The 60,948-nt window shown below is 36.0% G+C and overlaps 1 protein-coding gene across 3 annotated transcripts; it reads right to left on the bottom strand.

Moving 5' to 3' along the window:
• Positions 1 to 3,125: 3,125 nt before the first annotated feature.
• Positions 3,126 to 27,720, bottom strand: Secp43 (tRNA Selenocysteine associated protein). 3 transcript variants are annotated; one of them, XM_075360323.1, is made up of 7 exons: positions 27,514 to 27,720; positions 25,029 to 25,166; positions 24,392 to 24,589; positions 16,770 to 16,944; positions 11,174 to 11,339; positions 6,029 to 6,267; positions 3,126 to 3,276 (listed from the first exon to the last, which is right to left on the bottom strand). In XM_075360323.1, the coding sequence occupies exons 2-7, from the start codon at positions 25,071 to 25,073 to the stop codon at positions 3,161 to 3,163; spliced, it is 939 nt and encodes a 312-aa protein (XP_075216438.1). In that variant the 5' UTR covers positions 25,074 to 25,166; positions 27,514 to 27,720; the 3' UTR covers positions 3,126 to 3,160. The 3 variants fall into 3 exon arrangements, with proteins under 3 accessions (XP_075216438.1, XP_075216441.1, XP_075216440.1); XM_075360326.1 differs by having other exon boundaries at positions 16,770 to 16,929; positions 27,514 to 27,716; XM_075360325.1 differs by having other exon boundaries at positions 27,376 to 27,515.
• Positions 27,721 to 60,948: the final 33,228 nt, after the last annotated feature.

Raw genomic sequence — 60,948 nt, 5'->3', positions numbered from 1 at the left:
AAGAGGCAGGAGGCCGAGGTATTTGGGATGCGATTTTGAGCCGGACCTGTACCGGAGCAGAATGGTGATCTCAATGCACCGGTTCTAAATTACCTACCATGCTGCTGTAGGAAGCTAACCGAGATATGGCTGGTTACCAGCCAGATTAAGGCTCCAAACGCTATAATGGAGGACAGGTACTTGCTGGCATTCAGCAGCCTAGGCGTGGCAGTGAATTGCTGTCTTTGACGAGATAAATTTAATTATTGATGGTCATATATATTTTAGTAGTTGACAGGGTGCGCCTACCCATTTTAGTGATATATATCACAAGTGGGCGGTGGGACATGCAAACGAGTGGTGTATGGTGCCACAATTATTCCGCTCACGCTTTTAGGTTAGCTTTAGGAGCTAGTTAGGACACTGGTTGCTATACTGTTTTGAGGCCATTTTCAGTAGCCATTTGTAGCACAGAAATTCAGTCTTATGCTTTCGGGCGACTGAATGGGGTATTGGTGGGAGAAATGCCAACCAAACCAAAAACTCCTGGATGCGGTAAGAAGCGTTCCTGGTACCCAGGCACTCCTTTATGCAGATGACCTACTTTTCTGGGGAACCAGTGGATCAATCTCTTCACTCGAGGTCTGTTTAAACGAGGTTCTGATAAAACTACACAATGAGCGAAGCAAAACAAAATGACAGTGAATACATCAAAAACCACCTTTCAGCTTTTCTCTCTGTCAGTGAAAATACTACAGATCCACCTCCAGTACAATGGAATATTGATGGAGGAAAACAATGTATCCAAATATTTAGGGGTTCAACTGGAGATGTTTAATTGTGGAAGCCCTATGTGGAAAAGGTAGTAAAAAGAACCCGCTTACTAAGAAGACTCACAGCCACAGGGTGGGATGCAAATCAGGATGTTCTAAAGACTGCTAGAAGTCGTACATAAGACCTGTGCTAGTATATGGGAGCGAAGTGATGGTCACAGCCAGGCCTAGCACACTAAGCAAGCTCGACCTCATTCAATATGCGGCCTTAAGGGTAATCACAGGTGCTGGTAAGTCCACTCATATTGCAGCCATGGAGGCACACTCAGATTGACCCCCTACAATCATGCTGCAAAAGGGTAGCATTGAGATTCTGGGAGCGTTTTAGGCATCTATAGACACCAGTCGACCAACTACCAGCAAGCTGCTTCTGCCCACAGACACAGACGACTCCACTCACTGCATTTAAAAAACTTATAAGGAAATATGATATTCCATCTGTGGACACTGCACTCCTGTTCGCGAGCCAGGACTTCTTCAACCACTTACCTAAAGCTCGCTACCAACTCAAGAACCACTTGACGCCAAAACACGCCTCCATACAATATGAATTGAAACAGCTAGCCCTACAAACCATTCATGAGGAATGTCCAGAGGATGAGTGGATTCATGTTTATACTGTCAAATCTTCAATTTCAGGCAGTGGAAAAACTGGAGCTGAGTACTACTACTGAAATTTTCAGGGACATATAGTTGTATGGGCCCTCCTTAGCAACTATGATGGCGAAGTTGAAGCAGTGCATGCTGCTGCAGACAAATTGAAAAGCTAGTTTCTCCTTTGAAAAAGCAGTGTTTTTGGTCGACTCCCAAGCCGTTATGCATAATCTATCGCGCAACACCTGAAAGGACTGCTGAAGGATGGTTGAGTGTGGAAGAAGACTAGAAATCATGGGTGAACACTGATGTTTCAGTGGATAAACAATCATGTCAACGTACTGGAAATGAGGAGGCCGATAAACTGGCCAAGTTAGGAACGACTCTACCCCAACCTAGTTGCCCTGCATCCTTATGTTCATCCAGGGCACTGGTCGCTGTGGCAGTCGGGAGATGGAACGAACAGCGCCTGATGGCTGCTGTTAGGAGATGGGGGGACTTTGGTCACTGACGATCCCATCAACACGTGGCCTACCACGTGTGGTTAGTGTAGCTGCCTTCCGAGACTAAAAGCTGGCCACGACTATCTTGCTTGTCACCTTCACCACATCCATGTGCTGCCATCTCCTGAGTGTCTGTTGTGAGAATGTGGGACAATGGATGCTGATCACCTGAGAGATCATCCAGCCCTGACCAAACCCAACTGGATGAGAGCTTGGAGTTCGCAGAAACCTGTCTTTATTAGTCACTGTGTCGTCGAATGGCTCAACAGCCAAGGGTGGGCAAGTAAGTAAGTAAAAAGACTGAAACTACTATGAAATAGTTATTATACTGATGCAACTTTTTACTGTTATTTTTCATTAGTAGGCTGCAGTTTACAGATATGGAATGTGCTCTATTCTCTATTGCATATGATCAAGTCTTGGTTTCTGTGCAAACGTATTCATTTTATTTTTTCTATTTTCTATAAAAATATGATTATTCATTTAAGAACAGCATTAATATTGAACTTATGTTGTAAAACTGCTTATTTAAGCGAAAAAAATTATTTCAATACTGCAATAGTATGTGGAGTAGCAATATTTTTTAGATCCACAGTTGCAAAAATAATGGACAAAATGACCTGAAACCTGATGAAGGTCAAGATAGAAGTACATGTACACCTTGCGTACATGTTAGCGAGCGTAGGTTAAGTTTGGTTAGATTATATTTATATTTTATTTATTTTATTATTTAATATAGCATTTCAGTGGCGCCATCTAAGAACCAACTACAACAGCAGATCACCAATTACATTATTACCCAAATTTTTATTCCATTAATTTAAATTTAACCTTTTATATTCTAATTTACTCAATTCCTATAAAATGATTATACTTAGGCAGTTATTAATAACCAATGCAAGACATTAGTTCTAAAAGTAATATGTACTTATTTAGTTTTAACAGATTAACTTATTTATAATCTTTAAGTCTTATAAACTTAAAATAAATTTAAGATATATATGGACCATTTATGATATATTTGGACCAATGCAAGACATTAGTTCTAAAAGTAATATGTACTTATTTAGTTTTAACAGATTAACTTATTTATAATCTTTAAGTCTTATAAACTTAAAATAAATTTAAGATATAAGGCTTTAAATTTAGATTTATATAAAAGATACCACATTTACTTATTTTTATAAGCAGTTAGAGATCAAGAATACATAGGTAAAAAATTATTTAAAAAATAATTAATTAGTAATATTTTTATTCAAAGTAATCAACAGGCATCCATTTTGAACATTCAAGAGCATCCCAGAGATTGTAATCTCGTTGTGTAATTTCTCGATTAGAACTTTCAATATCAAGTTTTGTATTATGTTCTGCGAAAAGAGGAAAAGAGATAAACATTCATTACTAAATTATTTATTGGTAACAATAACAGTACAAAATGTAATTTTTACAATTTTTTGACAGAAACAGTGAATTTAAAAATGTAACTGTCAGAAAATGGACATTCTGTAATTTTTTTTTAAATTTTGAAACACATCAGCAGATGTTACATTTTTTATTATTTTTATTCTGGATTGGACATACTATTGATGTAGCTTTATTTCAACCTGTGTTGAAATAGTGAGTGTTTTTAAAATACTCACCTAACAATAAAGTTGATTTCATATAAAGAGTTATTTTTAGGTTTTCATCATTCAAATTGTACTTTTAAATTTCTATTTATTAAAATGGAGGTGAATAATTAAAAGAAAATTACAATATTTACAATAAAGAATTCAATAATTCAGATTTTCTGGATATTAGCAAAGATAAGTATTACTTAATCATGAATTGGGCATCATATTTATGAATGCATTTATTAAATAGAGAATAAGAATTTATATACTTATAACAATAGTAACCATGTTGACAAACCTACTTGTGGTTCAATGTTATCCCACCAGGAATTAACAAAAAATTGGATTTCATGCAAGAGATTCTTATAAACATGTTGTCACAGAACTACCTCCAATAAAATTTATTTTTTATGTAATCAAATATTCTGACATTTTACATAAATAAACAAGGAAAGATGTTCAAAATCTTGCTTTTTCATATTGCCTTTAACTCTTGAAAAAAATATTTATTTGCTTATATTCTAACTTAATTCTTATGCGTACATTACATTTAAACATTTATTCTAAATAATTTAAACATTAGCTTGAAAAGTGATATATAATACTATTAACTTATGTTTATACTCAAAATTAGTTAGATCATCTGCAAGATTCAATCAATAACTAGGGCTGCCAGTACTTTACTACTGTCACTTCAAGGGTTAAAGGTCGATAATAATAATAATAAAAATTGACTAAACTAATAAGGTGAACAATCAATATGCTGAGTAAACAAATTATAATACAGTGCTGCATAACTTAATTTAGAAACTCATTCCCCAGAAAATCTATAGTATGGCTTCCATTATATCCACAGAATTCATTTTCACATTTCAGTAGGTTGTTGATATGGCAATCTCTTTAATTATTCAATTCTTGAATTTTTCATTAATGCTAAAAATTACTGAAAAAAATATTTATTTAAAATATTTACCTGTTCGTACAGTTAAGAATAAATGCACTTAAGCAGCTGGCCTAATTGCAGACAAACAATTTGCACTTCTTAATTAAATTCAACAATAATAGAATCAAAAAGTTTTCACTATGGTCACAGAAATTTCTCTTTTCATGATATAAACTGGTACAAGGCCCAAATTATCAATAATATATAATTATCCAGGAATTTGACTCCAATAATGTTTGAAGTTAGAATTTTTGTTTAACTTATGGCTTATGTTGATAGAGGGTTTTTCTTTCCAGCTACTTCTGGATTGACAAGCATCATTATAAAATCTTCTTTTTTTAAAATTTGCTGCCGACTTAAAACAAGTCTTATATTACATTTGAATATTTATCATTTTAACTTCTCTACTCATGAATTTTTCAGGTTCTCTTTTTTTCACATTTTTATGTCATGAAATATTCTGATTATTTATCCAAAAGTGCAGAAAATCCTACAGTAAATATCTGAATTGAAATAGATAAAATAAAATGAAATTTCTCCAACATTAAAAAATTCTAATATTTAAATTAAAACCACTTCACATGGAACACAACAGAGAGTTACTCTTAAAGTAATTTTTTTAAAACTGCTTGAAGTATTTCTTGAATTTCTATTGATTTCATTAATTCCAAAAATTTCTCTTATGTATTTTACCACTAGACCAACCTAGTATTGGTCTAATAGTAAAATCATTGAAATAGTAAAATCAGCTGATTTTCAATTTCAAAGCCAAAGGTTCTGAGGTTTAAATCCTAGTAAAGGTTTATATGGATTTAATTATCAGAGATAGTTGAGGTTTAATTAATCACACATCTCAGCAATGGTCAGCCTAAGTCTGTACCTAGACCTCATTTACATGTCATTCTTTCTCATTGGGTTGATTTTGTTTAGTAGTTGAACAGATTGCCAACATACATATTAGGAATTGAAAATAAAAATATATGTCATGATTTTTCACAGAATTATTTGCATGTTCAAGCTCATATTGTAAACATACTTTCCCACACCTTCTAATTCACTGATCTTGAACAACTAATGATGATGAAAATTTAAATGATAATAGTTTCTTTACTCTTAAACTGTAAGGAAAATCGAATGTATTACATTAAAATTAACTGTAACCATGCATACATTTATTATAAAAGAAAGAATGAAGGTGTAACTACTTCCAGGACATGCTGGAAAATCTTAGGAAATAAAATTATGTAAAGGAAAGATAAAGGGATAAAGTCCAATAGTTAAAAGCAATTAATCAACTAGTACACAGAAGCTAAATAATGCTTGTTGTAGTTTTTTTTTGATAAATCAAACTATACTGCTAGCATTTAATGGTCTTCACAATCAAAACTATTCTAATCTTGCAAATATAAAAATAATTTATGATTCTCTTGTCAAAAATGGACATAATTAGAAAAATTTCCCAGTTACTGCATGTAAATAAGTAGTGCCATACCTGAATTTAATAATCTGTATAGCTGGCAGAAAACATTACCTAAAATACAAATTACATACCAGAATAATTACCAATTAACTCAAGGTCATCTTCATGTGAACCAGTTAAATCAATAACTTGTGGAAATACTTCAGGTGGTAATTTACTGTTCAGTGTACCAAGGCAGTTCTCATCATATGATTGCCATGCCATATAGCTCTGCCAGTATGTTAATTCAGGACTTTTTTCACATCCTACTTTCAAATCTGAACCCTGTTTTGGATCACTGCTATAATCTTGACTAGAACTGTAACCACCTGATAAACTTGTACTAGAACAAAATAATTAAACAGAATATTAATTAGCAAATTAACACAAACATTTACTTATAATAAAATTAAATAAATCCAGAATAAGTTTATTAAATACTGACAGTGTCTATTAACTCTTAATATGTTAGTCTGTACATCAATACAGAATGGAAAACTTTAGCTACATCATTAATTCACACACTGCAAGCACTATAACAGCAAAACAATATTAAGTCACCAAGCAATCTAGAACTTTTATGAACTGTTCTTTATATACGAGTGCATGATAAATATAATATATATATATATATATATATATATATATATACATATATTACAATATCAGAGATCTTTGCTTTTAAAAACAGCCATAGTCAATAGTGTTGATTCTGAAATGTTTTTACTACATAATATGTATATTTACCAACATACAAACATATCTCTTTTCATTTTATGTTCTGTATTTGTTTCTTTAATGGTTTTCCAATACAAATTATTAGAATTAAAATTTACTTTTTTTTAACCTCTGGGATCACCATTAGGTATTACTTCTGAGGATGAATTGAATGAAAATTTTTGTAGTGTGTGAAAGCGCTATGCCTGATCAGGATTCAAACCCAGGACCCCAAGATGAAAGACTGAAATGCTACAACTTGCGTCACGGATACCGGCTAAAATCTACTTTACTATCATTAAAATTGCATGAATGAATGAATGTTTGAAAAATTTAGATATGAATGAATGTGAGGTTATGATAGCCAGCTATTACATTATATGAACGACAAATACCAGCTTATGCTCAAAGTGAAAAGAAAATAATTCTGATTGATTAAAAATTAAAATAACATTAAGTAGAATTAAAACATTAAGTACATTCAAATTATTAGTTAGAAAAAGTTTAATTTAGTTTGGATATCACAAGCATAATCACAAAACCACAGATTAAAGAATTAATATATTTACTGTTATTATATGTTAAGACAAGATTGGCCTTCACAGAGATGAGCAAAATGTAGCTTCTATTACAATTTTAATAAAGATCCCAAAATTAAAAAAAGTCATAAAATTTCCTAAAAATGACAATCTTAATAAAAAAAAAGATACCACATTGTATTTGTTCAATGAAAATTTAATTAAATTTATTAGTTTGCAAAATAACTTAGATGAACTAAATTTGTATAGGTATTAATAGAAAATAACATAATTTTCCACATATACCAAAATTTCTTGACAACTGTTGAGTGGATTAACATAATTTTTGTAAGGTACATATATGTGAAATAAAATTTTTATAACAAAGGTTTTTTTAAACAGTTCTGGAATGAAATCTCTAAATTTGCTAAATATGACAGAAAAGACAGTATAAAGAAAACGTTTTGAACATTAGAATAATTTGTGTATATTCTGCAGTTGAATTGTAGAAAAAAAAGTTCTATACATATTTCTTTCTGTGGTTGTAAAAAATCAATATAAATGAATAAGAGTGATAATAGGTATGGTAATTAATAATAGGTAAATATTGGTGGAAAAAGTTTAGAAAGCTCAATTTGACATACGGGTTGAGATGGATAGCTGGACTGGCGACGGCTATCTTCTTGTTGTATATAATCTCTTGCAGTACACTATCGTCCACAGTGTAATACAGCATTAGCACTACCAACACTGCCAGGTACTACTGTGCATTCATGTGTTTACACTTTGACAAATAATAATAATAAAAGATTTATTTAAAACAGACGCAGAACATTTTTTCTTCAACAAATGGTAAGCAACTTGTTCAACTTATATAGAAATAGTATTAATATTTGCATTATGTATCAGATAAAATCCTCTAAAGCAGATGAATTAGTTGGTCCTTGTTGGATTGGAGCTAAAATTAAGCATTTATTCAGAGGTACAATGAGAATGTTTTAATCAAAATAGTCTGAAAAGAAAATACGCCATTTTGTAAATCATGTTACACTATCCACCAAATTATAATGATATTTTGAGTTCTGATTTCATTGTAAAATTTAAACATTGCATTTTGTTTTTGAAAAACAAGCATCTTCTCTATATTCTGAATACATGCCTGCGTTTCCATATCAACAGAGTTCAGCTTATGGTAAACAATATTTCATTATCAAACCTTATTAAGCATGTTCCACAAATCTGAGATAACGAAGAACTTAGTCTCACGTATTTTTCTAACAATGGCAATAAAATTTCGGAGAAATGGTTCAATATAGTAACTAGGAAAATCTTTTTTGTCTCTACAAATCCTGCTGAATATTCGCTGTTGCGTGAGTAAATGCCCTTAATTGTTTTTCCTCCAACTAAGCAGACTATCATCCTGGTCTCCTAATCACTGCCAGGTTTTCTTATGAGTTGACACAAACTTCCTGAATGTAACAACTCCAATAAACTGTAGTACCACATCAATTTCTAAGTTATATTAACAAAACAATACAGCTGTTTAATTATGACTCCATCATAGATTAATTTCACAAACCTTGAAACACATATTCGAATGTTAAAGAACCATTATTTTATCTTTTGATCGAACGCTGTGAGTTTTATTCATATCGTATACCATCAAATTTTATTAACACATTACTACTTCATATCTTCACAGTCACTACACTTCTACTTCATAATATCACCACCATAATTTCCTTATGATATGAATGAGCTCCCGTCATTAAAACACACAGAGATCAATCAAAATTAAATGCAGCCATAGTAACCCAACCAACCAACATAAAAACAAGAATGAATAGTACATACTCTAAGAAATATACAAATAACAACAGTATTTTCTACTCTTCTGTAGCACATAGTTATCTAATTAAACTCTTTATCTATTGAATATGAATATTCTTATCTTTTAAATGCAATATACAAAGTAAAAACAAATTCAAGCCCATTAAATCTATAGACAGATACAAATCATAGATAAGTGTCAGACAGATACAAGTAGGAATATTATAACCTCAAAATACTTCAAGCACCATCTTGCTATGACAGAAAAAGATAACTATGAAATGACATTAATTCTTACTTTAATCACTAAAAATATGTACCAGGCTGCCAGTTTATATTGAAAAATTGTAATATCTTAGTTTTTCTGGAAGATTATGGGTTTGAATCCTGGTCAGGCTTGGCATTTTTCACCTATGCTAAATAATTTCCACAATATATTCTCATTTCCAAGCTTCTTAAAGCTTATGTGCCTATATTATCTTATGTTATTACAACTAGTGGACCAATTTGTTCAAAAATTGAACCAAGCAACTGCTACAAGGGTACAGCAGGTAGATCCTAACCAAGAGTTCCTGATGAGGTTTCAAATAATAAACTAAAAGATAAACATTTTAATTAGTCTGACTTATCACAAAATGGCTATTAGCTGGTCCAGGCTTATTTACTTTTTTCATACAATCCACCGAAAGGAGTGAATTACAATCTTAATTTAAAAAAAATTATTTAAGCCTAAAATTTTGATAATATAGCCATAAATCTCCATGCAAGGTGAACTGTGTTTTGACTATCACTGTGTATGGTACTTTTTCTTTCATCAATCAAGATTTGAATAATAAATGCAGCATTTGGAATAATTTCTCCTGCATTATAATGTAATTCATTTCTAATTTTCATTAAATTAAAAAAAAAAGATTATTAAGATTTTCATTTTTGTTGTTGCTGTTAAGACCTTAATATAGATTTTGCAGTTTAAAGCATAAAAAAATTGAAAAAAAAATTAAATGCCTGCACTTACTTATTGTGAAAAGACGACTCAATTTCAACTATTTTCTGAATTTTTTATTTACTTTATTTGAATTAAGAGTAGTTTTTCAATAAAATTATTTTCTGATTTAGAAAAGTATGTCAAAAAAATATTATTTTTCTGATATAACTAAATTTTTAGGCTGTTACTACACTTTCTCAACATAAAATACTTCCTAATATTTTTTTGGTAATCTTTTCCGTATTTACCCAGTTTTTTTTTGTAATTATAATTATATATAAAATTCATAAAACATAAAAAAAATAAAATAGTGGGCATTCAAACAAAAACAAGATTTACTGAATATTAAAATAATGAAATTTTTATCAGATAAAAAGTAATTAATGAAACAAAACATTTTTATAGATAATTACAATAGTGGTCTTAAGTATGACTGCATCCTTTAAAACCTGATGGCATTACAAAACTGAAATATCTCAATTCATAGCATGAAATTTAAGTGTAAAATAATGTAAAATGCCAACAGCCAAAGCCAAACATTCAACAATGCTGGTTCCTTATAGAATCATAGTTTGTTGGGTACTATTCATTATATGCTGTACACATTGTTTTTTGTAGCTAATAACCTTGCTAATTAATGCCACTTTGAAAAATATACATTATTAATTTGTGCATACTTCTTCAACAATAAAGACAAAAAGTAAGTTTCCAAATACACTACAAATATAAAATGCACAAGCAATTCCACTTTAGAAACTAATATGTTTTATGTGCTTTCTGTTTGAAAGGTCTATATTTATAATGAATATTACTACACATATTTAACAGAAAAATCACCTCTGTGGCATGTGGTAAGCATAGTTAATGCAGAGTAAACAAACATAATTTTATATTCTGTGTCAAGTGTATTTATTTTTTTATGGTATTTTTTTTTACAAAAAAAAATTATATTTCTACTGGATTTAACAGCGAAAAAACTCATTGCTAACTCATTTTCAAACGTAGGAACAATGTAACAAAACACTTGATTTGTCAAAGTAAAATGTCCCTCTTTGTTATACAAAGACTCATAATGATTATATGGATTTTATGATATAAAGTTTTAAACTATATATAAATAAATTGCATTTCTCAAATTTTTTAATAACAAATACCATATTTTAAAACCATCTATTTTACGTCTAAATAGTATATACTACCTGTTTGGTAATCTATGTGATTTTGGTGAAGCAAGACTGACTTTTAGAAGTTTTGAACCTAGACCTTTAAATCCATTCATATGAGTCAAGCAGTGCTTCTGCTCATCTTCCTGCCCAAATCGAATAAACCCAAAACCTTTACAAAAACCTGAGCTGTCTGTAATGACTGTAAAATGAAAGAGAATTAAAAATATATTACAGTATTCTTTTTTTTTTGAAATTAGTTCAAGAAAGCAACTATGAAAAGTTAGTAAAATTCTCAAAATTGTAGACATAACTTAACATCTAAATTGATTTTCAAAATGAAAGATGAACTAAAAATAAGGGTTTCAATACAATTGCCAAAAACATGTGAAGATACAGTTTGTTTTTTACCCTTTATGCCATGCAGATCCTTTACTATACCTGGCCCATTGCAATACAGGCTGTTTTCGACACTTAGCCACTTATTCTGCCACAAACATTTTAATACTTCAGAAAGCACCTAAAGTTGGAATCACATGGTCTGAGAAGCTCAACTAAGTCATCACAGGTCGGACAACGATCTGAGCGGTCCAGGGCAAACCTGTAAAGGTATGCCCTGTAACCCTTGTGTTCTGCCAAAAACTTGTGAGGCAATCAATTTGACTATGTTTCTTTTCGCACCAAGTACGAATGTCCCCCAATCAGATGGTGGGTCCACCGATCCTTCTGGCCTGTGTCCCACCGTTCCTGCCATACACACATCAGCTCCCTGGTATAGGCCTTAAGTTGTTCCTTTTTCTCTTGGGTTCTATCTCTGTCTTTTCTGGTGCTAGTTCCAATCCTACATCAGCTATCCAGGCACTAATAGCCCAATAGGAAGTCCAGATTTTGTCAGCAATATCCTTCTTAGTGCCTGCATCAACCATGAATGCAAGATTGTTGGCATATCCAAAAATGAAGACATCTTCTAGTAAGGGGATCGGTAGTACCCCATCATACGTGGCATTCCACAGGGTCGGTCCAAGGACCAATCCCTGCAGAACACTTCTCTCTAAAGTATTATTCTCAGATGAGTATATAAGCCTCCTATCCCTTGTATGACATCATCTTCATTAAATAGCTAAAGAACTGGAGGTTCACTAATATTGCGGTGTGAGAAACACAATTAAATGCGTGCCTCATATCTAATGCCACCATTGTGCACATCTTCTTTTCAGTAACGATCGTATGAGCCACATCAGTCACCTCTGTCACCAATCCAATGCTGACTTTCCTATTTGGAAGCCAAATTTCCTCGTTGAGAAGCCACCTGAGTCCTCAATTACTTGCATCAATCGCTGTATAATTTGCTCTATGACCTTTCCCATTACATCACTAGAGAGCGAAAAGAAGACGGAGGGCAGGAACAAGACCTTGTCTCTTCCAAAGCTCAGTGAACAGCCCCTCCTCCAAACAGGCATTATATGTTTCTAGGAAAACATCTACATGTGCTATAATTGTTAGCTTGACCACTAAATTTGGCAAGACATCAGGGCCTGGAGCCTTATCATGTGGTAGACGTTCCACTGCCAGGACAAGCTCCTCTTTAGTAAATGGCAAAGGGCTTTCTACCTTATCTGCATCCAAATATACCCCATCTCCATGGGGGAATAAACCATCACCTGTACCTCTCTGTTTGTACTTATTAGTGCAGAACTTTTTGAGCCTCCCAATGTATCCTCAGACATCTGGCCCTCAGACATTGTATCCGTACTTGCGTGATATCCTCAATTCACCAATAAACCGAAGGGCAACTGCTCCTGGAATTTCTTCAGGGGAGGAGATCGTATCATTGCAGGCCTCCACCAAACGGTGAAATTTTTCTTCTGCAGAGGTAATCTAAGTGACTTTATGGAAGTTAAGTCCCTCAGTGAATGCATGTGGGTCAATTCTCTCATGCTCCAGCCATGTATCAGGGGTCAAGCAGGTTCACACTGGCTGCCGTCTTCCACGGTAATACATATCGCCTGATGGTCACTTCCAGTATAATCCTTCGATACCCGCCAGTCACTTATCCTTGCTGCAAGAGTGGAAGTGGCAAAGGTAACATCATCGGTCGATCTAAAGATGCCTCTCTGGAAGGTAAAGGTGTTCCCCTTGTTAATACACATTAAGTGCAGGGAAGCAGCCAGCTCAGTCAACAATCTACTCCTTGTGTTCATACTGGTGAAGCTCCATGTCATCGACCACGCATTAAAATTGCCCACAATCAATGTGGATCATCGCATAGCAATGTTACCAGCAAGTACAGCCAATACCCTCCTTAAACCGTTCAGTGCTCACATTAGGTGACACATAGCACCTACATACGTAGATTACAGCAATCCTGGATTACACTTTCAGCCAAAATTTCTTGGGCAAGTGCCAAGTGATTTAAATTTAATTAGACCAGTCTCATTTCCAGGTAGTTGAACACACGGTCTCCCCCAGTTTATTGTAGTTGCAAGACCCTTGGGGGACACAACGGTGCCCCTCAGTCTTACATGTCAGACACCTAGATCTCTTCTCACACTCAGCAGCCTGGTGGCCTTCTTTATTAGTTAAAACAGGTGCTTTCCCTGTTTAAACCACTACAATTTCTGGCAAGGTGCCCCAGTTTGAAGCACCTATAGAATTTTAAGGGGACCTCAATAGTATCCACCCAGCAAGATACTAGTCCTATCCGTCAGTGGCTAAAGCTGCAGGGAGCTGGCATGTGGCAATTTTAGTCTCCTCAAAGCCCCTACCTCATGGAGATGACTGCACCATCCACACTGGGTATCTCTATAATGCATCAAAGCCCCAGAGTACATCCTTGGAATCAATATCTTTCTCAAGATCACATATACATAATGTTGCCATCTTTGTTTTTGATGTGACATTACCGTCTTTGAGGGCAGATGACACTGCCCATTTAAAGGTGCCAGTCACGTCCTTTCCTTCTTTAACCGTATCTCCATGGCATTCCCCGTCTTGTGAATTGAAGGAATTTCTGTAGCACTAGACACTGCTACACAGTTTTGAGTATCCTCAGCAAATCTGCATATGAAGTGGTTGCGGCTGTCTTGAGCTTCCATGCAGTGGGAAATCTACCAGCAGGTGAAAGTAAATGATATGTCTCGCTGGTCCTTCTACCCTCGCATTCAAGGATTTTCCTCACGTAAGTGGCGGTGTTTACTCTATATACTTCAACCTGCATCATTCCAAGGCATCCAACACTTTCTCACTTTGTAACCACTTCGACGAGTTTCTGCACCAGTTCCTAGTCATTGTCTGAATCTGTGAACACAATGTGAAATTTTTTTTTCACCAGTACTGCTTCTCCCTTAACAAAAATAGATGGGTGGGGAACGGGATCAGAGGAGATCCCAAAGGGTTAATTTGGTTAAGGAGTCAGAAGAAAAAGGAATAGGAAGTATTCCCCTAGTTTATCTTGTATTAAGACTTAGAAAGACTCACTTCTGATGTCAATCTTCTGTTGAGAAAAACAACTCAGTAGCCTGTTAGTTCTTGTAAACCACTAAAACTATTGAATTAGTTTTACTGATAGTTTTATTGAATTAGTTCTTGTAATAGGATTATTACAAGAGTAAATAATGTTGAAATTACAAAACATAAACAACATTCTTTAGTGTCTCAAATTCCATTGTGTGTTTGGAAGTGTTTACTAAATAAATCAATAAATTTTACTTAATATTATATTTGCAAATTTTAAAATTAGTTAATGTTTTACATTATTTTCAAGCAATTTCACATAAAACAATAGAAGAATAATGCTCCATAGGAATTTATGTGAATGAAGAGTATCATAAAACAGTATATGGTACAGTGCCAAAAGAACTCATTAAACTTTGTGAATATAGTGCTGAAAACCAACAACTTATTTTTTACGTGTTATTCAGATGTCACTAATGTTTGTAAATATCATGAAAAATTTTTTTGTTAAAATTCAGTCACCTGTATGGACAGTTCTGTTGTGACCCTTTGAAAACTCATAAAAAAACAGTTAAGAAAAACTTAAGACAAAAAACATTAAAGCAAGGTCTTAAAGAACACATTTTTCCAATTTTAAATTTAGTTCCTGGAAAGTCTCTTTGTGTTAAACTGTTTCAAAAGTATTTTTTCAAAAATGTAAAAATTTTCAGAAGTGGTAGATAGTAGCCTTGAAAATGAAGATGTGTAGGTTCATTTTTTCCACCCAGCTGGAGCATGAATATCATTTCAAAAGTCTCAACAAGACAAAGTGTGGGTACTGATTGACAAAATTCTGAGAAAGTTGACATCACTTGAACTAAAAACATTGACAGCTTGTTCTTGCACAATTTCAAGAGAATTATCAGCAAAGATATCTCAGCTGTTGGTTAACCACAATAAATAATAAACTTTCATTGCTACAAAAACAGGCTATTATTTCATTGAAGAATTAAAATTAAAATTTTGCTACAATTTATTTTTTCTACGATAGTGTTTAAAAAATAAACATGAATTCTTGAAAACAATGTAGGCTACTCATGAAATCTGGTTACGTAAGTTTTACAAGCATTTTTGAATCAAAATTGTATAGGGTTACTGGTATTGGTTAAGTTAGCATTAAATTACGATCTATGATGAATAATTTAAAAAAAGAACTATTTTAAAAATAATGAAAACATCAACTTCAACAACATGGGGGCTAAATATAAAAATACGAAGTACAAAGACAAAAACCCCCTTGGAACACTTATTTAGCAAGTCAAAATGGTATCGCTTTTAACAGGTTTTTCATGATTTTGGAGAGGTTATAATAACTTTTTTATTAGTAAAATACACAAGAAACTTTTTTATTTGCTATAAACATCTACAAACACTCTGCAAGTTGTGCAAATTAGAGATTTTTATCACCAGCCCCATCAGAGAAGTTAAAATTTGTTTTTTTAAAAAAATCAGTTTTCAAAAATTTATAAAAATTTAGGGGTAAGCATATCACCGATGTTATTTATGGTAAAACTACTAACATATATCTACGTAAAAAAAAATAATTCAAACTATGTATGCCAACCCTGCCTCTTGAAAAAATTACCAAAAGTGAAATTTCACAGTTTTTCATGTTCAAGTTTATTGGTAATTTTCTCATAGAAAGAAGAGAGATAGGTAAATGAACCACTGGACTAATCTTTACCTTTAGAAGATATGATTAAATTGCTTTTTGTTTCATCCTTCCAAGACCAATTTTTTTTTGTTATGGTTTTTTTCTGTAAACCCTTACAATCACAAAAATACACGTGCACACCGTAACAAAAATGGCTGCCATAAGTAAACTGTTTAAAGAAAAAAAAGGAGAAAAGAAAAACAGCGTAGAGTAGAAGTTTGTAATATAGCTGAGGTTTATTATCTAGAAATAGATAAATGCAAATGGATAATTTTTTGACCAATAGCAGTATTTTCTTTTTATTATATTCTGTAACATAAAACCATGAATGAATGATTAGATGAACAAACAGGGTATAAAATACAATCTCAAAAAATCAGATTTTCTTTTATTTCCTCTAATAATATGGGGTTTCCAGATCTTTTATACAAGATTTTAATCTTATATGAGGTACAAACAAGTGAGAGAATTTAATAATTTACAAACCTTTGGCAGTTCGAATAGATTGATATCTTGATGCAAATGTTCTATATAGAGAATAATCATCAACATCTGCAGATAAATCACCAACCCATACCGAGTATTCCCGGTCGGATGGAGTCAATTTCCCTGTAGAATTTGTAGTGTTCAGTCTAAACCGCTGAGGCTGTAATAAAACATCCTAGACAAGAATGAAATAACTAATAAAATTTTCCTATGCAAAAGAAATGAACCTATTTTACATGCCAAGCAAGTTTTATCATTAGATTAACCTTCTGATATTTAATTAGTTCTTATATGCAGTTTAACAAATTAACTAAATTTAAGCAAAGATTAACAGCATAAATAAAGACTAACATAAGATAGAATAATCTGTACAGAATACTAAATATAAGCAATTAAAAGCAGAGTATTAAGCTTACAATAAATATCCTGGTAGAAAACCTTGGATATCAGAAGATATGTTGCAGCTGATGGGTGAACATAGAAAATATAAAAATGCTAGTTATGAAGAAAGTAAAAGGAACTATTTACAATTAAGAAATACTATAAACAGGAAGTGCAAACTAGCAAAATCATGGATTAAAGAAAAGTGTTCAGAAGTGGAAAGAGAAATGATCATTGGTAAAATAGACGGAGCACACAGGAAAGTTAGGGAAAATTTTGTGATACATAAATTAATAATGTGTTAAACAAAGATGGTAGACCGATTTATAATACCAAAGGAAAGGTTGATAGGTGGGTGGAGTATATCGAGGAGTTACACATAGGGAATGAATTAAACAATGGTGTTATAGATGAAGAAGAGGAAGTTGAAGAGGATGAAAGGGGAGAAACAATACTGAGATCTGAATTTAAGGGAGCATTAAAAGATTTGAATGGAAGAAGGCTCCTGGAATAGACGGAATATCTGCAGAATTAATGTGCAGTGCAGGTGAGGAAGTGATAGCTACATTATACAAACTGGTGTGTAATATTTACAAAAAATGAGAAGTTCCATCAGACTTCAAAAAGAGTCTTATAGTCATGATACCAAAGAAAGCAGGAGCAGATAAATGTGAAGAATACAGAAAAATTAGCTTAACAGTCATCCATCAAAAATCTTAACTAGAATTCTGTACAGAAAAATTCAGGAGAGTGGAAGAAGTGTTAGAAGACCAATTTGGTTTTAGTATAGGGACAAAGGAAGCAATATCAGCAATCATATTAATAGTAGAAGGAAATTTAAAAAAAGAAACCGACATACTTGGCATTTATAGACTTAGAAAAGGCATTTGATAACATAGACTGGAATAAAATGTTCAGCATTTTAAAAAATTTAGGGTTCAAGTATAGAGATAAAAGAACAATTACTAACATTTACAGGAACCAAACTGTAACATTAATAATCAAAGAACATAAGAAAGAAGCAGTAATAAAAATGGGAGTTTGACAAGGATGTTACCTATCACCGTTACTTTTTAATCTTTATATAGAATTAGCAATTAATGATGTTAAAGAACAATTTAGATCTGGAGTAACAGTGCAAGGTGAAAAGATAAAGATGTTACGATTTGCTGATGACATAGTAATTCTTGCCAATTAAAAATCATTTAGAAGAAACAATGAATGGCATAGATGAAGTCCTATGCAAGAACTACCGCATGAAAATAAACAAGAACAAAATGAAAGTAATGATATGTAGTAGAATAATGTAGATGGACCACTGAATATAAAAACTGGAAGAGAAAAGATTACGGAGGTAGAAGAATTTTGCTATTTGGGAAGTAGAATTACTACAGATGGATGAAGCAGGAGCAATATAAAATGCTGCATAGCACAGGCGAAACGAGCTTTCAGTCAAAAATTAATTTAAATGTTAGGAAAACTTTTTTGAAAGTATATGATTGGAGTGTAGCTTTGTAGGGAAGTGAAACTTGGACGATCGGAGTACCTGAGAAGAAAAGATTGAAGCTTTTGAAATGTGGTGCTACAGGAGAATGTTAAAAATCAGATGGATGGATAAAGCAACAAATGAAGAGGTGTTGCAGAAAATTGATGAAGAGAGAAGCATTTGGAAAAATATAGTTAAAAGAAGAGGCAGGCTTATAGGTCATATATTAAGGCATCCTGAAATAATCACTTTAATATTGGAGGGACATTTAGATTGGAAAAATTGTGCAGATAGGCAACGTTTGGAATATGTAAAATAAATTGTTAGGGATGTAGGTTGTAGGGGCTATACCGAAATGAAACAACTGCCCACCAGATAGGGAATCTTGGAGAGCTGCATCAAACCAGTCAAGTGAATGAAGACAAAAAAAATCACTCTCAAAGTTTATTTATTGTTATATAATAACATGACATCAACATACACAGTGTGATGACAATAATGTTTCCTTAACTGAATTATACAGGTATAATATCAATGCAGGTATAATGCTCTATCGCAAATCAATGATACTGATCTCACAAAATGAGGTTAACACAATTTTTTAACAAAATGTTAAGTAAAAATTTTCTATTTTATTTTTCATCATATTTTTAAGATGGAGAACTCTAAACACCTATAATATTTAAACTAACATTATTTAGCTATTTTGAGAGGTGGGTGTAAAAAGAAATTGTTATTTTTACATAATATGGTGGTTACTTTTATCCACTCTGAAGTTTGGTACATGTTTAATTCATGTCCTCATTCAAAGAGTATAATAAAGTCCCAATAACTGTAAAAATTTCTATTGTTTACACATTGTGAGATTATCCTCAGTGATATTGCTTGCCAATGTCTTAAACTTTGAAAAAAGAATGTTAAATTTATTTTTGAATTCAACTATAAAATTGTTAATTTTTCATTGGAATATGGCTCTACAGTTCCTCATTGTTATTTTTACCAGTACATTGAGATATTACAAAAAATATTTTTGTTTTACCAGCAGATTTTCTTCCCATTTGACACATAAGACACTTCTTTTGGTTTAATTTCTACATTTCTAATTGAAATAGTAATGTACAACAAAAGTTCTGATGAAGTTGCTACAAATTAAAAACTAGAGAATGATTTTTAAAAAATTTCTAAATTTATTAAGAAAACAAATGGGAGTTAACAAGGTAGTTTGCAATCAAGGCTATATTTATGTTTCTGTTGATTAACCACTTTTTTATAAGTAATTTTTATTGATAACAAAATTTATAAAAAAAGTTAATTATTATTTTGTTAACATCATGTTGTGAAATTATGATATCCCAATTTTAGCCCTTTAAAAAATAATATGACAATTTAGCATTAATTTGCATTATTTTTTTCAGGAAGTTATTAATGTTGGAAACTTTATATGTTTGTTAACAGTGTCACTAAATAATGTTCAGTAATATGATTTATTACCACTGCAATTATCTTGTTAATTGAGCGCTTCATAATGTTTTTTGGAGTTTTGAAAATTCATTAACAAAAAGCTATTTCACTCATAAGAATAAAACAAGTACTGTACGAAAGAGTACTTCAAATAGTTTTTTCCAAATATATTAGGCAGTTAGTAAACCATTTGCTCGCTAGGCAATGACAGTAGAGAAAATGGCTGCCACTGGAAGTGAGAAGTCGTTTTGTGTGTTAGAATTTCACTTGTCAAAGTCAGTAATTTCTGAACAATGTTGAAATTTCATAAGGAGCCACCAAGTGACAATTCAATTCGTGCATGGTATAAACAATTCAGTGAAACTGGTTGCTTGTGCAGGCGAAAATCTACTGGTCGTCCATCAATCTCATAAGTCAATGTCGAACGTGTGTTTGCAAGTTTTATTCACAGCCCGTCAAAATCAACTGCGACTGCAGGCAGAGAATTAGGAATTCCGAAAACAACAGTGTGGAGAGTTCTCCGTAAACGTTTATTATGCAAACCGTACCCTTCAATTAATCCGGCGTCTTTCTGATGGAGATAAAACACAGAGGCTCGATTTTTGTTTACATTTACAGGAAAAGATGTTGTTAGATGAAGGTTTTCTAAACAAGAAATTTTCAGTGATGAAGTACTTTCCATATTAGCGGCAAAGTAAACCATCATAACGTGCAAGTTTGGGGAACTGAAAACCCACACGCTTATGTGGAACACATTCGGGATTCTCCGAAAGTAAACATTTTTTGTGCAATTTCTCGTGAGGCAGTGTATGGGAAGTTCTTTTTTATGGAAACAACAGTAACTGGCATGATATACCTGCATATGTTACAATTATGGCTTATGCCTCAGCTACTCAATGACTTCATTTTTCAGATGGTTGTCCTACCCATTTTCATAACGAGGTTTGACAGTACCTTAACAGAACATTACCTTGGCGCTGGATAGGATCACATTGATCCTATGAAAAACAATTAAAAATTTATCAATAAATTTACAATAGTTTTATATTTACAAGAAAACTTTAATACTATTTGATCCAGTTCAAGAGAGTGAAAAAAACGTATAATTAAAAAAACGCAAAATTAAATCTTACCTTTTTGCCAACTGAGAATGTACACAATAATTTTACAAAATTAAAATATTAATGACTACATGCTTGCCCATCTTCTCCAAATGCCATGTAAAATATATATGAAACAAAAGCATTCTTAATATTATAATATGTGGAAACATGTGCATGTGGTCTATGCTTAGCAGCATATCAACAGTAATGTGGATGGTACCACAAATAAAAATAACATTATATTAATACATTATAATTACTTTATATTCAGTCAACATAAATAATACTATACTATTACATTATCACTATTATATGTTACTCTTAGGAATATTGCTATTATTACTAGTATTATTATTGCTGCTGCATGTAATTTTATTGTACATTTCTTTCGCTTAATACTTATCAGTGATAATCTATAATTATAAAACAATCTATTAAACAAACTAATAGCATTTATACATAATTTTGTAATATTCCTACTTAACCTTTAGGCTTAATAATATTTTTATACAATCACATGTGTCAAAACTGTAAATAATTTAAGTAATTTTTCATATAAATAGATAGCTTATTTTTTACTTTTTCAACAATTTTTCAAGTGATCGTTCGGTGTGAACTCTGAGTACAACTGTGCTCTTTAGGACTAAAGAGCATATATTTATTTGTGCTCTTCTTTGAAAATGTTAAATTATATCTGACACACTAGTTAACAATTAATGCCTACACATGATCAACTGCAGGAAGAATTGTTTTGCAATTGCAGGAACAATACAAATTTTTCTAATGAGGCTGAACACTATGCCCATACGGATTAGATTAGTGATTTCAGTGTTTCAGTTTTGAATCCTCTTAATTTCATTTTAAGGGACATGTCATAAGGAAAGATATACTTGGCACAAAAAAGATGTGGATTATCTCATGCAACACATCACAAAGGTGTGAATGCAGACTGATAGGGCTGCAGCGCTCATAGAATGAGTTCATGATTTTTCTTACCACACTGAACAATGCACTGACAATGAAGAATAGCATTTTGAACATGAATTGTAATATTAGCTGCAGGGCATGCCTATGGCAGACCTCCACAGCAAGGCTCTCCAGGCAGGTTGCCCTGGTGGGCAGCATCTTAGAATGGGATTATTAGGTATCCAAAATTGATTAACTCTTGTGTAAAAATGTTTTTTTTTTTTTTTTTGAATGATGAAATTAATCAAGGAAAAGCAAAAAAAATCAGCAAATCTTACCAATTAAATTTGGCTTAGGCATGTTTTAAAGATTGCACACTCTTTAACATTTTCATCAAGAACCATAATACCCATATGCAAATTCATTCACTAAGAAAGTTGGAAGCTTAAATATAAATAAAATTAATTTATTATTTATACATTATATTCAATTTATGAAACAAATTATCATAATATGAAACTAACCTTCCTTGACACAATAACAAAAGAGAAGTTGGCTTCAAAATCAATAAATTGGTAGGGAAGATTCAAAATTCTTCTAATTTTTATCATTGCTTACCATTTGATTTGATCCACGTGTTTTGATTATATGTATGTTTAATTTAACTACAAGGCCAAAAAAAATCATATTAATGATTCTAAATTGATAATCGATAATGTTTTCAGTATAGATTTATTTTTATCGAAGATAGTTGTGTTTTAAGATCAGCTACGATACTGAATGAATGAATTATGTTAGTAAAATCTATTTTATAATTATTATCACTGTTCTTATTTATTGTTTATAAACATTTAAGAAAAAAATCTATGATTTTTTTTTACGGGTGGTATGTCTGATCATGTAAGCATGTTCTCAGGTAAGGGGAACAGATACACAGACAGACACACATACAAATACTTGTTTACAGAATTAAGTGTTTGTGTTATGTATGTATAAACACATACTTATTTGTTTATATATTTTTTAATATACACACATGCACGCACACAATTATTTAATTGATATCCATAAACAAAGCCACAAATTTACTTTTAGGCAATTGTCAGAAAGGAAAGTAGTGTTAGGGAAGATAGACATAACAGAAAAATAAGAAAGCATTTCACACAAACTAAAATGAAAGGTATTACTTTTAGAAGTATACAGAATGATTCCAAATTGTACAGCAATATCACTGGAGATGATTCTATTGCCAAAAGTAAGAAAAAAAGTTCATATAAACATAGGTCAGAAAACGGTTCGTTAGCAACATTTAGCCCTACTTTTTGCTCTATCTGTGAAATTAAATTGTAAGAAGATTCTTGGGATACAAATTGAGGGGTAAATTTGATGCTTCCTTATGGTTTTTATCTAAGAAATTAAATAAAAGTGGTTCTAGACCTCTATTTTTTTTATGGAGAGATTATATAAAACTCTTAGATTTCAATAAAAGTATAATAATAACAATCCAAAATGAGTAAGCAGAGAGAAGTGTGAGAACTACCACATCACATACCATCAATTCATCGATCTCTTATCTCATACATCCAAAATTGCAACAAGGAAAATTTATGGACAAGTAGAGCATGAGATGGAAGGTGTAATATATGTGTCTGAATAGAAAATAATTGAAATTTTAGTTCAAAATCAACTGAATTAAAAAAAATTAGATAATCTAAAAATGCCATTTAACTTTCTATATTAAATAAATATTGAGAGAGCAAAAATATTATACACTGGAAGCTGGGAACTTTGTTACTAATTCTGCTGGTGAATATGACACATCAAAAGTTTTAAAAATAATATTAAATACAATGTATCAACAATGAAGAAAGACATTAAAAAAAGCAATTAAAGGAAAGATAACATTTAGAAAAGAGATTTTCAAGTAAAATATCAGTCACAATTAAAAAAAAATATATATATATATACCTTAATATATTAGTTATATTAAAAATGAAGAGATTTAAGATAAATTGAGGGAAAAAATGTGGAAAATTGATACTACAAACGTATGAACTATACTAAAACATCTAGTTAGTTTAATAACAAAGAGAAGAAAATAAGATTAACAATGTAGGGGATATAAAGGAAAAAACAGAACAAAAAACTAAAATTACATTTTCAGTTGACTTATTAGATATTTCAGATTTATTTCCCTACCAGCATTAAGTAACTAACAGTAGTACAAAAATCCTTTAAAAATATTTTTAATACTTCACCCTGCATAAATATAAATTGACACTTACAGGTGTTGAATTAGGTATAATCTTTCCATTTAGTTTATGCATAACTGCTTTAGCTTCTTCTTCATTTGGAAAATGAATGAAAGCATAACCAGCAGGTTCACCAGTGTATCTGTTTCTCATAACTTTAATAGCAGCTGGCTTTTCACTCATTTTATGAAATGCACTCATAATAAAATTTTCTGTCATGTAATGTTCTAACTGGAAAACAAAATTAACAAAATTAGTATTCAAAGAAAATGATTTATGTATTATCTAACTTCTTAAATTTATTTGTAAAAACTTAGTTGTTTATTTGTAAATACACATAAAAAAGTTAAAAAATAAATAAATTAAACAAAATTTTTTTTAAATAACTTTTCAAATAGATAGCTCATTTCTTACTTTTATAGCAATTTTAAACTGTTCCCTTTTTTTTGTCCTTTATAACTGTTCAGACAAAAAAGGAAAAAATGAAATACTATGATTTAATACTAAATAAATAAAGGGTATAAGTAATAAGAACAAATGAAGAGTAAAATTAATAAATAAAGATTTCATTTTTACATGATTTTTAAGGTCAATATAACAAATTTCAACATAAAAATATTATTTTAAATTAAATACAGTAATTTTAATACAATTCAATAAGAAAACTTACCCCACCCATCCATAGCTGGCAAGTTGATGGCAAATTGTTTGTCATTTTTACCCTATTATTGTTAAAATTAATTGTATTAATAAAAGAACGTGCTCTCAGAATTAAAAAAGTATGTGCCAAAACTTTCAAAACCTGAAACTGTAAAATCCAATTTATAATGTTTTGTTACATAATCATTTTCATTATATATCACAAAGAAATTATCAGTGAAAAAAATTATTGAAATAAAAGTATAACACAAAAAGGTATATTTAAAAGTATAACACTTTTAAGGCATATGAGAACAAGTATATAATGCCTTAAAAGAAATTGTACAGATAAGCCAACACAAACATATGTGGTTTTTAAAACTTCAATGGAGGTTTTATGAGAGTGTTAAGTGGCGTGGTGGAAGTTCGATGTGTTTCTGTTGGCTTGTTACTAGCGTTCTGTTAATATATTTTTCCTGTTTGTAATTACTGTTCTCTATGTTCTGTTGCTGTTATTTCATTTGTTTTGTTTAATTTTCTGTTGTATTTAATGGACTAATCTTAATTAAAGTTTATTCTTGCATTGCTAAGGAAAGTTACCCGTAGCAATCGTAGGTTAAGGTTCAGATTTATTTATTTTTTCTTGTTTTTTTTTACTACTTTGTTGTTATTTGGGTTTAATTGCCCTTACATATTGTGTTGTGAATTCACACAATTTTGGTAGTTTTATATTCATTTCACATGAGAAACTATTTTATACTTCATCTGTAACAGCTGCTCAAATTTGTTTACATTCTCAACTTTAATAATTTTGTAACTGTGTCGGTTAACATTACTTAGACAATTACGTTTCTCCATGAGGACATTATTATTACATGTTTTGCAATTCAATATGTGTTAATGCATGGTATAAATTTATGAGAATTAGGAGAAGGCCCAGCTTTGTCTGATCAGTATTTCACACAAACTGAGCTTTTTTACAGCCACTTAACAGGAAATAGTCCTTGGACAGATCTATAAGCAGAAATGCCACAATGAAACCATATATGGTAACTTTAGAACATGAAAGGTATATATCCAACAATCACACAGAGAAAATATATATAATACCCAAATGAAGAAGAGAGCAAAGGCAAGGGAAAGGTGAATAATGAGAAAGGAATGATCTATACACACTAGGTGTTTGACCATCTAATCAAAGTATGAGGAAGCAGAATAATTATAAAGGTTAGCAGACAGTATGGTATTTCAGATAATATGATACAGCATACATAACAAATGATTTCAAAATTAGAAAGTACTATGCAAAAATATGGAATAAAAATTAATATTAGGGGAAAACTAAAGAAATAAGGATAGAAGAAAATTAGGCCATATAATATAGATATAAGTACAGCGTATAAGATAAGCAAATAGAATAGATATATCAGTGCTATGTTAACAAAAGTTAAAATGAAATAAAAACAAGAATAGCAGTGACTAAGAAAGCATTTAACAGAAAGAAAGAAATGTTATGTAGTAAGATGGGGTAGAAGTATCTAATGAAGTGATATGCTTGGAGCACACTTATATGAAAGTGAAACATGGGTAACATATAAAGAAAAATGGCTGGAAACATTTTGAATATTGATATTAAGGAGAATAGTAAACATTAAATAGCAAAGTGAAAAATTAATTATTAATTAGGAGAGTGAAAGAGAAAAGAAAATTAATCTTAACAATTCAAAATCTAAAAAAATTACACACAACTGTAAATCTAACTTTACATGGGAACACATCATTGAAAAGGGTTGATTACAAAAATGCAGAATCAGAATAAGTGGAAGAAAACCAGCAAAAATTATAAACAATCTAAAAGCAAGTAGTAAAAATACAAGCAAATGAGATGGATTAAGGTACATGGGACATGCTTCATGGCACTCTATAGTTATATGATAACTTTACTTTAAAATAAACAGCAAAATATTGTTCAATAAGGTGATAAATATGATGTTAGTGATTTAGTATAAATATTTTTGTAAAACATTTTATGATACGTTCAAAGCAATGGTATTGTCATTCAATAGATTTAATGTAATCAAGTATGAAAATATTAGTGACAAATATTACATATTATACAATTAGCGAAACCATAAAAAAAATCGAAGTAGGAAAATCAGGCCGGAGAAACATGCTTTCAAAAAGCGTCATTATAAATATTATTTTAGAAAGGGTCAAGCAATATTAATTCACAATTCTATAGATAATGGTATACCTCCAGGGAAACACTAATAAACTTGTGATTTACTTCAATAGTATACAAGTAATTTAAATATAAATTAATTAACTGGTAACTTAGATATATCAAAAAATATATATTTACATAACCTAAAACTCACACGGGTTGAACGATATAAACAAATGAAAACACGTTTGAAAATATTCTAATAACATCTTATATATAAAGAAAATTCAACTTGCAATACAACAAAAGAAAAATCATGGTAATGTATATTTATTTAAATAATACAGCTTACCGGTACCAAGTTGAAACGATCAACAAACACGTTAGCTGTTCACATCACACACCAACGATGGAAACGTTACATCCAGTATTTCGGTTAAAATAGTGACTTTTTTTAGTAATGAATCTACCCCCTAAACTCAATGCACGATAATCATTAATTATCAGACATATTAGTGCTTCAATAATATTCTAATTTTCGTTATATTTGCTAACGGAGGTCGTGATCAAAATAAACTCTGAAGTAAATGTTTTCCTGGCTAAAAATCCAACATTAGCAATTTTCGCAAAAAAAAATATTTAAAAAAAATAGAACATTTTAAATTACCGATGTATCATTAAATCCTTCAATTTCAAAATATTGAATTTATCCAAAGGAACATTCGGGCTAATTAGAAGTACATTAAGTGGTGTTACTGGTAGCACTGTTGTAATAGCGCCAATCTTAAAATACATTAAGTATGCAATGGAATATACATTGATCCAAGTTGTTTAGTTTGCTTAGTATGATTTACTTGTCAAACTTTGTTTATAAATTTAACTTATACAATTTTTTGGAATCCGGTTTTTATATGTATGAGTAAAATATGTAAATATGATTTATGTCTAATGTGTATGGTTTCTGAGGTGATTTGTAAAATCTAAATCTGTTCTTGTGTTTATTGGCTGTATGCATTACTTGCATTTATTGGTAAATGTTAGTCACTTCTATCTCATTTAATACTTAGAGCAGCAATTAATTACAGTTTAATTTGTATATTGTTTTATTTGTATATTTTTAAGTGTAGTTTTGTCAGAATTATGTGCTTCTTTATGATCTTATATATTTTTTGTTGCTTTGACAGTAAAACAGCAACCCTCTTTCCTAATGATGATGGCAGTTTTATATAATTGTTAATTCATGTATGTTACTGTTTTGAGCATCCTAACTCTAGGTGTGTTATTGATTTTGTTGTCTGTAGTGTGGGTGGTTAGAATTAACTTGAACCTAATTTAAATGTCACTGAATGCAGTTTGTATTGATTTTTGCTTAAATCCTTGATTTTGGATTAATAATGGACTTAATGAAATTTTGAATACAACCCATATGTTATCATGATCTTTGATTAACAAAAATAGCTAACTTTACATAGTCCAGAAAGAGTAATATTAAAGCAGAAAACATGTATGCAATGACATGAACTAATTCAAAACTGTCTAGACTTCACACATTAAAGAAATATTAAGGCAAATAAATTTTCAGCAGTTCTGGCATTTTTACAAAGCCACATGATATAAATATATCCAACTATCACTTAATCTGCGACTGCCAACTGACAGTGCACCACATCCTTGTGGATTGTATCTGTTATGTGGCATTGTGTTAAGTCTAAACTAGGTGCTAACATGCCAACAATTCTAGGGGATAGTGAGTTGTTGTTATCTTCTGTGTTATGATTTCTTAGGGCTGTTCGTTTATATTCAAATACATAAATTACTGTAGTGTGTTCCAAATATTTATGTCATTTGCTGCAATGCAGATTGTCATAGTTTTTTTTTAATATATAAAGTGATATATCTGTAGTTATTTCACATTTAGCTTGTGTTACAGGCTTTTCACTTTGAAAATTTTTGCTGCGGCATTTAAACAGAAAATATAATTTAATTAAAATCTAACAAGATTAGATATAAAATGAGGAGTGTGCTAGGCTGAACATGCTGTAGGGTCGGTGTCGATCGTCTTCCGCCGGCGCGGCTGAGGCGGTTCTCCCCGAGCGATCCCACGCGGGGCCGGCTCCTGCTGACGGGCCCGTTGATCGGCTTGTCAATAACGTATTTACGTTCGCGCTTCCGGAAAATGTAAACAAAGATAAAAACAACAACTACATCGTAAAGCAGAAAAGTACTGTTCATTTTCTGACAGTACACATTACTGGCAAGGAACGGCGGGTTGGGGGGGGGGGTGTAGCGATCTGACACGCTACGTGGGGAGAGGGATCTTCTCCCCTCGGGGGGGGAATTGAGATGTTCGTTTTCTGAGGCATTCACAGTCACGAACGGTGTTGTCAAATCTGTACTAGGCGCGGGGTCCAAGCTTCCGCGGTCTCAGTTTGAGGGAATCCTATTAGGTTGGAAGTGAAGATGTCCGTTTGAGGCCTACGTGAAGGTGAAATTTGTTATGTATTTACTGATGCAAATGTCTGCCGAGGCATTTACATCGGTGGTATCCCGACAGAGGCCTGGCTGATGACTGTGAGATGTAATCAGACGAACTCCGGTAAAGCTCCTCAGGACTTGGAACGGAGGGGGTGGTGTGGTGACCGGTAACGTTACAAGGTGGGTGTCTTCTCCCTACGGGGTTAGGATATTGCTATACCTATCTCCCGTTAAAGCCCTTCAGGGCTATGAACGGGGGTTGGTGGTATGGCGACTGCAAGCGTCACAAGGCGGTGTGTTCCTCTACGGGGTTGGGATGTTGCTATACCTACTGGTGGGTGTTATTTGTTGGGTGATATCGCAGATTATATTGATATTCAGATAAAATATTTAAGACGGCTCGTACACATCAGAGCCAACAACAATACATTTCAGATGGAAATAATAAGCACCGTATTTGTAGAGTTCACTGATAAATACAGCGTAGCCCCTTTGCTGGATTTTAAACAGAAACTACTACTTCCGATTGTTATACACACATCTGAAAACGCTGTAAACATAGCGCCTGTCATTGTTATTCGAGTAAAGTGTAACAATGTCAAAGGTAGTTATGTCAACTGCAAACAGGATCGAGTACTGCATGAGTTCCCTCTGGTCGTAAACCCGGCGATATGATAGAAGTGCCACCGTGGAACCCAATATACCTACTGGTCGATCAAAAAAAAAATAGGTGAAATAGTCATACAACTGATAGATCAGGACGATCTTCGTGACGAAAGCGTCAGCCTTCGATTGGAATTGAAGAGCGGTTGTATGATGCTGTTTAAATACTGTATTAAATTTTTTGTTTTTATGTATATATAGCAGATGTTGATTTTCGATAGCAACAACGCGAAGAGAAAAGATATCCGTAATGCTAAGCGTTCGTTATTGAGTGAGAAGAACATTAAGTTCTTGCAATCGTTTGGTGTTAAATTGAAAAACGTGGAGGGGGAAAAGAGATAACCAAAACTTGACGACATGAATAGACTATTGCAGTAGTCGGATAGTTTCTGTTGTATAATTGAAACGATGGATCCTTTTTTGGTTGATGAAAAATTAATGCGAAATGAATCGATGGTGTATAAGCAGTATCATACCCATTCCTCTACGTTTCTGACACATTCAATCATGGAGGTGAAATCAGAATCTCTATGAATCATCTCGATGTGTATGCAGATTACCTGGTGAAAGTTTTCTGCATGTTGAAGGGATATTGAAGAATGTCGCGGACAACAGGAAAGCTAGTAAAGCTAAGCTGGCGAACAACGCGGTCGCGTTCCTCTTCAGTGAGATCCGTTACGAAATGAACGGAATAGAAGTCAAGGGTTCAGAATTTGGAACCAAAACCATAAAAAATACGCTATCTTTGAGAGACAGTCACAGAAAAGCGGTAGAAAACGCCGGCTGGGTGTTCGGTAATGATCACATTTATCTAGACGAAAATGGAAGTTCAGTCTCTATATACTTGCTGTATACTTGCTATATACTAGCTGAAGATGTTGAAATGAACATGAGTGAAATAGGAGTGGGTAGTGGTAAGAGCCAATAACGATGTGAATGCGGTCGTTTGTAGCGAAGCAAATCATGAAGCCACATTATCGATCACAAAAGTCACATGAGAGATTCTTTACTTAGACCAGGGTTAAGAGAAGCTGTCGCCATGGACAGGACAAGATGCTGGAGTCGAACAAGAAACTGAAGATCGGTTTCCACACTTGGAATACTCGAGTGCTTGGGTGTTACACAAAGTGATACCAATACGTGGACAGTGATACCACGAGAAGAAACTGATATACGTGATACTGGCTTTACAAACAGGTAGAAAAAAACGAGTGACTAAAGAAATGTCGAAATTCGACTCTTGCATGTTGAAGAACCTGAAAATCTATCTCAATTCGGATTACTACCCTTACGACGACTTGAAAGGCGACAGCAGTAAGATGTACAGAATGTTTTATAGATTTCCAGAAATCGTATTACGGTCGAGAAGAAAACGACCTGTCATATATTTATGTGGAATTCAGAAAGGATGTACCTCTGTATGTGATCAATTGCTCTCACCAGAACAATTGCTGAAATCGGGTCCTATTGATTTAAAGGTCATCTTTGAAACCGATGGTGCTGTATCTACAAATACTACAGCGTATGTGTATTGATCTACGAAACCGTTGTGAAGTACACATCTTTGACTGGTGAGGTGCAGCCTATGAAGTAGGGTCAGACATATATCGCCGATATGGTTTCCCGTGCTATACCCGATGTAAGGTAAGTTGTATACTGTATACGTATTACTGTTACGTACCACACCTTATGGCGACGGTGTAATGAAGAGTATAAAAACTGTTGTAAGGGACATTTCACTAGTTATTTTGATGTTAAAGCTAAGTAAAACAATGTAAGCACATTTTACCAATGAAAAAACCTAGCGAAATAATTGTTGATAAGCCGTACTTAATCTTAGAAATGAGAGCCGTAAAAACTCGACATGGACGTTCTCTGTTAGTCACAGTAGAGGGTGAAGCCGAGGGCCGGATTAATGTATTCCTACTAATTAAATACAATGATATACGTTCACCGATGAGGAATTACCACAGTTTAAAATCCTAAAAATTAAGTTAATCTACAACGGTATGTTTAACAGATCACACAAACTGACAATAACGCAATAATATCACTCTGCATGTTATTGATATATTTATTTATTTTTAAAGTAGACGATCAGGAGATAAAAAAGTATTTATAATTCATAAGTAGTGGGAAAGTAGCGGTTGAGTCGTCAAAATCCAAGATGGACGGCCGCCATCTTGGATTTTGATGACGTTGAAATATTAACTCACTTGGTGGCGTCCGCCATCTGGGAATTTCCTTTTTCCTGTGGGAATTTCCCTTTTACCCTTTGGGAATTTCCCTTTTCCCTTAGCGGGATATTTGAAATTCTGTAGGGATACCAACTTGAGTAATATATTCCCTTTGAATATATATATACATAAAAATGTTAAGTTCGTTTGTGTACGGCTTCAAAAACTCAAAATGTTCTGCACTGATGGGCTCAAATTTTATCACGATATATAACCCGCGTCAAAGATTGTTTTCATCTATTTTTAATAAATTTATCTATCTATTTTTAATTTGTACAGTTTTTTAATAAATAAGAGGCTAATAAATCAGATGGAAATGTAAACAAAGGAAAACCAATCAGATCAATGCAAGATGGCCGCTGTCAAACACAACGACCAATCACAAAGAGCCCGTATGGCCGTTGCCAATGTAAACAAAATCACAACTGATTAAGTAACAAATTTCTTTGAATTATATTTAACAGCTAAAACATCTGTATTTTATTAAAACAAAAAAAAAACACCAAAACAAAAAGAAAAGCCACCAAGAAGGATGACTTACAGTAAATAATTTAAAACACCCAACTTTCTTATAGCCTACGTAGACTTAAGACTGTAAACAATACACAAGAAAATAATATCCCTACATAATGACCAAAAAATCCTTTGTTAGGTTATTGTTTTAGATATATATGACTAAACAATCGTTTTTTGGTCATTTAGCGTTCTTCGCTATGTAAAAGCAAAGAACAAAATTCACAAATAGTAACACTGAAACCACACAACTAAGTATTCGTTTTTTTTTGTTTTTTCTAACCTCCGAAACCACCGTTATGCATTGCTTCAGATGATGATATGAATGATTTATAGCGTATGAAAATGCCATGCCTGACCGGGATTCCACCTCGGAACCACCGAATTAAAGTCCGAGACGTTACCACTCGCGCCACGGAGGCCGGCAAACATATTCGTTAGGAGCCGAATAAAAAGACGACTTACCAATATGGCGTTGTGTGTTAAAACCAATTTTATACGGACTATAATTACTTTTAATACGCCAAACCCTTTGCAATGATTGAACATTAACTTAAACCTCTTCAAAAATTATTCCTTTTGAACTAAGCCACATTTTGATATCATTGTTTTTCTATAACACGGCTGGAATTCTTTTCGTTTAATGATAAGAAGCGTTGTCGAAGACAATAACCGAATTCTCTTCCAAAGGACATAATACACCGCTAAACTATTTCTAAATAATTCAAATTCGTGTAATTATTTTACGAATAGCGTTTTTATCAAAATCTCACCTTTTTCTCAATTGCTCTGCGGGGTTTTGTTTTCTTTGGAGACCATAATTCATTAGTAGATTCATACTCGAGAATCACGTTGTACACTGAAGCAGTACAACTTCTTCTTACGTTAGCAGTTTATTAACATCTGAAATCAACGCCGTTTGATTATTCTGTAATTTGTAAGCATTACTCTGCTTTTGTAAGCATTTAAAATTATTTTTTTTCGCACGAATTAAAGGGTTTTTTTCGCAGCCTTTATATCTTATACTCTTTTTATATCTTTATATATAAAAAATGTTAAGTTCGTTTGTGTGCGCTTCAAAAAGTCAAAATGTTCTGCACAGATTGAGCTCAAATTTTAGCACGATATATAACCCGCATTAAAGATTGTTTTGAAAACGACCAACAGTGGGATATATGTATTAATGACGCGTGCAACACTGCACATCCAAACCAAATTCGCGCATTATTCGCAATTATATCGACCGCTTGCTTCCCTTCATCTCCCACAGAGTTATGGGAAAGATATCCATCGCATATGGCTGAGGATATTTTGCATAGAGTACGCCTAGAAAATACCAATATTACCATAAAAGTTACAGAAGGCATCTACAACGAAGCATTGATAAATATTGAAGACAAGTGCTTAGCTAATGCAAATAAAGTTCGTAGTCAATTGGGAATGCCAGCACCCACCCGAGCTGCGATTGTTTCATTTGATGTGGATTTACGCCATGAACAGAGTTACAACATTGGTGATCTTCAGTCATATGTCCAATCAAACATTCCCAAATTAACGCGTGAACAGAAAGGCATTTATGATCGCATAATGCAAATGATAAATGACGGAGTTGGTTGGACCTTCTTCTTGGATGCGCCAGGAGGAACTGGGAAAACATTCCTCATTAGATTGATTCTAGCAACGGTTCGATCAAAAAATGACAATTATCCTGTTGCGGAATATTAATCAGCCAAAACTCTGCAACGGCACGCGACTTGCAGTTAAGAAATTGATGAATAACGTAGTGGAAGCAACGATTTTAACGGGGCCTTTCAAAGATGAAGATGTTCTCATTCCTCGAATACCCATAATCCCGACCGATATACCATTTTAATTTAAAAGATTGCAATTCCCAATTCGATTGGCATTTGCAATCACAATCAATAAAGCTCAAGGTCAATTTTTAGAATTGTGTTGTCTAGATTTAGATGAGGATGGCTTCTCACATGGGCAACTGTATGTTGCGTATTCCCGAGTCGGTAAACCAGATAGCCTTTATATCTACGCAGACAGTGGTAAAACAAAAAATATTGTATATCCACAAGTATTGCAAAATTAAACTTCTATGAAACGTATGCTTTGCTTTGTTTCTCATTTCTCATCCACGCACCCACAATGTGCCACAGCGAAGCGTAGCGGGTAGAGCTAGTTATTTATAGTAATTAATTCAAAGGTTGGTACCGCTGTTGATCAGCTGTTGTGTACCGGTCGGTTTGAATTAAATAAATAAATTATATTCGAAGTGAAAAAAAATTGGTCGGCTAGGACTCCAACCCGGTCATGACGGGTCGCGACTGACTGACGCCTTAAACCAATCGGCTGCAGTGACTCCTTGATGTAAAGAGTGAAAAATGTTCTACATAAGGTGTGAATCTTAACGTCATATCAGTCTGTACACTTACACACACACACACACACACACACACACACACACACACACACATACACACACAGCTTGTACTGCGCCACTAGTTCTTCTGGTTCTCACTAGGAGCGTTAGTGTCACGACGGCCATCTTGGATCTCCCTTTGACAGTTGTACTGCGTAACTAGTTTTTCTGGTGACCACTAGGAGCGTTAGTGTCGCAGCCGCCATATTGGATCCACCATCTTGGTTTTCCCTTTGACAGTTGTACTGCGTCACTGGTTCTCCTGGTGACCATCAGAAGCGTTCGTGTCGCGATGGCCATCTTGGATCTTCCCTTTTTTCTCCGTGGGACGTTCTCATTTCCCTTATATATTTGAAAGTTGTACTGTGTCACTAGTTCTTCTTGGGATCACTAGGAGCTTTAGTGTCGCGACGGCCATCTTGGATCTTCCCTTTCTTCCCCGTGGGAAGTTCCCTTTTCCCTTTTTTTTGTATTGACTGATAAATTAAATATATTATATAAAAAATTAGACATACCTCGAGGATCCTCGTGGTCGTTGCACCGGGAGGCGTCACCCGCTACTCTAGGACCCGGAAGTGGCACATTCACAAGTAGGCGACGGATGCATGTGTGTTCGCGTGCGTTGACGTAGCGACGACGTGTTGTTGACAGTCCGAGGTCTGGCGTTCGACCCAAAAACAGCTGACCAACATGACCTAAGGTTGAGCATCCTATTTTGAGCAGTGGTAGGCGCCACATCCTTCCGACTAATCACATGACTGAATTCAAAGGAGTTGCGCAATACGTAGACCGTTACTGCTGCTACCAACACCACTAACAGAAATACAAAAAAAAACAAATCAGCCCTACATTACCCTATGATGGAATATAGCGTTGTTGTTGTTGCATTTTCACACCACCCAGTAGGTAGCAAATGTGGCGCGTTGAGATTTTTTTTTAACGAGTGAAATCTCTCCCCTGGAGGCCTACAAAACACTCGTACAAAATTAAAACTTTACCACAAGCAAAAAAAATAAATAAATAAATAAAAATAAAATAAAATTAAAATTATGTTGTTTACCACGAGTAAAAACAAATAGAGAGACTTTTATACTATCATTAATATTATTCATTTAAAATAAAGTTTTCATAATCGGATCTTTTTTTGCTTTTTTGTATTGTTTAAAAACGGCATTCATACTAATAACCTCTTTCACTGTTTCTTTCAAATCAATACATTTGTCAACGTACAACACTTTATATTTTAAACGTCTTTACATGCTGATTCTAAGTAATGAAAGTCTGTAAGTACACAGGGATGTTCTATGTAAAATGTATTATTATTTTCTGGATGAAATGCAAATTTTAATTTAGCTATATATCTGTATTTTATGTAATTAAATACACATGACCAATCAAATTTATTATAGTCTGTTTTGTTTTCTGTTTTTAAAATCATTACTGCTTTTTACCATTGTTTGAATTAAAAAGTACCTGGTCTGCTGGTTCTTCTTCGTTGTTGTTTGGATGTTGTCTGGAATTACTGGGTTGAGCGTTCGCCATGTTGTGGTTCTGGAGTGATAGGTGACGTCTGTCAACAGACATTATTCATTTACAAACAAAAAATCAAATACCACTAGTGTATAAGGTTGTAACGATGATATATGTAGTATACGTTGAAGTCAAGCGACAGTGACGGAATGAAGAAACTAACTAAGACGTACCCCCTCCATCCATTCAAGGCCTTCGTATCCCCTCCTACAATGCCTACGCATCCGCTTGACCTCGAAAATATTTGAACAGGAAAACTTCCACACACAAACGACTATCTTATATACTTAATTTTAAATTTTTAACTAAAAAAAGGTCCGTTTCAAGTAGGCCTATAAAACACTCGTACAAATTTAAAAATAAAGAGACTTGTTACAAGTAATAAAAATTTCTTAACGGTTATTTATATAAATCAGCATATCTGATGGGGTACCACCAACAATCAACCGTCGTCTCTAAGAATCCGCTGCAGTCACCAGACGTTGACGTCTCGCACTTGTGGTACATCTGATGGCAAAACCTCTCCACTGGGCTTGGACGTAAACGCAAACTGCAGCTACCAGTCGTTGACGTATCACACTTGTGGTACACCTAGTCATTACCTAAATATAATAAATTAATATATTAAACACTCTCCTCACTATTTGTCACATAACGTGATAGTAGATAAATCTATTACCAGGCCATGTAACGGCCTTGGAACCATTGCATTCAATATGTAATTAAATATTGTTTTCTTTAAAAAAAAATAGTTATTTACATTATTAAATGGGGGTTTAGAGTGTTTTTGTTTTGTGTATTTTTACTTTTTGTGTGTAACTTTGTGTTGTATGTGTAAGGAGTTGTGGTAGCCCTGAAAAGGACAGTTTTTGAGGCACCTTGCTTCCCATCCTGCCAATACAGTTAATCTGAAACAAACAAAAGAAAAACAGATTGTATTAGCTGCTAAAAAAACTTTAAAAAATATATATATATATATATATATATGTGTGTGTGTTTGCGTTGAAAATAATATTATAAAATATGCTTCTTCGCGGATGTTTTAGTTAATAAAAAAAAAACAAAAACAACGTCATCTAATCGATGTTCTAACAGTCCTTGACCATCAAAAAAAAAACACCTCATCGAGGCGATCGTGCGGTTTAAGAACAGCTGACGAACATAGTTTAAGGTTGAGCATCCTAATTTGAACAGCCGTTACAGTGACACGTGCGTAAGCGCCACACCCTACCGACCAACCGCGGTGATGGAATTCGTGTCGGCACATGCGCACTGGTGCCTGAATTTTAAGAAAACATTAATCAACTGTGTTTTTTTAAATTTTGTCAACGGTTAAATCCAGTTTGTTAGGGGGATAAGTAAGCGGAAAACCTCCTTATTTGCAATCTGTCATTTAATGCGATCGCATATTCTGCTGCGAGATCATTATCTTTGTTCACAAATTACATCGTGTGATTTCATCTTAATTAACAAGGTACGTTTAAATAACTTTCAATAAAAAATTTTTTTTTTAATAAAATAATAATAATTATTACATAACTAAAAAAAGGTTTTAAATAATCAAAAAATTATTTACATTTTTTTTCCACCAACTGAAACGCAAAAAACAATCTTACAATATATTTTAATTTGTTTCAGATATAATTAGAAATGGCATCACTGGCGGTTATCCGTGCAATAAATAACAATGTGATCCGTCTTCGATGGGACCTGTCTGACTGCTGAATTATACGTTCATTCAACCCTTCTACGGTATCAAACGAACATCCTGAACCGTTTAAAGGAAGAAGGCAGACGTTTTAACGGCAACGTAAAATGGTAACTATATTTAATTTTCGATACATTATGTATACGAAGATGATATATGTTATTAACGATCTCTTTTTTTCAGCTATAAAGAAGAATATGTACTAATATATTTAGTTTCGTTTTTTACACACAGGTATGTTGCTGTCAATGTTGAACTTATGAAGCAGACACGTCTCGAAGACGGAGTGGAAACGTCATTCAAAACTCTTTATTTGCACGGTAAAACCAGGACAGTGATAAATCTGCAGGAAAACCCCGACGTCGTCGATGAACTTTGAATCGAGTCGATGGAGAAAATCGTGGAGACGCTGTCAAAGTTCATCAACAACAGCAGTGGATGGGTAATGAATAAAATGATTTATATAGATTTAAATATTATTGGTTACCGTCCGCTACACGGTGCTTCTTCGTCCTTAATAAAAACTTCATCTAAACTCGTAAAAAGAAAGGCAATAATTAATATACAAAATCCGCATGATGAAAAATGTTTCCTTTGGTCCGTGTTAGCATACCTACATGACCAACCAGGTCATAACCAACGTCAGAGATAGTAAGCTAGATAAGAAAATTAAATTAACATGACCGGGATATCATATCCAGTAAAAGTAAAAAATATTGATCGCTTCGAGTTGTTGAACCCCACAATAAGCGTCAATGTCTACGGCTGTGAGGAAGATAACGATCGTGTGTACTCGGTACGTGTTACCGAAAACCGCGATCGTACCCGTTGCATGCACCTATTGATGCTTACAGGGGAGACGAGAGATAAATTCCACTATTGCCTTATAAATACCAAACCAGGTAAAAATGGGCTATCTCTTCTCCTTTCGGGTCTTACAAAACATTGCTGTAGCAGCCTATATTGCCCTTACTTATTGCACCGTTTCAGTTCATCAGACCCACTTGTCGCTAAACAAAACCTGACCAACATTTGGTCGAGTGTAAGCGGTACACAAAGGATAAGGTTACCCGATCCTACTAAAGCAAAGGAATGCGTAATGAAGTTCAGGTACTACTCATCTACACTACGCGTTCCGTATTCGGTGTATGCAAATTTTGAATCATTTGTACATCCGATGGACACTGCCACCCCTAAACCCAACACTAGTTTTACCGATAAGGTAGCCCATCATCTTCCGTCCGGTTACGCATACGTGATCGTCGATGAGAAAGGGGAAATTTGTGAAGGTCCTGTAGTCTACCGAGCAAGAACTGGTGATAAGAAAATCGTTGAAAAGATGCTGGATGAATTGCTCGCTCACGCTGATAGATTGCACAAAATTATGATTACCGAAAAACCGATTTAAATTGTAAACGCACCGAGTATATTCCGGTATTTTTTCATAACCTCCACGGCTACGATAGCCATCATATAGTTCAGGCTTTGGGAAAATACAAGGACGATGTAAAATAAACTGTATCGCCAACAAGTCTGAGCGATTACAGTCACTGCCCGTCGGTCCATTGAGGTTCTTGGACTCTTTAAAATTTCTTCCGTCATCCTTCGAAAAACTGGTAGAAAATCTAGTAAAAGATTGTCAGGACAAAGACGCCGTATTTAAACGTCTCACACATTGCTACCCGCTACCCGAGAAGAGGGATTGTTTAATCCGTCAAGGCGTCTATCCGTACGAATACATAACACATGTAAACAAGTTTTTCGAAACTCAACTTCCACCAAAGACGGCATTCTGCAGTACATTAAGAAGAGAGAACAGAACGGATGATGATTACGTCCATGCTCAAAACGTGTGGGAAACGTTTGACTGCAATACGTTAGGCGATTACCACGATCTTTACCTTCTTAGCGACGTATTATTGTTGGCAGACGTCTTTGAAAATTTTCGTAGTACGTCTATGCAATATTACGCTTTGGATCCCTGCCACTTTTATTCCACCCCCATTTCACGTGGAATGCCATGTTATAATTTACCCGTCAACAGTTGGAACTGTTGACCGACATAGATATGCATCTGTTTGTTGAAAAAGGTACACGTGGCGGTGTTGCCATGATTTCAAACAGATACGCCAAGGCGAACAATCCAAACATTCCAGATCAGTATGACCCATCCGAACCCACGTCCTGGGTTCAATATTATGATTGCAACAACCTTTACGGGGCAGCCATGGTTGAGCCCTTACCACACGAAAATTTTAGGTGGTTGAGCACTGAAGAGATTAACAATCTCGATATTAACAGCGTTGACAATTGTGGTGAAAAGGGCTATATCTTGGAAGTGGATCTTGAGTATCCACAAGAATTACACGATCGTCACAAGGATTACCCTCTCGCACCAGAACGATTAGTACTAACCGATGAAATGTTGTCCCCCTATTTGAAGAGTGTAAAGAGATGTCCCGTAAAGAAATTACTGACAAAATTGTACGACAAAGAACGATACGTTATACATTACAGAAACCTAAAGTTGTACACTCGACTCGAACTGAAAGTGAAAAACTTTCACAGAGCTCTGGAATTCTCCCAATCGCATTGGCTTAAACCATACATAGACTTCAATACTGAAAAACGTGCACAAGCACGAAATAGTTTTGAAAAGGACTTTTTTAAATTGATGAACAATGCGGTGTACGGTAAGTCCTTGGAAAACGTACGAAACAGAAAAGACTTTCAACTGGTCACTAACGAACGTAAACTGGACAAAGTGATTGCAAAACAGAGAGTTAAGGCTTGATATATCTATAACCCGGAGATGGTCGGGGTAAGTTTGAAGAAAACGGAGATATTTCTCAATCGTCCGATTGAGAAATATCCGATCTACATCGGATTTACCGTATTGGACATTAGCAAAATGATCATGTACGAATTCCACTATGGCTACATGGTGGAAAAGTACGGTCATAATATAAATCTTATAATAACATATACGGACAGTCTGATGTATCATATCGTGACCGATAACGTTTACAACGGTGTTCTTCACGATATCGATCGGTTCGATACTTCAGATTACCCCCGCGATCACGTATGATTTAGAAATACCAACAAGAAACGACTTGGTAAATTCAATGACGAGATAAACGGAAAAGCTATTCGTGAATTTGTCGGACTTCGTGCTAAGATTTATAGCATTCTCGATTTCGACAAGAAGGAGAAGAATGTTGCAAAGGGTATTCCTAGAGTATCCATTGCAAAGGATCTTAGACACGATCTGTACAAAAAAAGTCTTTTTAATGATTCCGTTACGTTTACAAGCGCGTACGGAATCATAAGCACTTTACACAATATATTTGCTGTTAATAAGTCAAAGAAATCATTTTCGCCATACGACGATAAACGTTATATATTAGAAAATAAAATCAACTAATAATAATAAAATAATAATAAAAAAATAATAACATAAAATCAAATAAAATCAGTTCCATACGGGTATTACAGTATAGACAAAAAGAAACGTAAACTCCCACCCATGAACGACGACAACACTCCCCAAAAGAGTCCAAGAACCGTAAACGAAGTGGTCATAGCCCACGATCATGACTATTGTAATTTAAGAACCGTAAACGAATTCCCAATAGCCCACGACCATGACTATTGTAGTCCAAGAACCGTAAACGAAGTCCCAACAGCCCACGACCATGACTATTAATGTGTTTTTTATCATGCGGATATAATTTGTCTTTCTTTTATTTTAAGTGAAAAAATTATTTAAACCGAAAAAAAATTATTTTCATTAAATTTCCGTATTACTTTTTTAAAGTGAAAAAAATATGTATGCACTTATTGTTAAAAGAATGGTGTATATTATTTCATTTAAAAAAAATAAATAATTTCTTAAAGTAAAATCATCTGTACTTACAATAAATTATGTTAACTGAAAAAAAATTATGTATGTAATATAATATAAATTAATGTATTTATTGTTAACGAAAAAGGTTGTATAGTATTTATTGTTTAAAAAGGATTATTTTAATTAAATTTCCGTATTACTTTTTAAGTGAAAAAAAGAACAATTATGTATGTACTTATTGTTTAAAAAATAAGTACATACATAATTCTTTTTTTTCACTTATGTACTTATTTAAAGAAAAATTGTGTATATTATTTTAACTGAAAAAAAAAATTACGTAATAATATAAAATAAATTAATGTTAAAAAGAGGTTGTATGTAATATGAATTATTTTAAGTGAAAAAAATTACGTATGTAATATAAACTAAATTAATATAATTTATTGCCAGAAAAAAAATAAATAATTTCTTTAAGTAAAATCATCTGTACTTTTTTGTTTGTTTTTTGTTTAACTTCCGAGTCCACAGTTAAGCATTACTTCAGAGGATGATGATGACTGATTTGTAGCGTGTGTGAAAATGCCATGCCTGACCGGGATTCGAACCCGGGACCTCTGGGTGAGGTCCTGATAATGTATATAATGATCGCAATATTTTTGTTAAAAATAATATTTTTATTTTATTTGCTTATTTAAGTGTTGCTTTTATTCATCAGTTCATGAAAATTATTTACATAATGGTGCGATTACACTGACTTATGGACTGATCAATCACACATAGGCTGCAGTGTGTTATTCTTACATTACAAATAATAATCTTGCAATCGTGTATTGTGCTGTTTTTATTTTGAATCTTTAAGTTTTGTTTTATCTATCATTTTACTATTTTTACTAAAATGTAACAAAACATGTCTATGATTTTATAAAAAACATTTGTACTTACAATGAATTATGTTAACTGAAAAAAAGAAGATTATTTTAATTAAATTTCCGTATTACTTTTTTAAGTGAAAAAAAAAAAGAATTATGTATGTACTTATTGTTTAAAAAAAATGGTGTATATTATTTTAACTGAAAAAAAAATTACGAAATAATATAAAATAAATTAATGTTGAAAAAAAGGTTGTATGTAATATAAATTATTTTCATTAAATTTTCGTATTACTTTTTTTAAGTGAAAAAAAAAATTATGTACTTATTGTTGAAAAACATGGTGTATATTATTTTAACTGAAAAAAAACGTAATAATATAAAATAAATTAATGTAATGTTAAAAAAAAAAGTTGTGTATAATATGAATTATTTTAAGTGGCACTCATGGTAGAGCTCCCGTCTTCCACGATTGTGCTGTAGACGGGGCACTACCTCCTGGAAGTTAATGTGGGAGGTCATCCAGCCGTCCTGTTCGTCCACCGGACACTCCACCGAAACGTGGATTATCCGACGGCCACGGAATAATCTTCTAAGTGTCCGATGGAATGATATTTGCGTTGTGTATAAGCTAAATGACCGTTCTCTTGTAACAAAGAGAACGGATTGTAGGAATGTTTGAACAGGGGATGTGTCGTATATATGCCAAATTGATTTTGGGACGGATAGTCCCTTATAACGACTTGAAGAATGGAAAGTGATCAAACTAGCAAGTGATCTGCTAGTGGTACGTTGGCGGATGCATCACAGTTATCTGCCATTTTTTTACGAATTTCCCTGTTACTCACGGATACAGGGAAGCAAGTGAATAAAATTATTAAATCTGCAATCGCAAATGATGATGAGTAGGGTGGGGGTGAATTTGATAGTGCAATCTTGCAGGAAGTATTTGTTAAAAGATTCTCATGATCGACTTATTATTAAGTAAAATATTTGTGTGTGTATGTGTGTGTGGAATAGGAGTTCTAAATAATCATTATAAAATAGTAAAAAGAGATATGTTGCGATTATACACAAATAAAGATTCTCATATTAGTAAGTTAAATATTTGTGTGTGTGTGTGTGTGTGTGTGGAATAGGATTTATAGCTAAACATTATCAAATAGTAAAGGAGATACGTTGCAATTATCAGGTTAATGACAATGTTTATATGATGATCGTATATAGGAGGTATATGTGAGAAAAAATTTTTCATTACGGAGAAAAAATTATTTCATACGGAGAAAAAAAAAACGTTAAACCTAAGTATAATAATAATATATTTTTTGATTGTTAAATATTATACGTGAACATTCTACTTCATATAATCGTCCAAAAGCCCACCCATTTCCACCACCATGATCCGATTTTGGGTCGTTATATTGAATGTATCTATTTGAAAGTGAAATATACTAGCAATGCTTCGCTATTGCTATATAAAGAGCATGCTATATCAATTAAAGACTTTAAATGATCACAATTGAGATTTTGATAAAAAAAAACTGAACTCACAAATTTTACCTTCCCAGTTTCCTTTTACTCTCACGTAAATCGGACCATTAGTTTTTTGGTCTTTAGCGGACACACATACCTGTAATATATAGAATAAAAAAAGTCTGTTTGTATCATAAAAGATGTCTGTATGTATCGCATTAGTTTGGTAAAAAGAAGACATACATTATTCTTAGCCAAGGGAAAATTTTAATTGACAAAATATAGTAATAGACCTTTTTTTTTAAATGACCAATGGGGAAACATAAAAAACTGCAATTTTAACCAGGAACATTCCAGATGAAAAGCTGAAACTTGATATTAATATTAAATTAAACTTGAAACTTGATATTAATAATTTAAATTACCATGAAAAATTATGAACGATGAAAGTTTAAATATATTGTAAACACCGACTTGGTAATGGGTACAAAATAATTCGCGTACTCAGCAATCTTAATTAGATGTATTCTAAATAGCGTACACTCTCAAAACTGAGTCGCATTTTTATTATTGTACAGGATAAATTAACTACGAAGTATGATGTCACTCTAGTAATTAAAATAAAAGTGAAACAGAAGTCTCAATATCTTTTAAACGGACTGAGCGATTCTTCTTCTTCTTCTTTTTCCTGTTTAGCCTCCGGTAACTACCGTTTAGATAATTCTTCAGAGGATGAATGAGGATGATATGTATGAGTGTAAATGAAGTGTTAGTCTTGTACATTCTCAGTTCGACCATTCCTGAGATGTGTGGTTAATTGAAACCCAACCACCAAAGAACACCGGTATCCACGATCTAGTATTCAAATCCATGTAAAAATATCTGGCTTTACTAGGACTTGAACGCTGTAACTTTCGACTTCCAAATCAGCTGATTTGGGAAGACGCGTTAACCACTAGACCAACCCGGTGGGTTGGACTGAACGATTCTGATAAATGAAAACTCACATCATTTTAATTTTACTAAATATTTAAAGTGATTTTCTTTGTCAAAAAATACTCTTCTAGAGATAAGTACGATGTCTGATCTTGCGTTAAGATACGTTATGTCGTCTTCGATAAATAGAAAATTTTTACCTGGCTTTGATAATGGAATAACGAACTAAAATTCAATCTATTTAAAACATATTATTACTGGGAACCATACATTTATTTACGATTCAGAATAATATTAAACGAAAAAAGTTATTTCAGTTTAATCCCTACTGCAAAACTAATAATAGATTTATCTACATAAAATTTACATTGTTCAAGTTATAACCGAAATCGGATATAGGTAAAAAGATATAATCGGATATAAGTTATTAGCAAGTACGTTCTGGTTTGTGTAAGTAAAGAATATGTTTTTTGAAGAGTTAATTAATTCAATTATTCTCCATTTGAATCCATCAAAATTGTTTATTTATTAATATGTGATAATAAAATTTAAAGAAATCATTTTTATTGCAAATAAATTAGTAAGATAATCTATTATATAAAACTGCAGTAAAGTAGTTTTATGTCTTAATGTTTACGAATACAGAGAGAGAGAGAGAAAGTTTTGCATATGTTAATTTAGCACATTTCTATCTTTGTCATCAGTTGTATGTTTTAATTTACATGTAGACACGTGTAATAATTTTATGTTTATTTTTCACAGTAGATAACTGACATTTCACATAAACATTTTCGTAATTTGATCGCTAAAGAACATCATCATGTTTACAATACACGCGCGCACGCGTGTGTGTATACAAAATATCTTTCTTCTTGCTTCATTCAAAACAACACAAAGAATTTTAGTTTTCTAATTACCACAAAAATTACTATTTTTTTTAAAAAATATGCAAGTTTTCCTTAAATCATTTTTTTTTTTTTTAATGATAGTAGCCTTTCAAGTCTTACTCACAGTCCAAAGAAGTCCAAATATGGACTTCTTTAACCATCATCGTTAAATTAACAAAATACATGTCATCTAAAAAAAAGTTGTTCCCTGCGATGCCAGTAATTATAAAAAAAAAATATATTCATTGTTGTACAATCATAATTAACTTGGTAGAATAGAATAATCAATTTAATATTTTCTATAACATTGATATACCATGTTAGGAAATCAGACAACAAATCGCGAATTACTAGTGAGTTGTTCAATTTTAATTACATTTGCATTAATAAATCAAGAACAAAACCCTTCTTTAACATCATATGAAACAAGACTTGCTAATTTTAGTATCAAATGACGTATTATTTTTTCCAAAATAATAGAACTAATAATTATGACACAAAATTCACATCAGCTAGTTCTCCTATCCTCGACTATTTAATAACCGATTTAAAAATAAAAACAAGATCTCATTTGTTCAAAAATAAAAGGCTTCATATTTATGGAGATATAACGGATTGAAAAATGATCCGTTTTTCAAAGGTATTTAAAACTTTACTAATGTAATTCGAACTTGAGATATAAATAAATAAAAAAAAATGGCGGACAGTGGGAGAACGAAGGAGAAATTGTCATTTTTTTCCTAAGAATATTATTTGTTTAGTTTTACAAGATGAAACCAAAAAAGTATAGCCAGCACACAATTTTAGAAACACTGTATAATATACTTTTTTATGTTATGTGTAATGTACATGATAAATAAGCAAAGACTAGCGGGAAGATACTGAAGCCAAAAATCAGTTTTCTCTCTTTTATTAAACCTTTTTTTTCTGTGTTGTGGAATATTACGCATAAAAGGAATCCCAATTTTTCTCATGGTCTCAGGATAATCAGTTATAAAATTCACATCACTAGTTCACATATAACTCAAATATTTAATAACCGATTTAAAAAAAACAAGATCTCATTTTTTCATAAAAGGCTTAATATTTTAACATAAATCTAATATTTATGGAGATATAACGGAATAATATCACTATGTTAACATAACGATAACGTCATGTTACTGTTACATGCACATAATGATAATGAATAATGTCACTATGTTAACGTTTTTTTTTTTTTCTCTCAGCTCCCCTGGGCCGGACCTGTTGGTATTACGCCGCCCAGGGGAGTGTCTTTAAACTCAAATAGGCCTCCCCACCTACCGGCTATATACCGGCAAGGCAGGTCGGCCTACCGGTTAGCTCTTTTTGAGAGTTCTTTATCAATATTGGCCCCTTGGGGACCCAAAAGGGCAATACTAATACACCACGCCAGACCCAGTTCGCCGCGACGCGGTACCGGGTCCCTTCAGTATTCAGTGTGCTCTTGCCTGACTGTTACCCGTGGAATCCTTGGTGGCTCATCAGTGCCAACACACCGCAGCATGCTGGACCTCACCAGCAAGGCTGTCCACCCAGTCCTATTCTAGCCAACACCTTGTCTTCTTTCATCGGAGTATTTGTGTAGAACAACTTGTCTAACAAAACTAGCAAAATTATTCCAGTTTGACTCGCTTCTTAGCATGTAGTCTATTGTTGTCTCTGGAGTTATACCTGTGAGTGCCTTACTATGTCTAAGTGTGTCCCACCTATTGCACTCAAAAAAGGTGTGCTCAGCATCATCTATCTCGTTGCAGTAGTTGCAAATTGGCTCTTCTCTCTTGCCTATTTTGTGCAGGTAGTTATTGAAGGAACCATGTCCTGTAAAAAACTGCGATAGGTGATGATCAACCTCACCAAATCTTCTCGACAACCATGGCTTGATGTTGGGGATGAGGGTTCTCGTCCATCGACCCACAGCTTCCTGCGACCATCTTTCCTGCCAGATATTATAAACGGCATCCCTGACCTCTTGTTCTGGCTTGCCTTGTGCCCTCTCCACCCTCTTTTTTGCGATTAGGTCAATAGGAGGTGTACCCGATAACACGCACAGGGCGGCATAGGACACTGTCCTGTATGCGGACACAACACCTAGGAGCACACACCTGTGCGTCCTCGCCAGTCTCTCTTTGTTGCGCCTGATGGCGATAGAGCGCCACCAGGCCGGAACGGCATACATAAGCGAAGACACGACGGTGGTCGCCAGTAAACGGCGCTTTGAGGCCCGAGGGGCATTCTGCGATGACATAATGAGGTTTACACTTTTTATCATCCTTTCTGCCTTGTTGCATACATTGACTATGTGCTCGGTGTATCTACCGTTTTTCTGGAGGATAACTCCTAAGTACTTGATGTTATTCGCTTCTTCTATAGCATGACCGTTGATGGAAATATTGAACGGTTCTAGCACTCTTCTACCCGTAAAGGCAAAACACCGGCATTTTTCCGTAGACAGTTGCAGACCCCTGGACCTCAACCACTCCTGTATAGTGTCGATGGCCGCATACACCCTCTCCCGCACCTCCAAGACCATCCTTCCCTCTACGAGGACTGCAAGGTCATCTGCATAAGCCAGCACCTGAACGCCGACAGGAAACTCCTTCTGAAGGAGTTCATCTATAATCACCAGCCACAACTACGGCCCCAGAACAGAGCCCTGCGGAACTCCACCGTGCATTTGAAAATGTACTGTTTCTTCCTGTGCTTCCACCAGACATCCTCTGTTGGACAAGTAACATTCAATTTGCCTACGCAGGTACGGGCTGAGGCCCCTAGCCGCAATTGCGTCATTAATATGACCCCAACCAATAGCCCCGAACGCGTTTTTTATGTCTAGTGATAGCATCAGTGGAATTCTCCTGGTTCGCCAAGTGCCTCTCTTCACCTCGTCGGCCCATCCCGAAATTCGGCAGATAGCCTGCACGGTGGATCGCCCCCGCATAAACCCGTATTGGTTAGGACTGATTCCGGCTCCCTCTTCTAGTTCTTTGACGATGCGGCGAACCAGCATCTTTTCTACTAGCTTCCCCATCATGTTAAGGAGGCTCAGGGGTCTATAGGTTATATCTTCCTCCGAAGAGGTGCCTTTAGGTAGGAATACCACTCTGGCCTCCTTCCAGCAGTCGGGGAAGTCTCCGTTCTCCATGCCATGGCTGGCAATCTCGAGCATCTCCCAGGGAGCCTTCTGAACCAGCCTCTTGATCACTGCCGCGGGAATCTTGTCCGGGCCAGGGCTCTTTTTGGTTGCCAAACTCCTCGCCGCAAGTTGTAGCTCTTCCATGGTGAATCTTCTATTGTCGCAAGGTGTGGATCTCACGATATCAGGCACTGTATGCGGGAACAACCTGGCTACCTCCCTTGCAACACTGGTCTTATTGAGGATAGGCATACGTCTCCCAAACTTTTTGGTCACAATACGATATGCCTGGCTCCAGGGATTGTTGTCAAGCTCTTCGCAGAGCCTGATCTAGCAATCCTTTTTACGTCTCTTAATAGCCTTATTGAGCGTTCTTCTTGCCTCGAGGTATCTATTGGCTATTTCCTGGTACTCTTCTCTGTTATTTCTAAGAATACGTTGTTTCCTTCTCCTAAGGGACTGGAGCTCTTGTCTTATTGCTTCAATTTCAGCAGTCCACCAATATACGGAGCGCCTCCTTGTATTGTTAGCTGCCATTCTGTCCATTTCCTGCTTTATTATATTAGATAAAGCCTCAGGTGATTGTTGATGTCTATCAGACAGTCTACTTGCAGTCCTGTTGACGATTTGCTCTATTTGTACTGATGTGAATCTCGGTGGGGGGGAGTGCACTTCACGCCTGAAATCTACGTCTTTCAGATCCAAGATAGTGGCGCGGTGATCGCTCGCTATATCTTCTGAGAGAACCATCCACTGGTACTGATTCCTCCTCCACCTACAGTTCAGGATGGTGAGGTCAAGCACCGACCGATGACCTCTCGCTACGTACGTGGGCGTATCGTCATTAATGCAGATGCAGCCGGCAGTTTCCAGGAGATCGGCAAGGATCTGTCCCCTCCTGTTGGTGTGTCGACTGCCAGCCGCCACCATTTTGCTGTTAAAATCACCCAACACTACGATCCTCTTGGTTGAATTGGTAATCACACCTTGTAAAGTGTCGATGAAGTTAGTAAAGTCCGCGATCGCAATGTTGGGCGAAATGTACACACCCACGAATAGAGTTGTTTCGGTTTCAACAGACACCACGCCACTACCTCTAAACTTGAAATTCCATTGTATACTATGACTTACATCCATAATGGCAACATCTCCCGACATATCAACAGTCCATCCAAGTTTGGCAGCTTCATATTTATTGGGTTCGGTGACCACAAGGAGGTCTACGTTTTTGTCTGCAACAACACGACTAATTAAGTCGTGAGCGAGAATACTCCTATTGGCATTCGCTAACATAGTCCTAATCATGCAATTTTTTCTTACATTGCCATGCTCCAGTCCTGTGTTCACCGCTCTTACAATCGAGGCATTGCTTAGGTTCAAGACAATCCGCTATCTTGTGACCTCTGCTACCGCAGTTGAAGCACAAATCGAGCCTATCTGGGCCCTTACATTCGTGCCTTCTATGGCCCGTGCCCCAACAACGGTAGCACCTGTCTTCATCTTCCCGGATGTACGCCCGGCAACTAATCCATCCGATTCTTATTCTTTCCTCGACCAGTTTGCATGCCGCTCTATAAGAGGTCATGACCGTAATATTTTGTGTCTCGCCAAAACCTTTCCTCATGGATGTTATCTTGACTTCCTCGCTAGAACCCACGCGTTTTATAATGGCAGCCATAACCTCTTGCTCTGTTGTGTCATGCTCGACATCTCGGATGTGCACAACAGTTCTCTTTCCAGCTCTGCTTTTTATATCAACGTGAAGGTCGGCAGCCTTGTCCCTCAGGATAGATGTAAATTGTTCCGCTTTCTCTGCACCCTGTATCCTAACGTGGAGCTCCTCGTTACGGCCCTTTCGCAATGAGATGACGTTATTTGCCTCCTCGCTGGTGACAGCATCCTTCATGGACCGGAGGAGCTCCGCGTACGTTTTTCCTTCCGCCTTAACAATCACTGTTCGGCTTTGCTCCGCCGGTGGAGTAGCCTTCTTTACCGGGATTTGATTATTACCGATGTGCCTAGTCCCACCATCCCCTTGGAGAGTTAACACATATACAGGTGTTTCCCTTGCTCTGAAGATATAGGATATGATCTTCTTGGCAAAATTTCCCATACTGCCCGAAGGCAGTATGTACGCTGAATTTGGTGACTGTATAGCTGTCTTTTTGAACGCCTTCAATAAACAAGAAAGGGTTTCCTTTTCCGGGGCTCCCGAGTCATAATGTATCTTAAATTTCTTCTTCTTTTCTTCAACGGTTTGGTCTCCTATTAGAGTTATTTCGTCTTTTATGATGTCACCAGCTGCGAGCTTGTTACCTATATCCTGCTTACCTACTCTCCTTAAATCTCTAAGAGTACAAGTGTCTTTGACTTCAGGTGGAAGGTCAGTAACCAACTTTAACTATGTTAACGTTATGTTAACATAACGTTACATATACATGATGATGAGTCGTCAACAACGAAGACATCATATCAATCAGCGAAGGTAATTTTTAATTCAATCAATGCTAAAAAAAAACAGTAATGATTTTAAAAACAGAAAATAAATTAGATTGGTCAAGTATATTTAATTACATAAAATACAGATACATAGCTAAATTAAAATTTGCATTTCATCCAGAAAATAACTATACATTTTATATAGAACATCCATGTGCACTTAAAGACTTTCATTACTTAGAATAAAAAAAAAAAACAACATAATTTTTTTTTGCTCATGGTAAATTTTTGTAGTAAACAACATAATTTTTTTTTGGTATTAGCTGACGTTTTTATACATAGAATACAAGTCTCTATCTTTATTTTTAATTTTGTACGAGTGTTTTGTAGGCCTCCAGGGGAGAGATTTCACTCGTTAAAAAAAATCTCAACGCGCCACAGTTGCTACCTCCTGGGTGGTGTGGAAATGCAACAATAACAACAACAACAACGCTATAATCCATCAATATGTAGGGCTGATTTGGTTATTTTTTTTTGTATTTCTGTTAGGTGGTGTTGGTAGCAGCAGTAACGGTCTACGTGTTGTGCAACCGCTTTGAATCCAGCCATGTGATTGGTCGGAAGGGTATGGCACCTACCACTGTTCAAAATAGGATGCTCAACCTTAGGTCATGTTGGTCAGCTGTTTTTTGGTCGAACGCCAGACCTCTCGGACTGTCAACAACACGTCGTCGCTATGTCAACGCACGCGAACACACATGCATCCGTCGCCTCTTTGTGAATGTGCCACTTCCGGGTCCTAGAGTAGCGGGTGACGCCTCCCGGTGCAACGACCACGACGATCCTCGAGGTATGTCTAAATTTTTAAAGAACAAACAACTGTCAAAGGGAAAACCAAGATGGCGGATCCAATATGGTGGCTGCGACACTAACGCTCCTACTGGTCACCAGAAGAACTAGTGACGCAGTACAACTGTCAAAGGGAAATCCAAGATGGCCGTCGTGACACTAACGCTCCTGGTGGTCACCAGAAGAACTAGTGGTGAAGTACAAGCTGTGTGTGTATGTGTGTGTGTGTGTGCGTGTGTGTATGTATGTATGTATATCTCTCTCTCTGTGTGTATGTATATATGTGTGTGTGTGTGTATGTGTGTATGTGTGTTAGTGTACAGACTGATATGACGTTAAGATTCACAGCTTAAGTAGAAGAGTCATTGCAGCCAGGGAGTCACTGTTGGTTTAAGACGTCAGTCAGTCGCATCCCGTCATAGACCGGTTTCGAGTTCTAGCCGACTAAGTTTTTTTTTCACTTCGAATATTGTTTATTTATTTAATTCAAACCGACCGGTACGCAACAGCTAGACGGCTAAGAAACAGGTGATTAGTAGGAACACATTCCATATTTAACGTTTATGTCAGCTAAATACTATGCTCTAACTTGAATAAATATATAACCAGCAGATTTCAAGCATCATCAAGTTCCTGATTTGAATCTCGATCAGGCTTGACTTTTTTTAGCGACCGTATGAGTGAGATAAACCGGCAAAAAATCTAAAAATTGTGCTGATGTCTTCCCTCGACTAAGCATCTTTTTCATATTGTGATTTCAGTTTAATTGCTAACGACTAGCTGTGAATTTTGAACAATCTAGGAGAATATGGCGTTCAAGTCCTAATAAATTCAGTTATTTTTACACGGATTTGCATTCTAAATCGTGGATACCGATGATCTTTGGTGGTTGGGTTTCAACTAACCACACATCTCAGGAATGGTCGAACTGAGACAGTACAAGACTACAGACTTCATTTACACTCATACATATCATCCTTATTCATCCCCTGAAGTATTATCTGAACGGTAATTACCGAATGCTAAACAGAGAAAAGAAAGAAAGAAAGAAAGGAGAATATGGTTTATAATCTATTGTACATTACGTGTCTCCCAAAAGGTCGAGGAGAGTCAAGCAGATGGGCATAGGTGAATCTTGTGTGACGAATGCTTAGTCGTGTTACAATGATTTTATCTCTGTTGTGAAAGAGGAATGGTTCTTCAAACACATTTTCCATAATTCTATGTTGGCCCGTGGGTGGACTTAACAACCAAAATCTGTTCCACTGGGTTTATAGATCAGCCACACCCTTCAGTGGAATCGGACTGTCTGTGTAGACGTGTATATGATCTTTGTAGATCCGAATTACCTCATTAATTGGTCCCTGACTATATTTATACTTAAACTTTGTTTTTAGTTGGTAATCCACGAATGTTCAATTTTCGGAAAAGTAGCCATGGTGCAAATATTCATTTTTTTTTGAGAAACCTCGGAACCAATCCATGATTTTTTTTTAACCAGCAGGAAGATAAGAAATATAATTCTTCTGTTACCCTACTTTTAGGAAATATAAAATTTAATAAAAAACAACTTTTACTTTATACTGGGACAGTTAAATAAGAAATAAGTTTGAAAAATGATTAAAAAGTTACACCCTTCTCTTGAGATGAATTCTGAAATTATTAACATAATAATTTTTTTTTTTTTTTTTTTTTTGTTTTGAGGAGGGAGGTGGAAATGCATTTACGCACTGAGTGTCGGGCTCCCGCTGATGGTATTTTGTCTTTTCTTATCCAATCACCATCAGCGGACTACCGACTAAAACCACCCCCCTTTCTACCAGGGCTCGACCCGGAACCGTTTAACACATTACTTCCGGTCGAGTCCTCCTATACTAGCCTGTTAGGTGCTACCTAATTTTCAGGACTGCCCAGGTCAACCTTTTTGGCCCTGAGTATGTTGCCGACGAATCGGGCTACGCTTTCCCAGCTGCCCAGGTCACGGAGCATCATCGCAACCACGTTGTGGGGACTCAGTGCTCCGTGATCCGCCTCTAATGTCCCTCGATCTGCCGCCCACCGAGCACATTTGAAAAAGGTGTGCTCAGCGTCGTCCCGTACACCGGGACAATACAGGCAGTCGGGGGACGGCGCTTTCCCTATGACATGGAGGTAAGCGCGGAAGTACCCGTGACCCGTTAAAAATTGGGTCATGTAGTACTCCACTTCTCCATGCCGTCGCTCCGTCCACGGTCTGACCAGAGGAATAAGCCTTGCGGTCCATCGTCCTCTGGTCTCGTGGTCCCAGGTCTCTTGCCATGCGAGGAATGTGCGAGTGCGTTCCTCGTTGGCAATGGTCACCCGGTCTCCGCCTGCCCGCCGCCTCCCGTAGATCGCCTGGCGCTCCCTTGCTAAAGTAGCAATGGGTATGACGCCGGCGACCACAAGTACTGCAGGCTCGGAGACCGTCCGATACGCGGAAGCGACTCGCAAGGCTGCGGTGCGTTGCACCTGCGCGAGCCGCTTCCGGTTTCTCGCAACTCTTAATGCCTGGGCCCACACTTCCGACCCATATAGCAGGATGGAATGTACCGTGGACATCAGCAATCGCCGTCTGCTGGCCTTCGGTCCGCCGACATTCGCCATAAGCCGGCTGAGAGCAGTTACGGCTCTCGCAGCTTTGTCGGCGGCTGTACGAAGCTGCTCAGCAAAGCTGAGTTTCCGGTCAATCATCATACCGAGGTACTTTGTGGCCGGCTTGGTCTCGACAACCTCTACCCCGACCCGCAGGGAAAGAAGGGTGTCGATATGTTTCTTCGTGAGAACTACGATCTCCGTTTTGCTGAGAGCTAGAGACAATCCATGATCGTCCAGCCAGGCACCGACTCTGTGCATGGCCCGACTGAGCCTAAGTTGGGCGCGCTCCACGTCGCGGTCTGCGACAAGTAGCGCAACGTCGTCAGCGTACCCAACCAAGGCAGATTCTTCAGGCATCTCCAGCCTTAGCAAGCCATCGTAGACGGCGTTCCAAAGGTCGGGGCCGAGAATTGACCCCTGCGCCGCCCCTGACGTGATCGTAGTCCTACGCCAGCCTGCTGCGGTCTCGTAAATGAGACCGCGGTTCCTCAGGTATGCGTCTACCATTCTCAGAAGGTATTGAGGCACATGGAACGAATGCTCCAGGGCCCGAATCATATCGCTCCATCGTGCGGAGTTGAACGCGTTTTTTACGTCCAACGTAACGAGAAGGACCACACGTCGCGAAAAATGATTGTGGTCCTCTGCTCGCCGCACTGCCTCAACAACCTCCTGAATTGCGTCTAGGGTCGATCGACCCTGCCGGAAACCGTACTGGTTAGGTGACAGGCCACCTGCCTGATTCATCGCCGTAACCAGTCTTTTCTTTAACAGCTTCTCCAATACCTTCCCAGCTGTGTCAAGCATACACAATGGGCAGTAGGAGGACGGCGACTCTGGGTTTTCTTTTCCTTTAGGAATTAGCACTAGACGCGCGGTCTTCCACCTGGCGCTAAAAGACCCAGCCTTCAGACATGCATTATACATGTCTAGTAGAAGACGGGGCCTGCAGCGCCCCACTAGTTTGAGTACCTCGGCCGGTATACCGTCGGGACCAGGGGCTTTTTTACATTTCAGCGACCGTAGGACTCCTTCCAATTCCTCCATCGAGAAGAGCGGGAAGTCGCCCACGTCGCTGAAGTCCCGCTCGGCACGGACCGAGTGCGCCGGGAACAACGTCTTAACGACGTGTTCCGCTTTAGCTTCGTCTAGTGGAGCTGGTGACCGCGAGACCCCCAATCGCCGAGTTACTATCTTGTAACCTAGCCCCCAAGGGTCTGCATCCACGGTCTCCGTCAGTTCTCTCCAGCAGCGTGCCTTGCTCACGTTGATGGCTTGACGGAGCCGCTTCTTTGCCGTCTTGTACTCGGCTGACCTGGCGTTCGCGTCTATGCGATTCCTCGCACGTTGCGCCACTCGTCTTAGTCGAAGACACTCCCGGCGCAACCCCGCAATCTCCGGTGTCCACCAGTACACGGGTCGCTTCTGGTGCCTCGGCCCCCCGTGGGGCATGGAGGCGTCGCATGCAGAAGCGATCAGCCGCATAGTCGCAGCAACTACGGCTTCAGCGCCAGCGTTCCCCCCGTTGGCGAAGTTTTCAGGGGCTACCACCCCTGAGGAGATCTTTGAGGAGAATGTATTCTCGTCAATTTTGTTGATGTTGTATCTTTTCGCCTGCCGTGGGGGCCCCGGGCGCTCTCGTGTACCATCTAGGACTCTAAATGAGATGTATTGGTGGTCGCTACCGGTATAATCCTCGAGGGCTCTCCAGTCCTGGACGAGCGTGACCAACTCTTCGGAGGCGAGGGAAATATCAGGAATGGTTTCCAAATATCCTGGGCGGCGGAACGTCGTCGTGTTCCCTGTATTGAGAATCACGAGTCCAGTACGTGCCGCCATGTCCAGAATGTATTTCCCTCTGGAGTTGGTATGCGCCATACCCCAGTCTACCGCCCTGGAGTTGAAGTCCCCAGCTACCACCATCTCACCAGCGGCAGCGAGGATGACATCCTCCAGCGCGTCAACTTTCCTGCGAAAGTCCGCTATCGAATCATTTGGGGTGAGGTAGCAGCTAAAAATCGTCACTTCACCGCAGCAGATCCAAACGAAACCCTCGCCTGCGCCGTGCCTCCGAACTTGGGCTCTGCTGCGATACGGAATCCATATCGCGGCAGTCCCGAATAATAATAATAATAATAATAATTATTATTATTATTATAATAATAATTATAATTATATAATTATTTTTTATTATAATAATTATAATTATTATTATTATATAATTATTATAATATTATAATTATAATAATAATTATAATAACCCAGGGGGGATCCTGTCCCCCTACTGGGCGCGTCCTCAAGGTGGCGGATAGAGGAAGGCCTTGTAGATATACAGGGTAGGTGGTGTTCTTCAAAGGCCCACCCGCGGACCATAACAGGTACTTTAAATCCAACGCGTCTGTTCCAGATTGGGCGGCGTTTGGTCGGCGTCTGTTTCCCATGTTAGAGACGGCCGTTTCTAGAGGTGTCGGAGCCTTGCCCGCAGGAGCTTATCCTGTTACCCATTTGTTTTGAAAATTAATGGAGTACAACGATGTGAATAAATGCCGGGGCGGTAGGGTGTTGCGGGCTGACACCCTTCGGAGCCGTCGTGATGTTCAGTCTGGGGTGAGGAGTGTTGGAGCGAGTGGCGGCGCCTCACCTAATGGTACCACAAGGCCTGGAACGTCTTCTGTGGCTTCTGTTGTGGCTGAAGTTCAGTCACCCAGTGCTGTAGAACCCCGGGGTAGGAAGCGGTTTAAACGGACAGATGAACATAATGCCTTCCTTTACCGTACCTACCTAACTATAACAAAAATGGAATCGGACATGAAACCGTATAGTGTTCCGCTGCACCAAGCGATGGTTGAGAAGTTCCCTGAGCTACGATGTAAGTCTGTCCAAAACATCCTGGATCAGCGCAGATCCCTTTTTAAGTCTAATAGGGTTCCTGCGGATGTGGTGGCGTTAATCCGAGCTGATGTTTCTAGGGAGTTATGGTTGTTGTCTAGCCCATCTTCAGATGAAAGTACTGTAGAAGAAACGATAAGAGCTGACAATCCCCTCTCCGATCAATTTGCTGAGAACGAGATGCTGTATGGTGGTATGGATCCGTCGGCCAGACAGCGTATACCAAGGCTGAGGGTTAATGGCGGAACGAGGAATATAGTGAGCCTTATTAATAAGTTTCTTGAAGAAAAAGTAAGATTAGTACCCTCCATAACTGAGCTCCATGAGTTAGTGTACATCGGTGCGATTACGGCAGTCAAAGCGAATGGCCAGCGAATCGTCGCTTCTGCAATGCGTAAGAGTCCCCAGCGTCCACCTTGGGAGGAGAGACTGTGTAGGAAAGTCGATAAGCTGAGAAAAGAGATTGGTCGTTTGTCCAGTTTCTTAACATCTGCTAACCCCAGTGGAAGGATCCGATCGGCGGCGGAGTCGATAATCCAAACATATGAGAACCCGGAAAACACCACCGGCCATGAAGTCCTGGATTTGTTAAAGCAACGATTGATGGTACTGTCATGTCGGCTGTGGCGGTATCGGCAGAGTAACATGCGCCGGGAACAAGCTCACTTGTTCCGTACCAATCAAAAGGAGCTGTATAAGCGGTTGCAGGTTTCACCTCAGCAACAACCTCAGGCGAACGCGTCCCCTACTAGTCAGGAGGTCTTGGGTTATTGGGGCCCGGTTTGGTCGTGTTCCTCACAGCATAATAGTGGGGAAAGGTGGATTCGTGAGGAGCGAAAACGAGTTGATAGAGTCCAGACAATGGTAGATAATTTAATCACTCTAGAAGATGTACGGGAGGCGGTTAGGAAAACCCATAATTGGAGGGCGCCTGGGATTGATGGAGTGCATAACTTTTGCACTCAAGCGCTTTTCTACAAACGCTTTTCTTCTGTTCACAGGCGTCTTGCAGAATTTTACTCTGCTACCTTGCGAGATGCAAGTCTAATGCCGACCTTTTTCTCCCAGGGGATGACCTATCTGATCCCGAAATCTTCTACTGCGAAGGCAGATCCGTCCAAGTACAGACCTATTACCTGTCTCCCCACAATATATAAGCTTTTTACTTCTGTTCTCACTGCCAAAATCAATAAGCATCTTGAGAGGCATCAGATCTTAGCTGAGGAGCAAAAAGGGTGTCGTCAGGGTAGTAGGGGCTGCAAAGAGCAGCTAGTGATTGATAGCGTTATCTCTGTAACGGCAAAGAAGAGTCGGGGCAGCCTATATACTGGTTATATAGACTACAGAAAGGCCTTTGACTCGGTTCCGCACTCCTGGTTGATAGAGGTCTTACGTCTCTACAAAGTCGATCCCGTTGTCGTTGAGTGCCTAAGTGTCGTTATGGGTAAGTGATGCACAAATCTTTTGTTGACTATTCCAGATAAGAACCCCGTTAAGGTCGGAGTAACACAGATCAACCGAGGCATTTTTCAGGGCGATTCCTTGAGCGCTCTATGGTTTTGCTTAGCGTTGAACCCTCTGTCTGCCATCTTACAGAAGTCCAAGAAGGGTTTTGCTCTTGGGCAGTACAGTTTTAGCCACCTCATGTATATGGATGATATTAAGCTTATTTCTGACACTGAAAAAGGGATCCGGCAACTTGTCAAATTAGTCGAGAGGTTCAGTGTCGACATATGCATGAGTTTTGGTCTTGACAAGTCAATGCTATGAAGAGAGGAAAATGGTCGCAGATTGAGGCGTGTGAAGTGCCGCAGATGGATGCTCCTGCACTCATGAATGCAATGCAGCGTGGTGAGACATATAAGTACCTTGGTTTCCTGCAGGATATTGGAATTAGCCATAGTGGAGCGAAAGAGGACCTTACATCTAGCTTCAAGAGTAGAGTAAGAGCCGTCATGAGTTCCCAGTTGAGTGGTTCTAATAAGGTAAAGGCCATTAACATATTTGCCGTTCCGTTGATTTCCTATAGTTTTGGCGTGATAAATTGGACGCGGACAGACCTTGAAGGGCTTAATAGAATGATTCGTGTATCGTTCACGCGACACAGCTCCCATCACCCGCTCAGCTCTGTCGAGCGGTTTCACCTGTCCAGGAATACAGGAGGAAGAGGCGTTGTGGATTTGCGGGAGGTTCATGCAAAACAACTGCTGAATCTCCGGAAATACTTCCTAAAGAAGAGCCAATCCAGCTTGCTCCACGGGGTTATAG

Source organism: Lycorma delicatula, chromosome 3, assembly GCF_047948215.1.
Source record: "Lycorma delicatula isolate Av1 chromosome 3, ASM4794821v1, whole genome shotgun sequence".
Taxonomy (NCBI): domain Eukaryota; kingdom Metazoa; phylum Arthropoda; class Insecta; order Hemiptera; family Fulgoridae; genus Lycorma; species Lycorma delicatula.
The sequence above is the reverse complement of the archived record's forward strand: the minus strand, read 5'-3'. Positions and strand labels throughout refer to the sequence as shown.

Bases quoted from the DNA above. Each gene is read 5' to 3' on its own strand.
- Secp43 (XM_075360323.1), bottom strand. From the start codon at position 25,073: ATGACAAACAATTTGCCATCAACTTGCCAGCTATGGATGGGTGGG. The intron at 11,340-16,769 runs GTTTGTAAATTA...TTCATTTTACAG, and splicing joins ATCTATTCGAACTGCCAAAG to TCATTACAGACAGCTCAGGT. The intron at 6,268-11,173 runs GTAGTATATACT...ATTTTGTTCTAG, and splicing joins TCACATAGATTACCAAACAG to TACAAGTTTATCAGGTGGTT.